Source organism: Silene latifolia, chromosome Y (assembly GCF_048544455.1).
Source record: "Silene latifolia isolate original U9 population chromosome Y, ASM4854445v1, whole genome shotgun sequence".
NCBI classification, from domain to species: Eukaryota; Viridiplantae; Streptophyta; class Magnoliopsida; order Caryophyllales; family Caryophyllaceae; genus Silene; species Silene latifolia.
The window spans coordinates 85,134,686-85,206,774 of NC_133538.1; the positions used below are offsets into that span (position 1 = coordinate 85,134,686).

Sequence of the window (72,089 nt, forward strand, 5' to 3'; positions counted from 1 at the left end):
CCGTTACGATTTTGTTTATGCAATTTATTTTATGACTAGTTATCATCACTTTATAATTCGTTATAATCCTTAAATATAAAGGGATGCATATAGATGAATCCCACAGGTTAAAAGGTGAGCCCTCATGTGCTCAAATTGATTGAGCATGTTGAAACGCTCAAAATTAAAGGGGTTGAAATTCCTGAGCAACTTGTCATTGATCGAGTGCTACATTTCTTGAACCGCATCAAAGCATATGTACAGTTTAGGGTAAACTACAATATGCAAAACATGAAAACCTCTCTCCATGAATTCCACAACTTGCTTCTACAAGCCTAGTGAGACATGGGTCTCAATGTGAGTGCGACTAAGGATGTGGTCAATGTTAATGAAAAGAGTAAAGGGAAATTCAAGAAAAGCGCTAGAAAGGGTAAGAAATCCACTCCCAACAAGGGCAAAGGAAAAGCTATTGGGAATAGCTCATCCAAGCCCAAGAAGGGTGCTTCTTCCAAAGATAAGTGCCACTATTGTTGTGGTACGGGCCATTGGAAACGAAATTTCCCAAAGTATCTTGGAGATGTTAAATCTAGACGTGTGACTCCAGTAGGTAATAAATTCTCTAATCTATTATGTTATTGATCTAAATCTCAATTTTGGTATTTAGATACAAGTTGTGATTCTCACCCCCTTTAAATGTGATATAGGGCATGTGAGCAAAGACAAAGGCATGGACAAGCAAGCTTGAAGATGATCTTCTACAAGGGATGCTACAATTGCCGCCCATAGTAGAAGACTTATGGAAGCTTGACTTTTTATTTTGTATTTTCTTCTTAGTATTGTTGTATTTTAACTTGTTGTTTTAGAACTTCTTTTAAATTTTCGTGTTCAACATGGAAATTTGCTTTATTCCATTTTGCAAACAATGGTTGTATGAATTTTAATGACTTGGCTTTCAACCTAAGTCATTCGGTTTATGGAATTATCTTTGTTCTAAAAACTTGTCATTATGCACCTTTTACATCAACAACATAAAGTGATTTGACTTAAATTGATCATAAAAGAGTTACAACGATTGGATCATTGTAATAAAGCCATGAATTTGATTCACCCTTATGCTTTTATGACTAAAAATCACATCTTATTTTAGATAATATAGAACAATTAAAAGTCAAATAGAGTTATTTGATCTCAAGGTAGAGAATTTAATAAATCAATTAAGAACACTACTTATAACTAAGACATGTAACCACTTATGAGACTCCATACAAGTTATGGGAGATTATAAGATCCTAAAATTGTATATGACATGGATATGAGTCCAATCCTTTATCTTATAAAGGTTAGTTTATCTTACTATGAGATTACAATGTCATCACAAGAGGGTCACCTATTAAGGTCAAAATATGCGACATTTTCTCTTGAGAATTATTTGTTGCTTGAATAGCTATGTTTCGATAAAAGTAGGCGTATTTTTCAAAAGATAGAGTGGGAGAAAATTAGCAACAAAACTCGAGACTAGTGAGGAGACTAAAAGAAAGCTTGTTAGGTCAAACTCAAGACTAGTGAAGAGACCAAAACAAAATGATAAAGATTATGAAGTGGTTGTATCGAGCAATTTCAATTCAATCTTACATAAGAGCCTAACGAACCTATGTGAAGTCTATGCATAAGAGTTGCATGGATAGACATTAAATTGTCTACAAAGCTAAGTTTAAGGTAACCAAGCTAAGATCCATATCATCATTGCTACACCTCATAGTGTGTATAAGCAAGTTAAGACCAATTTCTAGATGGGTATTTAGAAAAGAGTGTATGTGTGACACAAACACGAGGTTTTAATTAACACTTAAAAATTGCAATGATTATTTCAATTATGAGATAAGAAAATGGTTTTACTCGAGTTGTCGAGAAGCCATAAGTATACCTGGATTTAAGTGGGAGTCGATACTGTCATGTTTAGACATGGAGATCAGTGGGAGAAATTGTCTTTCATGTTAATGTCATTTAGGATGACATGCTAACACTGCCATCAATGAAGGAGTGTTTTTGTTTTCAATTCTCGATGAAAGAAGACATGATGCATTCTAAAATTCTAAATCTATTATGATATAGGGAAATTTAAATTCGCACTTGGATTAGTATCTTATGTTGATAAGATTCTTTATTTGTTAAAAATCAACATAGGTTGAGGAGGTTATTCATTTTGATGAAACTGGAATTACTGTGAGAGAGTCATAGTCATTCACTAAACCCCATGAGTTGTTGATCACATGAGATCGATTGCTAATGTTTCCGCTATTAGAACGTTCATATACGCCAATAAATGCATATCCCCTGTGAAACATATGCTTGGAGCATAACAGGTCAATGACAAGTTATTTCATATGATAAGGTCATTTGAAAACCTTTGAAGATTGTCCATTATAATTCTTGAGAAGAATTGAGGACCCGTTCTTGTGTTTGGATAACATACTAAGTTATGTGGAAGGGTTACACAAACTCTAGTATCCAAACCTATAAGGGTTTATCGAAATCCAAGACTGATTTTATTGACTTAAGAGTAAGTGACTAGAAAAGTGTTCTAGTATCAATCATTGCAAGTTCTACAAATGGAGTTTGAGTACGTTGTGATACGGTGATTAATAAGGAAACTATGGGTAGATCCTTTCGCCAAGTATTTTATCACAAGTTATATGATAACAGTGGGAGCACTTTACAAGTTAAAAGGCCCAAGTCTATAAAGAAGTCTAGACATGTACTCAGAGAAATTCATGACATTAGAAATGACATTGAATAGAAGGAAATAGCAATTCATAAAGTTGGACTAAATGGATACATGGTATATCCACTAACCAAGCTTTTATTGCACCTTAATAAGTATAATGTATACACTTTAGATTATAAGATTTGAAGTAGTAATATGGTATTGACTATTCATGTGTGATACTCGCATTTATCGTTTGAGTTTCTTAAACTCATCTATTACCTTGTTATATCCAAATAGGTTGTTGAGACAACATTGAACCCTATTAAAGTGAACTACATTAACATATTAATTGCCCCTAGTTACTTATATGAGGTGACGTTTCTAAGTGACTAGAATGTGAGTCAATTGATGGCAAGTTCAAGTGCCATAGTGTGGACAAGGCCCTCGGGAACTACGTCCGCGGGATCCACACTAGGCATAATCGACTCGAGGTTCCTTCGAATCGAATTAAGACAAATTAGAGTCGCCACCAAGTTTTTTGGGAACTTGGAACCGTTCAAGTCAACTTTACACCTTTCATCGAAAAGCATAAAGCCAATCGACTACGAGTGATTAAAGATAAAGACTTGTACCCTATATCACTCGATTTGAATGACTCTCGTAATCCAATGGTATTTAGACGGATCCACAAACCATAGATCTTGAGTAAGGGGTGAGGGTACGTGTTAGGAAGCCCATAAGGACACCTAACCCCGCCCGTCAATAACGGCCTCTACTAAGTCAAGTATCGGATTTCAAACAAGGTCATAGCTACTACGATATATGATATGCAAACATCGTTTTAAAACCCTAACATGTGAAGTTTCTATGTCGATTTAGATGCAACTAAACTAACTTTGTCAAAGTTGTAATTTAGCATGTGGGTTGATTGATCTAACAACATACAAAACAAACAAGGCTTAAGGGGAATGGGGGAGCCGTTGAGATCTATCCTATTACAACCCAGGCATTTCATGCCGACACAACGATAAATTAAAGATACAACTCGATCTAAAATACAACGCTATACACAAAACCGTACACGACACATGACACGGCCATTCGGCCTAGGAAAACGTGCACAAAGGGGTGGCCCACGGCTTAAATGACTCACGGCCTTGGGTCACTCCTCGTAATGCGTGCTTTTACTTAATATTATCGGATTAGACATTGGGTCACACACCAAAGCATGCATTAGCATAAATCGGGCCATGTTGCTTTGAACAACATGCGATTTACTACGCTCTTACTTGCATTGGGGCACAACCATCTAACCAAACAAGACTAAGTTTTTTGAAAGAGGTTTTGACTCGATAATAGAAAGTTAACTTGAAAATTACAACTCGATGAACAAACGATAAATTACAAGCGACAAAACAATAAAGAACAAACGATGTAAAACAAACGAAACAAGAAAGACCAAAGGACACGGCCAAGCCTCACGGCCTAAAGCCACGTCCAACCCTAGGTCCTAGGTCAGGTTCATTAGTTAGATCAATTGATTGCGAAACAAGTTCAAAAGCGGGCTAGAAAACAAGTTAGAAACGACGTTGATCGATCGAAAAGATGTCTTGCAAACGCGTATTCTACACGGCCTAAAGGGGTCAAATTGGGTCAAGTTCGCTAATTAATTTAACTCATCGAGTGTTAATAAGACGGTGCTAATCACGCACTCTTATGCTAGCGAGAAATCGAGTGAAAAGGGAGATGCGTTCAATTAGCTTATAGAATTGTTAGTTGATTTTTAAAGCTATGTCGATGTACCCTAACGTGTCTAATTAGGTTATTAAATTGATCTAATGTCATCTAAACGAGTTATATGTTAACAATCAGAGGTCATACTAACATGTGAATGGTCCTAGGGTGGGTCGAATTACACGAAACAAAAGAGGGGTCAAAAGCGAAGAGCGAAGTTAGAATTTGTTTTATTAATGCCCTACCTTGAACACGAGGATATGTAAATGAGACGGGGGTTACGACCGACTGATGTAGCGGTTTCTTTCCCATCTCAAGTCAACGCGGGTGTTCATGGTGGTACTTTAACTCATACTCGGACTAAACTAGTTTCATAGTTAATGATAACAATCGATAAACAAAAACGATAAACAAACAAAAACGAACTATAAGAAAACAAACATAAAAAACGAAATAAAAGGGAGAAAGAGGAGTATTTGATGCACCCTCAACCTACATGTATCGTTGACACCGTCTTGGGTCGTAATCGATGGTAGATTTTATCACGAGAGGCCGTCGTCGACGAAGAAACAAAGCAAACAACACGTTTTTTGCAAATCTGGACAGCAACTTTCAAACTGCGATTTCTCTCTCGTTTCACGGTGAAAATTCAATTTAAAAGATGTTTTGAAAACTAGAAAGAGAGGAGAACAGAGATCTTAAAACAATCCCTGCTCTTTTTGAGTTATTGGGCACGAAAAACGATCACAAACAGAACTGGACAGACAGGAAAAGCCGCGTAAACAAAGTGTATAACACTCTGTTGTTCGACGGAATTCGTGTACTCTCAAGGGCAATTTGGCTCGTAAATCTTTGTCTAATATGTAGATGGATGTTGTGTGGTTAATTTGGAACAAGAAACTTGAATTTTGATGGAGGTTTGAAGGGAGAACGAAAGGTTTCAAAGAGGACACACAAACTGATTCTCAGTTTGTGAGTCGGTTTTGTCGAGGGTTTTTGGGAGGCAATTAGGGTTTGTTTCTGGAGTTTAAAGCTTGTAAGTGAAGGTAGTTTGTATGGAGAACTTAGAGGAATGAATTTATGGTGAAGGGGGGGTATTTATAAGGAGTTAAGGTAGGGTTTTAGAGGGGAGAGGCAGACGGGCTCGGTTTGCACATAGCTGCTGTCCAGCAGCTTTTGTGAGGGTTTGAGAGGGGTTTCTTGGTGGTTAAGCTAGGGTAATATGGGTAGGATACTAGGGTATGGGTTGGGGTTAATGGGCACGGGTTTTGGTGGTATTTGGAGCGGGTTTTGGGCTCGGGATTTGGCACGCAAAACAGGGGGGCTGCTCGTGTTTTATGCGGGCTGTTGGGGAGTGTTTGGGACGGGATTTGGGCCGTGGTTAAGGGGGTTCGAACTGGGGTTGGATAGGTAGAGGCTTAGGTTGGTTAGTGTACTCGAGATTCGTGCCAACTCGTAAAGAAAACGGGCTCAAAAACCGAGCTATAATCGAGCTCCAAAACGCGTGGTTAAAACGAGTTTTCGATTTTTAAATCGATTTTTCAAATCGATTAACACATTAAAATAAATGATTTTTCAAATCAAATACACTCATAAAATGATTTTTCAAATCAATTATTTATTCTATTTTCAATAAAATAAACTTGAGAAAATAAATTCAAAATAAAGCAATAAAATGAATTCACTTTAAAAACATTTAATTTAAATATCATTTAAATTAATAAAATACTCCATCGACAATGCTCATTCTACATCGTAAAACGAACCCAAATAATGACAATGACAACTAATAAATACATGTGTCCTATCATCATCGGGTGTTTGTCGGGTTCTCTATAAATTCCAATATCGACGGATACGGGTATCTCTGAGCCCCCACTTTGACCGAGGCTTGGACAAGGCGAAAGTCAAAGTATACCCCAGTCCCTCTCTCGACCGAGGATTCTCATGGGTCGTTTATAGTCCATTAGACTTGCGTATATAAGCTCGCCAGCCATAAGTAAAGATCATACCTGAAACTTCGTCGGGGATTAACTCTTACTTCCGTTGCGTCAAATTATAATCATTGGTCGTCGACCCATAAATTGCATATATGGTGGGTTGAGCCTTATCCTCGGGCGCCTACGTATCCGTTTCTGACGGAATCAAACCCGCGTCGTAGTTCGGCAACTGCTGACACATGCCCAAAGTTTATCATCTGCTGGCATTTGTCCAAATTCATCATCTGTTGACACTTGCCCAAAGCTTATCATCTGCTGGCAGGTGCCCAAATGGGACGGGACTTTCCAAGGAGGTTGCCGCCGCTTTCATCATTTGCTTTCAGCTACGAAATTCTTCCATTTCATACTCTTGTATTGAATTGAATTCTGAGTGGATGTCATCCTTTTCATCTTGATAATGGTCTCTGAAGCCAACGGCTTCAAAGCCCCCAGTTTGCAATGGCTCTAAAGTCGAAGACTTTAAAGCCCTCAGTTGAAGCATATCCTGCTATATTTGAAACATAGAAAATGTACAAGCAATAATCATCACATAAGCATATTTGGATCATCGATCTTAAAATTGGATTATTTGAAAGATCGGGTCATCGACCCGAGAATTGAATTTGAAAATTTTGAATAATTGGGTCATCGACCCGAAGTTTAAATTTGACATCACTTGGTATGTTGGGCCATCGACCCTTCAAAAATTGAATTTGAAATTTTGAATTTCGAAAGATTGGGGTCATCGACCCGAAAAGATCCCACTACTTGGATCATCTATCCATAATTCGCAAAAAGTTTTTGGAATTTTAAAATTTTGAATTTTTTTTTGGAATCGAACCTTGATGGGTGAGCATGAAATACGACACAGACACTCTGTATGACTTGCAGACAACGTGGGCGTAGCCCGCTACCGTAAAACAAAAAAAGGAAAATAAAACCGTAAGTGTGCACGAGTTTAAATTCAATTATTGACTTGCTGGGGTTAGAAATGTAAATTGGCCATTCTGGTGCCAAAAAATGCGATGAATGAGCGAAAACCCGACGCATCGTGCTAAAGACTGGTGTGAACTGGGGCGGGCCTAAGAGGCGCGCGACCCGAGTCCCACACGGCCAAAAAAACGCCACCCTAGGGGTGTCACCCTAGGTGTTTCCTTCCCTTATACTTTCTATATATAAGGAAGAGTTGCACTGCAAAATTTATTCTGCTTTCCCAAACTGGTGCAACTAACATAAATCATTATGAATAATCTAGTGAGTGCTATGCGAGCATGGGAGACAGACTTCACTGTCTCAGAGAGACAAGAATTAAAGACCGCTCAACTGGCGCAATTACTTCCCTTACGCCAGATCCGCCTTCAACCCGCTTTGCTAGAACACTGCCTTAGCTATTGGGATCCTTGTAACCATGTCTTTGCTTTTCCTGAGGGGGAGATCTGCCCTTTACCTGAAGAGTTTTCTGCCCTGGGAGGATGGGATGCTGAGGTCATACCGGCTATACCAAAATTTCATTCGGGGTGGCGTAGAATATATCTAGACTGTCTTGGCCTCTCCAGGACGGAGTCTGAGGATATAGTTACTGGTGACGAAGTCAACCTTCTTGCTATTCATCGAAAATTTTGCATCTTGCGAAATAGTACTTCACTTCCAGCGTACTGCCGCAGAGCATTTGGATTGATCATGTTACATCTTTATATCTTCGAAGATAGAATGAACAAGACAACTTGCGTAGGACAAGCGAAGCTCATGTCTATTGTGTCTCAGATGGAGACGGGACATAATTCTTCCTGGATTATTCTTGCTGAAACCATTAGGGGTTTAGATGCTAAGAAAACGAACCCTGATGTTGAATGGTCGGGATGTCCCGTCTGTTGCAGGTAACAAAATCTATCCTCTTGATTTCGATTCTCTTCGTTTTGCCACAAAATCTTGTGTATATTGCCACGACTTATCTATATTTTGCCACGATTTTGTTGCATTCTGCCACGATTCTGCCACGATTTTGCTGTATTCTGCCACGATTTTGTTGTTTTTTTCTTTTTTTCTCTTTTTTTTTCACGTTTTTTTTTCTTTCCTTCTCTTTTTTTTTTCGTTTTTTTTCTCTTCTCTCCTTTTTTTTTCCGTTTTTTTTTTCTTTTTTTTTTTCACGTTTTTTTTCCCCTTTTTTTTTCTTTTTTTTTTGCAGGTATGGCTTTGTGAGAGATTTTGGCTCTTTGCCCCGCCGCGTGAGCCAAACTCGTACCTCGCCTGTATGCTGACTATGCGTGCTAAGCGGTATGAAGACGAGCATCAAAATGACCTTGCTTATTGGCGAAACAAGATGACAGAAGCAGGAGGTCACCCTCTTTGCTGGTTTATGCCTTGGCTTCGCATCAAATCTTTTACTATCCTTCCGGAAGATGATAAGACCAGACGTTTGCAATTATTGGGTTTGGAAAGGTCTATTCACATTTACCCCGACCGCGTCTTGCATCAGATGGGCCGTAGACAAGTAATTCCCAAGTGCGAGGCTGTTCTGGGACGAGCGAGAGAGCTACATCCCTCTATTTGTGATGACTGGCTCGAAAGATGGCACCAAAGGCGTCTTTGGTATGTATTTGCGCGTCCTCAGACTACTTGGGTATCCCCGTCCTACACTAAGTGGCTTAAAGAGAAGACTGAATCAGGTAAGGACTCGTGTCGGAAGGATGAGCTTGTCGACATCAGATATTATGACAAAGGCAGAAGCAGTCGCGACTTCTTCGCTAACGATCTTTCGTCTGCATCTGGACCCGAAACTAAAACCGAGAAAATTCCTAAGACTGACTCACAGGTGACAGGTGTGTGGAAACGGTTGGGTTCAAAGGCACACTCGGGCTCAGCCTTGGAAGGAAGACTTGGCCCTCGCTTGAGTGTAAAAGATAGGCTGGGCCCTCGGGAGGAAATGATGATCCCTCCTAAGAAGCGTGCTAGACAGGACGCTACTACCCCTCCTCCGCAGGAGCCTCGGTCACGTGACCCAAAAGGCAAAGAGAAGAGGAAGATGTAGGAGCTTTCGACTCCAATCTATTATTTAATACTATTACTTATTATTTGTTGCTTGCTGTTTTTTTTTTTGATGGTTGTAATGGCCATCGCCCGATTTAAAAAAAGACTTACTATTTATTAAAATTCCCAGTTTCTGCATAAAATTTCATTTTATTAAAGGAAGGGTCGGTTGTACTCTTATAAAGAGCTGCCTACGTATCTGTTATCAACAGAATCAAACCGAGCTCGTAGTTCCACAAAACAAATGCGCTGCACAGTTTATAACGCACAAAAAGCAGTGAAGCAAAAGTGCCGCGGCCTAGACTCGCTCACGAGCACTGCAATTCGAAATTTTATTTCACGACATTGAGAATGAGTTCTAAGGATAGTATTTTTTCAGTTGATCCAAATTCGTCGGATTTGCAAAGTCGTTTCCATCTAGATCTATTAGTCTGACTGTGCCTCCCGATAATATTTTCTTTACCAGGTAAGGACCGGCCCAGTTCGGCTTGAATTTTCCCCTTGGGTCGATTGGTAGTAAAGCGCGAACAGACTTTAGGACCAAATCCCCATCCTTTATTCCTCGAGGTTTCACCTTTTTGTTAAATGCTCTTTGTATCCTTTTCTGATAGAGTTGAACATGGTGTAGCGCATTTAACCGTCGCTCGTCGAGCATGACCAAAGAATCATACCTAGCTGCGAGCCCATCGACCTCCGGAACCGACTTTCTAACGAAATTCTCAAAGAAGGTACCTCTAATTCGATGGGCTGGACTGCTTCCATCCCATATGTCAAATAGAACGGAGTTGCTCCAGTGGCTGTGCGAATATACGTCCTGTATCCCCATAGTGCGAACGATATCTTCTCTGGCTATTCGCGATAATTGTCGGTCATTTTTCTGAGAATCACAGTGATTGTCTTATTAGCGGCTTCCACTGCGCCATTTGTTTGAGGTCGATAAGGTGACGACTTGTGGTGCTTGATTTTATACATTTCAAGTATCACGGCGGTTTTTCACTGAAGTGAGTGCCATGGTCGCTAATGAACTCATGCGGCACCCCATATCTGCAAATGATTTCATTCTGAATGAACTTTGCTACCTGCTTCGCTTGTAGCACTTTGTATGATTTCACTTCTACCCACTTCGTGAAGTAATCGATGGCGACTAGCATGAAACAATGCCCACCTGCTCCAGATGGGTTGACCTTTCCAATAATGTCGATTCCCCATGTTGAGAAAGGCCACGGTGATGTCAAAGTATACAACAGTGATGGTGGCACATGTTGTATGTTCGCAAAGATTTGGCAATTATGGCAATGTCTGACATATTCGCGACAATCTGTCTCCATCGTGGTCCAATAATACCCTAATCTCATGATTTTACGCACTAGCATATGGGCATTCATGTGTGGGCCACACTCCCGTCATGGACTTCTTCCATGACTATTTTTGCGATTGGTGAGTCTATGCATCGCAGAAGGATATTTTGCGCGGTCTTCTTGTACAATTGTCCATCATTGGTTCTAACGAATCGAGCGGCTAGCATTCGAATAGCGCGCTTTCATGCTATCCATGTCGGGTGGATACTCTCCCGATTCTTTAAATTTCGAGAATAGCATGATACCAAGGTTCAAATCGGTTTCTTCACATGTCTCCGATTACATTAACGTAAGAAGGTGATGATCTTCGTTCGACACATATTAGCATAGTATCCATGTGATCGGGTATGTTGATCGAGCAAATAGCTTTGATAGTGCATCAAAAACCGGTTTTCATCTCCTGGGGAGGTGTACGTATTTGACATCGGCGAACAACTTTTCTAGTTCCTCTATTTTCGCTTGGTACGAGCCAGGCTATCGCCGGGTTTTCCACGTTAAAACTTGATTGATCACTAGCGACGAGTCCCCATATACTACAAGCTTTTTGATGCCTAACTCGAGAGCACTGTGCAAACTGAGTAGGCACGCTTCGTATTCGGCCGCGTTATTAGTGACATTAAAGTCCAACTTGATCGAAATGGGAACATGTTCACCTTCTGGTGAAATGAGTAGCACTCCTATCCCGTATCCCCTGCAGTTCGATGCTCCATCGAAATAGAGGTCCCACGTATCATTGTCTATGTGAACGATATCTTCGTCGGGAAACGACCACGTATCTACAACCTCGCTTTCTTCTATCGGGTTATCCGCCGGGAAATCTCGCAACCGCCCTTCCCTTTATCACTTTTAGCGGTACATATTTCAGATCAAACTCGGAAAGCATTAAAGTCCATCTTGACACCCTGCCGTTTAGAACTGGTTTTTCAAACAAGTATTTGATTGGGTCCATCTTCGAGTGGATGCAGACACTATGACTGAGCATGTAGTGTCGTAACTTCTTTGTCGCCCATACTAAAGCCAGACATGTCTTCTCGAGCTGAGTATACTTGATTTCATACTCCAAGAACTTTTTACTAATGTAGTAAATTGCTCTTTCCTCCTTATCGACTATCTCGTGCAAAGATTGCCCTCATTGCGATGATCCGTAGAATCGTAAGATACAACAAAAGTGGTAACCCAGCCGTTGGTGGGCTGAGCACGGGAGGGGAAGATAGTATTTCTTTGATCTTATCGAACGCAGCTTGATAGTGATCATCCCATACGACGTGTTCCCCGACTTTCAACTTCTTAAAAATTGGCTCGCATATCATAGTTAGCCTTGCCACAAACCGGCTTATATACTGGATTCTTCCTAGGAAACCTCGAATTTCCTTCTCGGTTTTCGGGTGAGGCATTTCCATTATGGCCTTTATTTTTGATGGGTCCACCTCGATGGCACGGTGGCTAACGATGTGACCCAACAGTTTGCCGGACGTGACTCCGAATGCGCACTTTTGGGGATTCAACCTCATGTTATACTTGCGCAATCGTTCAAAGAATTTGCGTAGTGTACCAAGGTGGCCATCACGCTCTTTTGACTTGACAATCATGTCGTCTATATAAACCTCGACTTCCCTGTGCATCATATCATGTAACAACGTTGTCGCGGTCCTCTGGTACGTGGCCCCTGCGTTTATCAACCCAAAAGGCATTACTGTGTAGCAGTAGGTTCCCCATTGCGTTCTGAACGCAGTCTTATGCATGTCTTCTTTCGCCATCTTGATCTGATTATAACCGGCGTATCCGTCCATAAAGGATAGTAAAGCGTGATTTGCCGTGTTGTCAACCAGGATGTCGATGTGAGGTAATGGGAAATCGTCCTTCTGACTTCCTTGTTTAGATCCCGGAAGTCGACACAAACCCGAACTTTACCATCTTTCTTTGGTACTGGTACAACGTTAGCCACCCAGTCTGAGTATTCTGTCACCTTGATGAACCCAGCTTTCAGTTGCTTGTCGATTTCTTCCTTGACTTTCAAAGACCAATCTCTGTGCATTTTGCGTAGCTTCTGCTTGACTGGCTTATATCCCGGCTTGATTGGGATCATGTGCTCCGCAATTTCTCTATCAATGCCTGGCATGTCTTTGTAGGACCACGCAAAAACATCTTTGAACTCATGTAACAACCCAATGAACCCTTGTCTCTCGGCGGGACTTAAAGTAGTTCCTATTTTAAGCTCCTGTGGTTCTACGGTTGAACCTACATTGATGGTGTCGGTATCTTCGATGATCGAAGTTTTCTATTCGTGCTCTTCCAACCCTTTTATCAACTGTAGAGGTGCTTCCATTTCTTCTTCTTCTTCTTCGACCAACTGTTCATCCTCGACCTCAGTCTCAATGTCATTATTAAAACAATTATTTTCAAAGTTTGAATTGCAATGTAAGTGAGACAAGTTGTAAGCAAACTGGTTCATATTATTATTGATTTGAAATTGCGCGAAATGCGCTAACATTTGAGCCAACTGGTCAGAGCTCAGTGGCGAGATAGGGGTATTCGGGACAGGCCCCGGAATACCACCATTAGGAAAGGGTGCAGAGGAAGGGAAAGCTAGGGGAGGGGTATTTTCAACACCCGACTCCTTAGACTCAATCTTAGGACCTATCTCAGACTCAGACTCGGACTCAGACTCAGACTCAGAATCAGTAACGTCATCTGGCTTGAACATCTCTCCTTCTCCTGTTGTCAACTTTAAAAGAAGTCCCTTGTTGTCAGTCCACTTGATTATTTTCCGCCATCCCATGTTGGTCCTAAAAGGATCTACATCGGTGATGATGGTAGATGGGTCGAACCGCTCGCTTCTCAGGATCATGCTTACCAAATCTTCGTTTGGTATTGGTGATTTCCTCTCTTCACCGAAAAGAAGACCCAAGGCTCCCTCGTCACTTATTGTATCTGGTTTAGTCCCTACTGGCATCACGGTCAAAATATCTTCAGGGATGTAGTAGCAGTCTTGGAATACTTCGATTCCTGGGACCATAAGGTTCTTCTTTGGGTCAAAGATAGGTTCGGGGAAGTCCATGCAGTGAAGTTCTTCCCCAGCCCTCACGAAGTGACCGTTTAGAGTTAGGTGATACGGTCCCATTTTAATATCTCGATCTTCGATCGTTCTTCCCCACTTTTCCAGCAGATCTTTCCTAGTGGGCTCATATCCAAGCCCGAAAGTTACTCCTTTAGCTACTGGCGGTTTCAACTCGAATGTACCCTCCTTTCTAGGATATAAAGAGAAACCGAAGTACTTCCCAGTCTTGAGAATCACCTCGCATGCGTGACTTCCCGTGTATAGATCCATATTCTCTGCTTCGGAGTTCAGCTCGATCATGTTGACAATCTCGAAACCAAATGCGTCATTGGCAGCTTCGACCCTTACTTCAGAAGTAATGTCTCCTCCTGCCACAGTAATTAGCGTGGCGTCAATAGTGATGGTTTTACCGTTGAGTGGGACCTTGATTTTTCGATGCAGCGTTGATGTTACGGCCCTTGTAGCGTGGATCCAAGGCCTTCCCAATAATAAGTTAAAGGATGAGCAAATGTCAATTACTTGGCAACTTATTTTCTTTTCCACTTGCCCCGTCTGTACTACTAGATCGACAAGTCCACTTACTCGACGCACAGTGCCATCGAATGCCCGAACTGTCTGTGTAGTGGGAATGAAGTCATTCTTCTCCAGGCCCAGAATATGCGCTGTTTTCAAAGGGAGTACGTTGAAAGCTGATCCGTCGTTAACCAAGGTCATAGGGATATGCATGTTAAGACACACGGTAGCAACATAGAGGGCCAGGTTATGTCGGGGCCCGAACGGTGCGAGATCTTCGTCGGAAAATGTCACGGCGTTGGTAATCTGTGGCCGATTCTGGGCGACGTGAGTGACCATATCAGCAGGAGTAGTATTTGACGACACGGTCATGTTCATCAAAGCTTGCAACAAAGCCTGACGATGTTCGAAAGAGCTCAAGATAAGTTGCCAAATAGACACATCGGCCTTAGTCTTTTGGAGTTGCTTGATGAGGGAAGCCTCGGAGGTCGACCCTTCACCAAGAACTTCGACCACTACCGGCTCTTTGGGAGGTGTCTTGTTCGGGATATCCTTGGCTTTCTCCACACGGTATGGGCGCCCTGATCTAGTCAGATGGTTTGACTCTAGGGCATGTTGCCTCACTTTTAAGCTTTCTTCTTGGGTGTGAGGGATTGTCGCAACTTTGACGATGTAAACATCATCTTCGTCATCAGCCCAAACGCCATAGATTTCATTGCCGCTCCGGAGTATGTAAGGAGTGCAATCGACAACAAAATCCTCGAATGTAATCTCGTTTCTTGAGCTTGGTAGGAACTCGGAGCAATCCACGAATATTCTTCCGATGAAAACCTCTTTTAGACGACATGGGCGAATCAAGTGAGAGTAATCGACACTATCTTCGGTAGAGACAAAGTTAGTGTGGTCCCCAAAGGGGTTGGTGACGTTGTTGGGCTTTATGGCCGGGATTGGGAGCGTTCCGTTCTCAATCATGTCTTGAATTTCGTGCTTTAGTCTAAAGCACCTTTCGATGATCGTGTCCCTTCCCTTGATGAAAGGCACGAGGGCATTCGGTTTATACCATTTGCCTTGTTGTTCAAAGAGTGGATCCGGAGTTGGACCAATGGGCTTCAACTTTCCTTGGGCCATGAGCCTTTGGAGAGCGTAGGCGTAAGTGCACCCGATATCGGTGAATACCCTCGGAGCTTGGCGCGGAGGCCTTTTTGACTGTCCATCTAAGAGATTGACAGTTTCAACAAAGTGGGCCGCTGCTGGTGCTTTTGCTTTAGATGACGAGGCCCCTTGGTATCCTTTTGGCTTCTCAGCTTCAGCCATTCGGATATCATTCTCTACCTTTATCCCGATTCTTATCAATTCTTTGAAAGAACCAAAATTCTGGTATTTCAGAGCATTATGGTAAACAGGTCGTAAATTATTCACGAACTTATCTACCATTTCAACTTCATCAGGCTTCTTAGCTAGTTTCACGCTTTCAGCGCGCCATCTTGCGAGGAATTCAGTAAAGCCCTCTTTTTCCTTCTGTGTCATTACTTCCAAAGTCCTTATGTTGGTTTGAATCTCAACATTGTCAAGATAGTGCTTACGAACTCCACCGTAATATCTTCGAAAGTGGGGAAGTTCTTAAGGTCAAGATTATAGAACCACGCCTTCGGATGTTCATCCGGAGATTGGGCAAAATTTCGAGAGCATGTCAAAGTACTCCCTTCAAAGGTGCTAAGTACCCTTTATAGGCCTTAACATGGTGGATGGATCTTCGGTGCCCTTGAACTTTGGGATGTCGTGAGTACCATGTTCGTGGGTAACTTATCCCGAATCGGGGCATAGGCCCTAGCATTCTCATAGTGGATGTTCTTCCCCTGGGAGAGTTTCAGACGGTCTTCGATGAACTTGAACCGTTTCTCCAGATCAGTCAGAGGTGGGGTAGATAGAGGGGAATCTTCACCCAGCTTAGATTCGGTTGCATCCATTCGGGTCATCATGAGGTTCACGGCCTCAGTGAGCTTGTTAACAGCATCTTCCATTGCTTGACGTCGGGTTTTTGGCGGCCTTTCTACAAGAAAACCCCGAACCGAGTCAATATTTAAAGTAAGAGCCCCTGCACACTTAAGGACACGACACCAACTTGACTCAAACAAAGACTCGACTTGAGACTGACTAACCAAAGGTTCGACTCACGGTTGGATTTAGACCTCAATTTATTTTAGACTCGATAAGACGACATGACTCAAGTTATCATAGCTCGATTCTAAACTGGACTCGGTGTGACTAAACCCGTGATTGGACTAACATAGCCCATAGGTTCGGGTGAAACGCCCTAAATGGCCTAGCTTGGGCGTTTCTGTGGACTATCCTAGACCAATTGGTCGACCAACATGACTCAAAGCCCAAGAGGTGAGCTTGGGTGACCCAACAGGGTCGTGTTCTAGACTCTTGGAACGAAAAACGCCTGGCCTAACACGGCCAGGACCCGGACACGACTCGACGCATTTCAACGTTGGTTGAGGTTCGAGAAACATTTTGGATTGAATTTGAAAAAAACGAATAATTGATTTGAAAATGAGATTTGAAATGGGCAGCATGCCGGCTATAAAAGCTTATTTTTGGCCGAAAATTCTAGTCCTATTTGGGCAGCATTCCGCGTTTTTAAAACCATGCTATTTTGAAAGTAAGTTGTTCAAAAGTTCGGTTTTGAAATTGATATGGAAATTTTGAAAAGACTCGGGAAAGACACCTTGCACATTGTCATTCTCATGTTATAAGGATGTATGCTCCTAGACATCTCTAAGTCTCGGCAAGTCTTCTAAAAGAAGGTCTATGCCCTCCATCCTTTTTGAGTCTTATAGAGCAAGGGCCTTTAGGTAGAGTACCTAGAAGAGCATCCCCACCATCAAGAACCACGACGAGGAGGAGTGGAAGCAAGCAATGTGCGAGTTCCTGGAATAGTGGGACGTCGCCCCCCACGCATCACAAAGAAACGCTGGGACGGCCCGGAAAAGTCCATAAGGGTTTATGCATGAATCGTAGCACTATGAGTAATGTTTTACTTTCCAATACTTTCTTTTCAAGTTTCACCTCGGAGGAAAAGACCCTAGAAACAAAGTGTAACTAGTCCTTTTTTCCCCAAATAGAGTCGCCAAAATCAGGACAAGGCCCTCGGGATCAAGCGTCCGCGGGATCCACACTAGGCATAATCGACTCAAGGTTCCTTCGAATCGAATTAAGACAAATTAGAGTCGCCACCAAGTTTTTTGGGAACTTGGAACCGTTCAAGTCAACTTTACACCTTTCATCGAAAAGCATAAAGCCAATCGACTACGAGTGATTAAATATAAAGACTTGTACCCTATATCACTCGATTTGAATGACTCTCGTAATCCAATGGTATTTAGACGGATCCACAAACCAGAGATCTTGAGTACGGGGTGAGGGTACGTGTTAGGAAGCCCATAAGGACACCTAACCCCGCCCGTCAATAACGGCCTCTACTAAGTCAAGTATCGGATTTCAAACAAGGTCATAGCTACTACGATATATGATATGCAAACATCGTTTTAAAACCCTAACATGTGAAGTTTCTATGTCGATTTAGATGCAACTAAACTAACTTTGTCAAAGTTTTAATTTAGCATGTGGGTTGATTGATCTAACAACATATAAAACAAACAAGGCTTAAGGGGAATGGGGGAGCCGTTGGGATCTATCCTATTACAACCCAGGCATTTCATGCCGACACAACGATAAATTAAAGATACAACTCGATCTAAAATACAACGCTATACACAAAACCGTACACGACACATGACACGGCCATTCGGCCTAGGAAAACGTGCACAAAGGGGTGGCCCACGGCTTACATGACTCACGGCCTTGGGTCACTCCTCGTAATGCGTGCTTTCACTTAATCTTATCGGATTAGACATTGGGTCACACACCAAAGCATGCATTAGCTTAAATCGGGCCATGTTGCTTTAAACAACATGCGATTTACTACGCTCTTACTTGCATTGGGGCACAACCATCTAACCAAACAAGACTAAGGTTTTTGAAAGAGGTTTTGACTCGATAAAAGAAAGCTAACTTGAAAATTACAACTCGATGAACAAACGATAAATTACAAGCGACAAAACAATAAAGAACAAACGATGTAAAACAAACGAAACAAGAATGACCAAAGGACACGGCTTAAAGCCACGTCCAACCCTAGGTCCTAGGTCAGGTTCATTAGTTAGATCAATTGATTGCGAAACAAGTTCGAAAGCGAGCTAGAAAACAAGGTAGAAACGACGTTGATCGATCGAAAAGATGTCTTGCAAACGCGTATTCTACACGGCCTAAAGGGGTCAAATTGGGTCAAGTTCGCTAATTAATTTAACTCATCGAGTGTTAATAAGACGGTGCTAATCACGCACTCTTATGCTAGCGAGAAATCGAGTGAAAAGAGAGATGCGTTCAATTAGGTTATAAAATTGTTAGTTGATTTTTAAAGCTATGTCGATGTACCCTAACTTGTCTAATTAGGTTATTAAATTGATCTAATGTCATCTAAACGAGTTATATGTTAACAATCAGAGGTCATACTAACATGTGAATGGTCCTAGGGTGGGTCGAATTACACGAAACAAAAGAGGGGTCAAAAGCGAAGAGCGAAGTTAGAATTCGTTTTATTAATGCCCTACCTTGAACACGAGGATATGTAAATGAGAAGGGGGTTACGACCGACTGATGTAGCGGTTTCTTTCCCATCTCAAGTCAACGCGGGTGTTCATGGTGGTACTTTAACTCATACTCGGACTAAACTAGTTTCATAGTTAATGATAACAATCGTTAAACAAAAACGATAAACAAACAAAAACGAACTATAAGAAAACAAACATAAAAAAAGAAATAAAAGGGAGAAAGAGGAGGATTTGATGCACCCTCAACCTACATGTATCGTTGACACCATCTTGGGTCGTAATCGATGGTAGATTTTATCTCGAGAGGCCGTCGTCGACGAAGAAACAAAGCAAACAACACGTTTTTTGCAAATCTGGACAACAACTTTCAAACTGCGATTTCTCTCTCGTTTCACGGTGAAAATTCGATTTAAAAGATGTTTTGAAAACTAGAAAGAGAGGAGAACAGAGATCGTAAAACAATCCCTGCTTGTTTTGAGTTATTGGGCACGAAAAACGAGCACAAACAGAACTGGACAGACAGGAAAAGCCGCGAAAACAGAGTAAATAACACTCTGTTTTTCGAGGGAATTCGTGTACTCTCAAGGGCAATTTGGCTCGTAAATCTTTGTCTAATATGTAGATGGATGTTGTGTGGATAATTTGGAACAAGAAAATCGAATTTTGATGTAGGTTTGAAGGGAGAACGAAAGGTTTCAAAGAGGACACACAAACTGATTCTTAGTTTGTGAGTCGGTTTTGTCGAGGGTTTTTGGGAGGCAATTAGGGTTTGTTTCTGGAGTTTAAAGCTTGTAAGTAAAGGTAGTATGTATGGAGAACTTAGAGGAATGAATGTATGGTGAAGGGGGGTATTTATAAGGAGTTAAGGTAGGGTTTTAGAGGGGAGAGGCAGACGGGCTCGGTTTGCACATAGCTGCTGTCCAGCAGCTTTTGTGAGGGTTTGAGAGGGGTTTTATTGGTGGTTAAGCTAGGGTAATATGGTTAGGATACTATGGTATGAGTTGGGGTTAATGGGCACGGGTTTTGGTGGTATTTGGAGCGGGTTTTGGGCTCGGGATTTGGCACGCAAAACAGGGGGGCTGCTCGTGTTTTATGCGGGCTGTTGGGGAGTGTTTGGGACGGGATTTGGGCCGTGGTTAAGGGGGTTCGAACTGGGGTTGGATGGTAGAGGCTTAGGTTGGTTAGTGTACTCGAGATTCGTGCCAACTCGTAAAGAAAACGGGCTCAAAAACCGAGCTATAATCGAGCTCCAAAACGCGTGGTTAAAACGAGTCTTCGATTTTTAAATCGATTTTTCAAATCGATTAACACATTAAAATAAATGATTTTTCAAATCAAATACACTCATAAAATGATTTTTCAAATCAATTATTTATTTTATTTTCAATAAAATAAACTTGAGAAAATAAATTCAAAATAAAGCAATAAAATGAATTCACTTTAAAAACATTTAATTTAAATATCATTTAAATTAATAAAATACTCCGTCGACAATGCTCATTCTACATCATAAAACGAACACAAATAATGACAATGACAACTAATAAATACATGTGTCCTATCATCATCGGGTGTTTGTCGGGTTCTCTATAAATTCCAATATCGACGGATACGGGTATCTACACATAGGGTCATGAGAGATGACTAGTCGATCACATAGGCAGACTGTGAGGGACACTCTATCGGGCAATGACTGCTTATAGAGTTCTGGTAATTCATATAGCCTGGTCGTGGCAAGAGCTACTATAGTATTCTTTTGAGTCAATTGTTTGACTAAAGACTGTTCGCCCAAGTTGGCACAGTTTCAGAGTGACTTAGAATTATGCTCTACGACTTTCGTAAATGGGGTCAAATGGGCATCTCTTGGGCCATGATGAGCTGTGGCTAAACAAAGGGAATAGTGCAATAGGAATTGTCCACCCCCTTGTCAGGGTTATTTAAAAATCTCAGGGCCACTCGAGGAGTAGTGAACTGAAAATGCGTGGCCACGCTCGGAAAGTATCTTTGGTAGATAGTTCTGGTCAGACAGTTACTCTTCAGATCGCGGAAACCACTCTTGATATAATCACTTGCAAGAACGACCTACAAGACACCTTGCAATGAGTGTGAGATAGTAATAGGATAAGAGAATTGGTAACGCACACTTGTCTCGGACAAGTGGGAGATTGTTGGAGTATATGTCCTCAACAATAGTGCGATCACATTATTGAAACTCATAATAAGAATACGTAAAGGGATGATTCTTTTTTATAAGTCAACTGGTCAACATTAATCGGTAATGATTGGCTGACTAAAGTTTAACATTACTGTCGTTTATACGGTGGTGATCAGTTAATCCCTAAAGGTCATAGTTGAGTGACGATCTTCTTAATAGATAAAATTAATTAATTGTATAATGATACAAATTAATTAATTCCTTAAAATAGAACAATTCACGAATGTGAGTAAAAATATGAATCTTATTGTAATTCGATTAAATGAGATTCGTTTTAGTAATTAAGATGTTATATTAATAAAAAAATTTATGAAACAGTTAAATTAAGAATGAATGGTTAATTATAATTGCAATATGTATGTTGTAGATTATATTAACATGAACCATTTTATTTACTTGTAATTGAGAATTACTAGTCAATTGTTGTATATAATTAAATTAATATATGTAATGATATTTAATTATTAAATATGCATTAATATTATTAATGACATGCTATATATCACATGTTACACATTATATGACAATATGACAAATTGACAAAAATAAAATGGACTACATTTAAGCTAGGAAAACCGGTTTATAGAGGAGAAATGGAGGGTGAAATGTTTAATTGTTGTTATTATGGAGAACACCATGATTACAATTATAGAGTAGCCTTCACCCTATTGCATTTTTAGAAGAACAATTGATAAAGCAATATGGGCATGCATTGACTCACCTCCCTCTCTCCACCCCACCGGTTTTCCCCTCCCCCACATAAGAATTGTTCTTATTTTTTGATTCATTCTTTCTTATATAATTATATACTTCTTACTTTTATTTGTTCTCTAAAATAAGTTTTAGAAAACAAATTATTCTAATATATAATATACAAATTAATAGAAGTAGTAATACAAATATTATTAGATCATATTTTAAGGATGGCTACTAAAGTAATCTTGTCAATTATTTAGTAGTTTTAAGGGGATTGTCTTGGTGCAACTAATAGGAGGTTCTCACACTATTTGGACTAAAGGAATCATCCATTATTTTTAGCTCAAGAACAAGTAAGAAAGGCGATCTTACTTGTGCCCCAAATCCGATTTTCGCATTGTAAGAAGCTTTCTTATTAACCTTTGTTTTAATTTTGTTATGCATGCATAAGATCAATATCTAGTTTAATGAGTAAATTAGATCTATAATTAAAATAGTTTAATTAGAGGGTTATAGAATCCTTTCAGCTGGTGCAATTGTAGATGTCGGGGCTAGGACACTTACCTTTCAAATAGGAGGGGAGGACTTAGTATTTACCCAGTCTAGTATACGCAAGGAACCTATACAAGTCATGCCCAGTAATACTATCCCTTCAGTAGAACCCGATGGGGTTCCTTCTAATCCTTCTATTGCGTCACATATTGCTGTTGATTTGACACCTTCGCCCCAGTTTGGGAGCAAGTTAAAGGAATATCTCTTTGTTACTTCTTCTACAGGTCTTGACAGGTTGAAAGACCCAGGAAGCGGGCATGGTACAATGAATTTGGAGACTGGAACGGTAAGAATTGATGACCCGGGTGGAGGTTTGGACGAGCCTATGCCGTATAAGAAGAAAGCGCGCGAGGAAGACAAAGGTGGAGGTCATGTCGCTGCGAAGAGTTGTTGTTCTTCAGTTGATGCGATGGTGTGGAGGCCTAAAGTCAAGCTCATGGACGCCGAGGGGGCATTAGTTCTTATTTCCATGATTGGCAGTAGATTAGAGTAGATTAGCATTGCGTAGTTCTCTTCTCCTATTTTCCGGATCTTAAACTCTGTAATTTCTCTTCCCTTCTCTTAAATATAGTATTAACTCTTTATCCCTTTGCATTTCTAATTCTCTTATTCCCTTAATTTCTCTTCCTTTAATCTCTTTGTTAATTTAGTTTATGTTATTTCGTTTCTTCCTTCTTATTATTATGTTATTATTGATTATTGCTTTAGTTGTTATTAGTTTCGTTAATTTCATTATGCATAGTTAATTCCCTCGCTAGGATTTAAGGGAATCAATCAATTGATGATAGCTCCTAATTAGGTTTGCAGACATATTGTCAATATCATGTCTTTGTTGTTATAAGTAGCATTTAATGACGATTAGACGGTTAATGCGCATAATTGTTCTAGGTGTTTTTGGCAAACCCCGACCTAGATCGAAAGATTGGAAGGAGTGAGGCCCGCTACATTCTTTAGGATACTCCAATGAGGGCGAAAGTTAAGTTAGTAGTATTTTAGGGCGAATAGAGGACCGAAAGGACGTATTCACTGCCCCTTAGACTGATACATGTGATTTATCTATAACCTTAGCTGCAATTATCTGGTATTCATTGCTGAACCGATATCCTAGTCTCTTTCTCTTTTCTGTTAGATTCTTTTAATTTTCACTGTTTAGTTTAGTTATCATATCTAAACCCCCATTTGTGACACCGACAGACTTAGATTAGCAAGTAGATAGCAACATAGCCTCCTTGTGGATTCGACCCCGACTTCCCTAGCTTCATTAGTTAGAGACCCCTCGGGTTTATCTTTGATAAAGTTGTGACAACCCTCATCAAATTTTGGTGCCGTTGCCAGGGAAGCGACACTTTTTACTTGCTTTATTTTTGTTTGTCTTTAGCCTCAAGGAATTTATTCCTTGAGCCAGTTCTGATCTATTCTTCTAGTCTTGTTCTGATAGGTCCTACTTAGACATGATTTTTGGAGAAAAGCGTCAAAAGGAAGCCTTGAGTACCTTTGAATCTTCTACCAAGATGTCTAACGTCTCCAGAATTATAGCACAATTTGAAGCTCATAATGCAAGATCTGACAAGCTGTTGAGTAGACAATCTTGGGATGGTCCACCTCAGTTCCATACTATGGTGCAACAGGTGGTCTATTGTGAGAGATGTGGTGCTGCGGGGCACAATGCAATTGTTTGTATGGCGGAGAATGACGAAGTCTATGCATTTAAGCAGTGTAGACGAGGTAGTCATTCCCATGGAAACCACAGTGAGGCTTACCCAAACTTTACACCCACCTTCGTAACAACCGACATATGTGACGCCACATCCGTTTGAGCAACAAGGCTATCAAAAGCCTCCAATTTTTTGGCCGCCGCAACAACAAACCCCTCCCCCTGCTAAAAAGAATGAAGAGATTGCTGAATTGACATCTATAATGAAGACACTTGCACTGCAAGCGCAAGAGATTATGCAAGCTAAAGATGCCATTATCAAGAGACTTAAGACTCAGTTGGCTCAAGTAACTGCCGAGTGAAATTTTAGGGAACCTGAGACGGTTTATGTTATTCATACCAGGAGCGGTCCTCCCTATGAAGGACCTGAGTTGCGTATTGATGATGCTGATGTTTATGACTCGGAGACTAAAGTTACTGTTCTATGAGAAGCATCTTTTGTCAATTCAAGTGTTGTCACGACAGAGAAATTCGATCGAGCATATATTGGTTTTCGATCGAGCAATCTGAAGGAAGAATTACTCGAACGACCAGATGTTGCCATTCGATCGAACATTACTGGAGAAGAACAACTGAATCGAACATAATTTAGTGTTCGATCGAACGTTTTGTGTGATGAAATAATTAGATCGAGTGATTTACTTAATCGATCGAATTTATGTTCTACGCAGCATGGTGTTATGCCTTCTACGCCTATTCCAGATAACGATAAGGAGGAACTTAAGAACCAATCCTATCCGGTTAGAGTTCCTTTTCCTGGTCGCTTGCCGCCGCGTAGCACGTTTAAAGACCTTTTGCGGAGTCTCGAAATCGCTAAGCCTTTCGATGAGCTAATTGCCCAGGTAACTTCTTACGCTTCTTTTATGAAGAAAATTTTATGGAGTAAGAGAGATATTAATAATATTGAGATGGTGGCCTTTACTGAAGAGTGCAGCGCACTTCTTCAAAATAGGACCCCTCTTAAGCTTTCTGGCCCAGGTAGTTTTTCTATACCATGTCATATAGGGACCTACTTGATCGACAATGCTTTATATGACATAGGTGCTAGTGTCAGTGTCTTACCTTTATCTATTACTAAGAGATTAGGTTTGACCAAGTTTCAGTGTACTGGTATGACAGTTCAGATGGCCGACCGTTCATTATCACGGCCTTTAGGAGTTTTAGAAGATGTACCTGTTAGGATCGGGAGGCTCTTTATTCCTGTCGACTTTTTTGTTTTAGACATACCCGAGGACACCCGTACCTCTATTATCTTAGGGAGACCATTTTTGCACACTGCTGGTGCAATTGTAGATGTCGGGTCTAGGACACTTACCTTTCAAGTAGGAGGGGAGGACTTGGTTTTTATCTAGTCTAGTATACGCAGGGCACCTATGCAAGTCATGCCCTGTAATGCTATCCCTTCTGTAGAACCCGATGAGGTTCATTCTAATCCTTCTGTTGCGTCACATATTGCTGTTGATTTGACACCTCTGCCCCAGTTTGGGAACATGTTGGAGGAATATATCTTTGTTACTTCTTCTACAGGTCTTGACAGGTTGAAAGACTCGGGAGGCGGGCATAGTACGTTGAATTTGGAGACTGGAACGGTAAGAATTGATGACTCGGGTGGAGGTTTGGATGAGGCTATGCCGTATAAGAAGAAAGCGCGCAAGGAAGCCAAAGGTGGAGGCCATGACGCTGCGAAGAGGTTCTGTTCTTCAGTTGATGCGATGGTGTGGAGGCCTAAAGTCAAGCTCATGGACGCCGTGGGGGCATTCATTATTATTTCCACGATTGGCAGTAGATTAGAGTAGATTAGTATTGCGTAGTTCTCTTCTCCTATTTTCCGGATCTTAAACTCTGTAATTTCTCTTCCCTTCTCTCAATTCTAATATTAATTCTTTATCCCTTTGCATCTCAAATTCTCTTATTCCCTTAATTTCTCTTCCTTTAATCTTTTTGTTAATTTAATTTATGTTATTTCGTTTATTCCTTCTTATTATTATGTTATTATTGATTATTGCTTTAGTTGTTATTAGTTTTGTTAATTTCATTATGCATGGCTAATTCCCTCGCTAGGATTTTGGGGAATCAATGAATTGATGATAGCTGCTAATTAGGTTTGCCGATCTGTTATCAATATCATGTCTTTGTTGTTATAAGTAGAATTTAATGAAGATTAGACGGTTAATGCGCATAATTGTTCTAGTTGTTGTTGGCAAACCCCGACCTATATCGAAATATTGGAAGGAGTGAGACCCGCTACATTCTTTAGGATACTCTAATGAGGGCGAAAGTTATGTTAGTAGTATTTTAGAGCAAATAGAGGACCAGAAGGACGTATTCACTGCCACTTAGACTGATACATGTGATTGATCTATGACCTTAGCTGCAATTATCTGGCATTCATTGATGAACCAACATCCTAGTCCCTTTCCCTTTTCTGTTAGAGTCTTTTAATTTTCGCTGTTTATTTTAGTTATCATATCTAAACCCCCATTTGTGACACCGACAGACTTAGATTAACAAGTAGATAGCAACATAGCCTCCATTTGTTTGGCCGCTGCAACAACAAACCCCTCCCCCTGCTAAAAAGTATGAAGAGATTGTTGAATTGACATCTATAGTGAAGACACTTGCACTGCAAGTGCAAGAGATTATGCAAGCTAAAGATGCCATTATCAAGAGACTTGAGACTCAGTTGGCTCAAGTAACTGCCGAGTGAACTTTTAGGCAACCTGAGACGGTATATGTTGTTCATACGGGGAGCGGTCCTCCCTATGAAGAACCAGAGTTGCCTATTAATGATGCTAATGTTTATGACTCGGAGACTAAAGTTACTGTTCAAAGAGAAGCGACTTTTGTCAATTCAAGTGCTATCACAACAGAGAAATTCGATCGAGCATATATTGGTATTCGATCGAGCAATCTGGAGGAAGACTTACTCGATCGACCAGATGTTGCCATTCGATCGAACATTACTGGAGAAGAAATACTCGATCGAACAGACTTTAGTGTTCGATCGAACGTTTTGTGTGATGAAACAATTCGATCGAGTGATTTATGTAATCGATCGAATTTATGTTCTACGCAGCATGGTGATACGCCTTCTATGCCTATTCTGGATAACGAAAAGGAGGAACTTAAGAACTAGACCTATCTGATTAAAGTTCCTTTTCCTGGTCGCTTGCCGCCGCTTAGCACGTTTAAAGACCTTTTTGCAAAGTCTCGAAATCGCTTAGCCTTTCGATGAGCTAATTGCCCAGGTACCTTCTTACGCTTCTTTTATGCAGAAAATTTTATGGCCCCCTTCTAAGCTTTCTGACCCGGGTAGTTTTTCTATACCATGTCATATAGGGTCCCACCTGATCGACAATACTTTATGTGACATAGCTGCTAGTGTCAGTTTCTTACCTGTTGTAGTATGTGTCCTCAACAATAGTGCGATCATAATATTAAATCTCATAATAAGAATACATAAGGGATGATTCAATTACTTAGTCAACTGATTAACATTAATTGGTAATGATTGGGTAACTAGAGTTTGACATTACTGTCGTTTGACGGTGGTGATCAGTTGATACCTTAAGGTCACACCTATAGGACGATTCCCAAACTGTAAAGTTTATTAATCGTATATTGGTATGAATTAATTAAATCCTTAAATAGAACAAATTTATTTATAAAGTGAGAATTATATATCTTATTGTAATGTGATTAAATAAGATTCAATTTTGTAATTAATTTGTTATATTACTAGAATTGATTAAAGTTTATGAAACATTTGAGATAAGAGTAATTGGTTAGTTATAATTACAAGATGTTGTAGATTATATTAACTAGACTTAATGTGACCCATTTTATATACATGTAATTGTGAATTACTTGTTAATTTGTTAAATGTAATTTATTTAATATATAATGATATTTAATTTGTTAAATATGCATTATTATGCCAAATGACATGTTACATGTCACATGTCACAACATATTAGAAATGACAAATTACAAAAGATAATATGGAGCCAATTTTAAGTCATGTGCACCGGTTTTAGTGGGTTATTTTAGAGTGTTGATAGTTGTTGTTTTTTATATTAAAAAATAGAAACACTATAATTACCTTAGGATTCTAGATCCCTACCTATGGCTTTGAGAAAGCAAAAAGAAAAAGACGACTCACCCTTACCCATGAAAAACTGGTTGCCCTATGCTAAAAGAGGAAGAGGTTCTCATTTTTTACATTATTCTTATTCCAATTTTTATGCTCATCTCTTTTTCTCTCGACATAAAACTTGTTCAAAATTCTAATATTACAATAATATTACTAGAGTAATAGTAATAATAATATTAGAATTATTATTTAAGGTTATTAATACATATTATCTAGTTAGTAATTGTATTAGTGTTTAGGTTAGGCTTGGGTGAAACTAAGAAAAGTGTCTCTATACATGAGACTTGAACATCTTGGAGGATCATTCCAAATGTATTGAGCTCAAGAACAAGTGAAGGTAGGAGACCTTACTTGTGCCCCAAAAATTCGAACCATAAACAATGTAAGAAATGTGATTTTCTCCTTATTTTTGTTCATTTTGTTATGCATGCAACTAGATCCACTACTATATAAACTATGGGTAATTTATAAAATGATTTGATGAGTCTAATATGGATATGAGAACCTAACAATTGGCATCAAGAGCTTTGGTGTTGAATGCATAATCGGTTTGGTTTTCCGAGTTAAATGTAACTTAATTAAACCTAGATATTTTGTGCTTTATAAGGATAAAACCACGAATTTTTTTTGCATGTTATACATTCTGGTTCTAAAATATTTTTAGGTCATATTGATGATTTATGGATTATTACTGCTTATTTTAATGATTTTTTAGTGAAATAATTACATTTTATTGAGTAAAATAAACTTTTATTTACTAAAAATAGTTAAACTTGACTACTGGCCGTGATTTTTTAGTATGACCTCACATGAATATTTTATGTATTTTATGTAAAATTTCGTATTAATGTGATTAATATTGCATGATTTATGATTTTTATGTGATAAAAATGCTAAAAATGGAGGCTAAATGACTTAAATCGTTAAACTTCGAAATAGACATGAAATTTTAATAAGATATCACATGCATATTTTACAGATTGTATGTAAAATTTTAGATAAATGAGATTTATTATGCATGATTTATAATTTTAATGGTTAAAATGATATAAATAGTGACTATTTTTTAGCAAAAATAGCTAAAATAAATTTTATGGCATGAAATTATTCCCTAATGTTGTAGATATGATATGAACATCAGATATAAAGTTGCATGATTAATTTTGATTGATTTGGTATGTTTATTGATTTATATGTGATAAAATCGATAAAAGGGCAACTTCATTAGTCATAAAAATAAATTCGAAATTTTTGGTTTAAATTTTGCCTTTTCCAGGTTCTGAAAATTATTAAAGAATGTTTAAAATTTTGATTTTGATTTTTCCATAATTTTTATGTTTAATTTGGATTAAATGGTAAAAGTTATGTTTTACAAGATTTATTAATGAAATAAATTATAAATATTTGTGGGCAAATTTTATTGAGTTTTTGGAATCTTGGTAATATTCCAGAATTTACAAAAATGTGATTTCTAATTTTTCCAAATTTTTATGATTTGTTGGGAATTATTTCATAATTGTTATGATTATAAGAAGTTTAATAAGCAATAATTGAAAACCACGTTGAATTATAGTCAAAAATTGAGTAAAGACTAATTTTTGAGTCCTAAGAGAGTTATGGTAATTAACTTGAGCTTAAATTTGATTTAAGTATTGATTTGTGGTTTTAATAAGTTATTATCACGCATTTCCATAAAACTGGATTATATACGATATAATGTTTTAATAGGGCGATTTGGCACATTAATTTGGCATGTTAGACACATATAATAATGCTGCTTTTTATTTATGAATGTCATAATTTTATTAATGTAATTTTGAATTATGTAATTTTATCCTAGTATGGCCTTAATTTTAATCGGTATTACCCGCAATGTAAGGGAATACCGATTCGGTTGTAATTTTAATGTGATCTCGTATCACTTTTATTTTTACTAGTTTTTCGTATTACAAATGTATAATAGGAATAGCTTTGTATTTTTATTATTATTTGTAATTCCGGAGTTCCTTCAAGACGGTGCCATGCGGAAAGGCGTTTCGATCAAGACGGTGTTACCTTGGGAAGCGTGACACTTGAAGTTCTAGGGACCAATGGAGCTGGTTTCCGAATTTGTAATAGATTATTTGATTTTCTATTTTAGGAAGGCCATACTAAGAAGTTTATTTATTGCTTTGCATTTATTTTTATATGTTGCATGCATTGCCAAATCGTCATAAACAACACATGCATATCATATCGAGTATTCGACCGTGTCAATTATAATTATCGTTAGTTCGAAAATTTAGTTCACTTAAATTTGATAGATAATAAATTGACAAGACGTTCATTTTAAAAGATTGATACTTAGGCTTACCAAATAGTAGGAACCCATGAATCCCAATTTCATTAGGGGTACAATACGGTATTGAAATATTATACCGGGGTGCTTTCTTTGATGTTGGGTATGTAGGGTAATAAATAGTTATTACACTTCGAAATTTTGTTGATCTCAACGAAAGTATTAGAGGGACCGTTGTCCCAATAGGTTCGGGCTAAAGATGAACTTAACGTAAATTCATCAACCGAGAGTTCTAATTGTAGAATCGGTTAAAAGGTTAACCCACCAAGATTATATTAGCAAGAGGTGTAGAGGGCCCGTAGGCTCACATCCAAGATTTAATATGAATTTTTGGGTCTCGTAATCGTTTATAGAATTGGGTGGAGGTCATTATATAAATGCTAAAACATACTTAAATGTTTTATATATATTACGATGAATGTTGTTTTTTCCCATTATTTCGTTGTTTTTTAATGATTTCATTACTCCTACTCATATGCGATATCATTCGATTGTAACACAAGTCTCCGCTAAACCACTATTGCTAACGACAAAGAATATCTTTCTATAAATGAACCATATCATAGATTGTGGACTAGCTCCATAGGAATCGTTCTATTCCATAGAACTCCATAGGAGTTGTCCTATGTCATATAAGATTAGCATCTTAAAATTCCTAACATACCTATGTATGATTTCTTGTGAAGAAATATGACTAGAGGTAATGATTAGTCAAAATATGTTTTGATTATATCTTCTATGCATCCATAGTTCAAAAGTCTTATTGCTCAACCTAAACACTTATCGTCAAGCACTTAAGTTGTTAAGAATATGACAATGTTAAATTGGTAAACTGATTTGTTAGAAATTTTGATTGACCAAATATCACAATAGAGTTCATCCTGGTGAAGGATTAACTAGGAATTTATATGAAGATAAGTCTTCATCAAGTCGAAATTCTTGAATTGAGTGGGAGCAATATGAAGTAAAGTTTCTATCTTAATTGTTAAGGATAGAACTAGGCTCGAAAGAGAAGGTATTAAACACTAAAATAGAGACAAACCCCAAACAAGTAAAGGTCAAGGATGTTGGTCGTGTGACTCCAACATATTCCTTCTTGAATATCTATGACATTGACATTGCATTATTGCCAAATACCACATCATGAGTATTTGATACAAATTTATGGATTTCATAAAATTTGGTATTATCATGTGATGACTAGCAAGAATAAATTTAGAAATTTACGTGAATGGAACTAGGGTAGTTTCCATTTCATCCATGGACATATAAGTATTATAGTGTACACATTTTAGTTTTGTATTTTGAAATGTAGCTTAATAATTGTTATGATGTACACTAACTCTAAATAAGAATATAATTCAAGTTTTTGTATAAAACGCAAAGGGTTTCTCTATTATGGAATTTAAACAAGCGTTGTGCCCTAACATACCACGATTAAATTTATAGTGAGACCATACAAATCAAGGTAATTATATTCAAACTAAAAATAAAATGTAATATATACAAGACTCAAGTTGGTGACCCCAATCCTTTCTTAATTCTCGATTGAAAATAACATTTAGAAACTTGTTTTGACTAGTCTCCCAAACCATTTGATTGGGAATCTTTAGTGTATGCGAATCTTGTATTCAAATCAAGTTAATTCATGATTTTTTCTGGAAAAGAATTATGAATAGAACAAAATATTCGCCCTATTTACACTTTGAAGTGTATGGTCGAATACAATTTTAATCAGAGTAGGTTTTTACTTCTGCATCTCTTTTACCAACGAATTAGGTAGATACTTGATATCCACTTGATGAGGTAAGAAGAGAAATTCTTTGAATAAGTTCAATGAATGTTTAAAAACTATCAAAACCTACATATTATAATACTAAAGTATTAGTACTTTATTAAAATGGGGAACAATAAAGTGATGGCTTTTATCTGCACCATATAGAGTGTGATATGGTATCACAATATCACTTTTATAATCACACCCTATCAAGATAAGATGTATTAGAAAGTTACATAGAATCCTATACGATATGATTGAATCTTTACTATAAAGTTGGAGATAGTTTCTATTGCAAATTTGTCAAGTATTTTTGAATTTTTCCACTAAAACAGAATATAGTTAAAGCAATCAAGTACAATTCATATGAGATATGGTTAGGCCAGGCTCCTAAGTTGTAGCTCGTTTCGATAGTAAACATGTGCTCATTTTCACTACATGATCACGAGAACAAAGGGTTTGTGGCTCGTGATGCTATCTGTTAAAAAAATCAGGAGTATTTCTTAAAGACAGAGTGGGAGAAAATGTTCAAGAGCCACAAACTGAGAATAAGACGTAGGAAGATGTTACTTCTTGGTCAAAATCAGTAATTATTTCTTCAAAATCTAAAGTGGACAGGAGTAATAAGCCTGTAACTTATTAAGATGCTTTATCTAGTTTCAACTCCGCAAAAGTCCGAAATGAGCATAAACATGAAAATTTTTATTTAGCCTCGTTGGTTGGTGGCAAAGGGTTTTGCACGCAACAACAACGCTTCATTAAAATTCGGATTTTATAGTTGGATTGAAAAATCATCTTGTATGAGTTTTTAAAATCGCAACTATCCTAAGGTAGGAAGAAGTCTTAAGTAGAAGTAAAGGAGTTGAATTGTATGTTTTGATCATGTGATAAACTTTACTCGAATTGTCGAGTAGTTCTGTTTATACATGGAGTTTAGTGGGAGTAATATGGTGTTACTAGTCTTATGTGTAAGGGACATATTGATCATTTTGAATGATGGAAGACTTAGAAAAAGAATAATACATTTCTAAGGTATCCAGACCTATAAACATAGTTCTAAGAGGATATTAGCGTTGAATGAATATTCTTATGTTAATAAGAATCTTGAAAAGTTCAAAAGTATTGAACATGTAGAAATTGAATCCACATGCTTCCGCTGCGGGATTAATTCATTACGCTAAGATGTATCACCATTCTTAAATTTCGTATACTTGGAGTATGGCGAAAAGTTACAAATCGAATCTTTGAGAGAAGTCTCTATATGGCCACATAGTTCATTAGTTAGTACTCAGGAAGTACTAAAGATATGAAGCTAAGCATTTAGAATTGATATGTATTTATGTGCAAGGAGTTACACAATAACCATATTCTAAACACATAACGATGGTTAGAGAACCATCTTGGCTATATTATTTAAGGAGGATATCTGCTAGAAACATCCTAGGCAGTTGAACAATGAGATATACACAACGAAAATTGAGTACACTTGCAATAATGGCATATGCAAGAAGGAAGGGATCATATTAGGATTCGGTTTTATGAATTGGAGGAACTATGGTAGTTCGTTCCAATAAACGAAGGTCCTACCCCTACACACTGTGGGGACAGTGGGAGTTATTCAAAGGCAAGAGAGCCTATGTCCAGATTGGATCTAGACACGTACTCAAAGAAGTTCTTATAATATAAGATTATTCACAAGAATGGGAAATAGTATATAGTAAGGTTAGGCTTTTTCATAGGCTAAGCATGATAAGTCATGCAATTTCAATTGAGTTGAGATGTATAGATTATAGATTATGTAGTAATTGATATGGTATCAATTTTACACATGTGATAATACATTCATCGTTTGAGTTTTATTAAAAAAAAAAAACTCTTTTATTACTTTGTTATATCTAAATAGGTTGTAAGGACAACATTGAACCCTATTAAAGTGAACTGGATTAACATAGTATTGGCCCCTAGTTGCTTATATGAGGTGACGTCTCGAAGTGACCGGAGTGTGATGCGATTGATGGTAAGTTCAAGTGCCATAGAGTCATATGGGATGACTAGTCGATCACATAGGCAGACTGTATGGGACACTCTATCGGGCAGTGACTGCTTATAATGTTCTAGTAACTTTTATAAATCCTGGTCGTGGCGTGAGCTACTATAGTATTCTTTAGAGTCAATTCTTTGACTAGAGACTGTTCGCCCAAGGTGGCACAGTTTCTGAGTGACTTTGATTTATGCTCTACAATTTTCGTAACTAAGGTCAAATGGGCATCTTTTGGGTCATGATGAGCTATGGCTATTCAAAGGGAATAGTGCGATAGGAATTGTCCACCCCCTTGTCAGGGTTATCTTAAATCTTCGGGCCACTCAAGGAGTAGTAAACTGAAAATGCGTGGCCATGCTCGGAAGGTATCTACGGTAGATAATTCTGGTCAGACAGTTACTCTCCAGATCGAGGAAACCACTCAAGATATGATTAAATGCAAGTACGACCTGCAAGACACCATGCATTGAGTGGGAGATTGTAATAGGGCAAGAGAATTGGTGACGCACACTTGTCTCGGACAAGTGGGAGATTGTTGGAGTATGTGTCCTCAACAATAGTGTGATCACAATATTAAATCTCATAATAAGAATACATAAGGGATGATTCAATTATATAGTGAACTGATAAACATTAATCGGTAATGATTGGATAACTAGAGTTTGACATTACTGTCGTTTGACGGTGGTGATCAGTTGATGCCTTAAGGTCACACCTAAAGGACGATTCCCAAACTGTAAAGTTAATTAATCGTATATTGATACGAATTAATTAAATCCTTAAATTGAAAAAATTCATTTATAAAGTGAGAATTATATATCTTATTGTAATGTGATTAAATAAGATTCAATTTAGTAATTAATTTGTTATATTACTAAAATTGATTAAAGTTTATAAAACATTTGAGATAAGTGTAATTGGTTAGTTATAATTACAAGATGATGTAGATTATATTAACTAGACTTAATGTGAGCCATTTTATATACATGTAATTGTGACTTACTTGTAAATTTGTTAAATGTAATTTATTTAATATATAATGATATTAAATTTGTTAAATATGCATTATTATGCCTAATGACATATTACATGTCACATGTCACAACATATTACAAATGACAAATTACAAAAGATAATATGGAGTCCATTTTAAGTCATGTGCACCGGTTTTAGTGGGTTATTTTAGAGTGTTGATAGTTGTTGTTTTTAATATTAAAAACTAGAAACACTATAATTACCTAAGGATGCTAGATCCCTACCTATGGCTTTGAGAAGGCAAAAAAAAAAGACCACGTACCCTTACCCATGAAATACCGGTTGCCCTATGCTAAAAGAGGAAGAGGTTCTCATTTTTTACATTATTCTTATTCCAATTTTTATGCTCATCTCTTTTTCTCTCTACATAAAACTTGTTCAAAATTCTAATATTGAAATAATATTACTAGAGTAGTAATAATAATAATATTATAATTATAATTTAAGGTTACTAATACATATTATCTAGTTAGTAATTGTATTAGTGTTTGGGTTAGTTTTGAGGGCAACTAAGAGGAGTGCCTCTATACATGAGACTTAAAGAACTTGGAGGATCATTCCAAATATATTGAGCTCAAGAACAAGTGAAGGTAGGAGACCTTACTTGTGCCCCAAAAATTCGAACTATAAACAATGTAAGAAATGTGATTTTCTCCTTATTTTTGTTCATTTTGTTATGCATGCAACTAGATCCACTACTATATAAATTATGGGTAATTTATAAAATGATTAGATGAGTCTAATATGGATATATAAACCTAACATTACCTTTATCTCTTGCTAAGAGATTAGGTTTGACCAAGTTTCAGTGTACTGGCATGACAGTTCAGATGGCTTTAGTTAATTTAATTTCTCTTCTTTAAATCTCTTTGGTAATTTAATTTATGTTATTTCGTTTCTTCCCTCTTATTATTATCTTATTATTGATTATTGCTTTAGTTGTAACTAGTTTCGTTAATTTCATTATGCATAGCTAATTCCCTCTCTAGGATTTTGGGGAATCGATGAATTGATGATAGCTGCTAATTAGGTTTGCAGACCTATTGTCAGTATCATGTCTTTGTTGTTATAAGTAGCATTTAATGACGATTAGACGGTTAATACGCATAATTGTTCTAGTTGTTGTTGGCAAACCCCTACCTAGATCAAAAGATTTGAAGGAGTTAGACCCGCTACATTCTTTAAGATACTCTAATGAGGGCGAAAGTTAAGTTAGTAGTATTTTAGAGCGAATAGAGGACCATAAAGAACGTATTCATAGCCCCTTAGACTGATACATGTGATTGATCTATGACCTTAGTTGCAATTATCTGGCATTCATTGATGAGCCGACATCCTTGTCCCTTTCTCTTTTCTGTTAGACTCTTTTAATTTTCGCTGTTTAGTTTAGTTATCATATCTAAACCCCCATTTGTGACAACGACAGACTTGGATTAGCAAGTAGATAGCAACATAGCCTCCCTGTGGATTCGACCCTAACTTCCCTAGCTGCATTAGTTAGAGACCCCTCGGGTTTATCTTTAATAGGGTTGCGACAACCCTCATCAAATTTTGGCGCCGTTTTCGGGGAAGCGACGCTTTTTACATGCTTTATTTTTGTTTGTCTTTAGCCTCAAGGAATTTATTCCTTGAGGCAGTTCTTATATTTTCTTCTAGTTTTGTTTTGATAGGTCCTACAGGTCCTACTTAGACATAATTTTTGGAGAAAAGCTAAATATACAATGTCATATAGGGACCCACCTGATCGATAATGCTTTATTTGACATAGGTGCTAGTGTCACTGTCTTACATTTATCTCTTGCTAAAGATTAGGTTTGACCAAATTTCAGTGTACTGGCATGACATTTCAGATGGCCGACCGTTCTTTATCACGACCTTTAGGAGTTTTAGAAGATGTACCTGTTAGGATCGTGAGATTCATTATTCCCATGGACTATGTTGTTTTAGACATACCCGAGGACACCCGTACCCTTATTATCTTAGGGAGACCATTTTTGCACAACTCTGGTGCAATTGTAGATGTCGGGGCTAGGACACTTACCTTTCAAGTAGGAGGGGAGGACATGGTTTTTACCCAGTCTAGTATACGCAGGGCACCTATGAAAGTCATGCCCTGTAATGCTATCCCTTTTGTAGAACCCGATGGGGTTCTTTCTAATCCTTCTGTTGCGTCACATATTGCTGTATATTTGACACCTACGCTCCAGTTTGGGAGCATGTTGGAGGAATATCTCTTTGTTACTTCTTCTACAGGTCTTGACAGGTTGAAAGACCCAGGAGGCGGGCATGGTACGTTGAATTTGGAGACTGGAATGGTAAGAATTGATGACCCGGATGGAGGTTTGGACAAGGCAATGTCGTATAAGAAGAGAGCGTGCAAGGAAGCCAAAGGTGGAGGCCATGACGCTGCGAAGAGTTGATGTTCTTCCGTTGATGCGATGGTGTAGAGGCGTAAAGTCAAGCTTATAGACGCCGAGGGGGCATTCATTCTTATTTCCACGATTGGCAGTAGATTAGAGTAGATTAGTATTGCGTAGTTCTCTTCTCCTATTTTCCGGATCTTAAACTCTGTAATTTCTCTTCCCTTCTCTCAATTCTAGTATTAATTATTTATCACTTTGCATCTCTAATTCTTTTATTCCCTTAATTTCTCTTCCTTTAATCTCTTTGTTAGTTTAATTTATGTTATTTCGTTTCTTCCCTCTTATTATTATGTTATTATTTATTATTACTTTAGTTGTTATTAGTTTCGTTAATTTCATTATGCATAGCTAATTCCCTCGCTAGGATTTTGGGGAATCGATGAATTGATGATAGTTGCTAATTAGGTTTGCAGATCTGTTATCAGTATCATGTCTTCGTTGTTATAAGTAGCATTTAATGATGATTAGATAGTTAATGCGCATAATTGTTCTAGTTTTTGTTGGCAAACACCGACCTAGATCGAAAGATTGGAAGGAGTGAGACCCACTACATTCTTTAGGATACTCTAATGAGGGCGAAAGTTACATTAGTAGTATTTTAGGGCAAATAGAGGACCACAAGGACGTATTCACTCCCCCTTAGACTAATACATGTGATTGATCAATGACCTTAGCTGCAATTATCTGGCATTCATAGATGAACCGACATCCTAGTCCCATTCTCTTTTCTGTTAGACTCTTTTAATTTTCGCTGTTTAGTTTAGTTATCATATCTAAACCCCCATTTGTGACACCGACAGACTTAGATTAGCAAGTAGATAGAAACAAAGCCTCCCTGTGAATTCGACCCCGACATCCCTAGCTGCATTAGATATAGACCCCTCGGGTTTATCTTTAATAAGGTTGAGACAACCCTCATCAAATTTTGGCGCCGTTGCCGGGGAAGCGACGCTTTTTACATGCTTTATTTTTTTTTGTCTTTAGCCTCAAGGAATTTATTCCTTTAGGCAGTTCTTATCTTTTCTTCTAGTTTTGTTCTGATAGGTCCTACAGGTCCTACTCACACAGGATTTTTGTAGAAAAGCGTCAAAGGGAAGGCTTGAGTACCTTTGATTCTTCTACCAAGATGTCTAACGTCTCCAGAATTATAGCATAATTTGAAGCTCAGAATGCAAGTTCTGACAAGATGGAGAGTAAACAATCTTGGGGTGGTCCACCTCAGTTCCATACTATAGCGCAACAGGTGGTCTACTATGAGAGATGTGGTGCTGCGGAACACAATGCTATTGTTTGTATGGCGGAGAATGACGAAGTCTATGCATTTAAGCAGTGTAGACGAGGTAGTCATTCCTATGGCAACCATAGTGAGGTTTACCCAAACTTTACCCCACCTTCGCAACAACCGACATATGTGCCGCCACATCCGTTTCAGCAATAAGGCTATCAAAAGCCTCCATTTGTGTGGCTGCCACAATAACAAAACCCTTCCCCTACTAAAAAGATTGAAGAGATTGCTGATTTGACATCTATAGTGACGACACTTGCACTGCAAGCGCAAGAGATTATGCAAGCTAAAGATGCCATTATCAAGAGACTTGAGACTCAATTGGCTTAAGTAACTTCTCCAGTCATGGTTCATGTTACTAATGATAGTAAGAGGATGAAGAGATTTAGTTTCTTGAATAGCTGGATTGACCATCTTGCATATCTTCCTACTGTGGCAGCTGCTTGAACAACAGAGAAAAAAAGGTAGCCCAATGTTTAGTTTGTTTGAGAAATTAAAAAGTGTCAAGTATGCTCTTACTAAGTTCTACAAAGAGAATTTTAGTAATATATCTCTGAGGGTGAAGAATGCTAAGACTGCTCTGGTGGAATGTCAAAGAATGCTTATTGCAGATCCTTTTTCTGCTGATCTCATTCATAAGGAGAAAATGCTTGTGGCCTCTTACAGTCATCTTAAAAAGATTGAGTTAAAATTTTGTATCAAAGAGCTAAGGTTAAGAATATTCAGTACTCTGATTGTAGCTCCAAGTATTTCTTTGCTAAGGTTTGTGAGAGACAGCATCAACAAGTCATTGGTGCTATAAAAGATCAGCAAGGGCAGCTTCATACTGACTCTCCTTCTGTCAATCAGGCTTTTCAGAATTATTACCGACACTTATTGGGTACTAGTTCTGAAGTACCTGATTTGGATTGGGACTTTATTTCATCAGGCACTACTGTCACCTCTGATAGCAGTACTGATTTGACCAAGGACATCACTACTAAGGAAATCAGGAATGCTGTCTTTGGAATGGACTCCAATAGTAGTCCTGGCTTGGATGCGTTTTCAGCTGGCTTCTTCAAATCAGCATGACCTATTATTTCTCGGGATTTCTATAAGGACGTGGCTCATTTCTTTCATTCTAATCACATGTCTCAGCAGACTAACTCCACCCTAATTTCTCTGATTCCTAAGAAAGCCACTCCAGCAGCTGTCACTGATTACAGGCATATCTCCTACTGTACTGTCTTTTATAAGACAGTAAGCTAAGTCCTAGCTAATAGGATTCAAAGTGTCCTTCCTTCCCTAGTTGGACTTGAGCAGGCAGCTTTTGACAAAATTAGAAATATTTTTGAAAACATTATGCTATCCTAGACTTTAGTAAAAGGGTACAATAGGAGTAATATCTCTCCCAGGTGCTTGATTAAAGTTGATATCAAGAAAGCATTTGATTCTCTCCAATGGAATTTTATTGCTAATATGTAGAAAGGATTTGGAGTTCCTCAAAAATTTGTTGACTGGGTCTTGGGCTGCATTACTAGTCCTTGGTATTCTTTAAAATTGAATGGTCAGGTTTCTGGTTTCTTCCCAAGCAAGAGTGAGGTAAGACAGGGAGATGCCCTTTCTCCCTATCTTTTTGTTCTAGGGATGGAAATTATATCCAGGCATCTTAGAACTCTTTGTACCCATCCTAATGTTTCTCATTATCCAAAGTGTAGCAGAATCAACTTGACTCATCTTATCTTTGCTGATGATCTTATGATCTTCACTAGAGGGGATGCCCCTTCTGTTCTAGCTGTCCAAAAGGTGCTCCAATAATTTGCTGGGTTCTCTGGTTGCCATGCTAATATTGAGAAGACTAACATCTATTTTGGTGGAGTTCACTCTGATATCAAGGCCACCATTCTAGCTTCCACTGGTTTCTTTGAAGGGCAGTTCCCTTTTTGATATTTAGGCATTCCCTTGTTTACTTCTAGAATCACCATGAATATATTTGATGCTCTTATTCTGAAGATGCAGCATGTCATTCAGCACTGGTCCTCTCAATTACTTACTTATGCTGGCATAATTCAACTCTTGGCATATGTTGTGTTTGGCATTGAGACCTTTTGGTGTTCAAGTTTTCTTCTCCCCAAGGAGATCCTTAAGAAAATTAATCAATCTTGCAAAATTTATTTTTGGAGGCATTCTCCTAGTGAAAGGAAAATGGTCTTCAAAAGATGGAAGGATATTTGTAAGCCTTGGGATGCTGGTGGATTCAATATCAAATACTTGGAAACCTGGAATGTTGTATTGCTCTGTAAATGGCTGTTTCTGCTCTCTCATCCAAACTCTGGTGTTTGGGCCACCTGGCATCAGCATTATGTTTTAAAAACTGAAGATATCTGGCATGTGCAGAGTAAAGATAGTTATTCTGCAAGATTTAAAGGCATTCTTGGGGTTAGAGATAGATTTATCTCCCTAGCTAGCACTATTCAGACAGCAAAAAGCCTGTTGCAAAGCTGGTAGTGTGGAACAAAGTTCAGTATAGCTTCAGCCTATAGCTATTTGAGAAATAACTCTGATGTTGGTGGATGGTCAAGGTCTCTTATGCAAGCCAGGATAATGCCTACTCATAGGATTATTTGCTCTTTTGCTGTCCAACATCAACTAGCCACTTTTGATAAACTCCAAACTAGAGGAATTCAGATGGCTAACATGTGTTCTCTCTGTTAGAATGGGCTTGAAAGTCATGAGCATCTCTTCTTCCAGTGTACTTATTCAGCTGCAGTTTGGGATGGGATGATCCAATAGAAGAGCTATGCCAACTTAGGATATAATCTGATTGACATATTGGAGAATTCTGGGGCCAAGGGAAAGCATTATAGATGGGAGCAAGCCTAGTTTCAAGTCACAGTTGCTGCTGCTGTCTATCAGATATGGGGAGAGCGTAATGCTAGGATCTTCCAGAATAGGCAGTCTACTATTGGAGCCAGTATTAGTCGAATTAAATACTTGGTTTGTGTTAGGATGTTTATGTGGAAAACATACAAATCTTATAGTTGTATTGTAGAACGATTATGTACCTAGTATGCTTCCTAGTCTAGAGGATATTTTGCACAATACATTGTAATTTCATTTTTAATGAATGAAATGATAACCCTTTTGCAAAAAAAAACTGGATTAAGTAACTGCCGATCAAAAATTTTAGGCAACCTGAGACGCTATATGTTGTTCATACCGAGAGCGGTCCTCCCTATGAAGGACCCGAGTTGCCTATTGATGATGTTGATGTTTATGACTTGGAGACTAAAGTTACTGTTCAAAGAGAAGCGTCTTTTGTCAATTCAAGTGTTGTCGCGACAGAGAAATTCGATCGAGCATATATTGGTGTTCAATCGAGCAATCTGGAGGAAGACTTACTCGATTGACGCGATGTTGCCATTCGATCGAACATTGCAGGAGAAGAACAACTTGATCGAACAGACTTTAGTGTTCGATCGAACGTTTTGTGTGATAAAATAATTCGATCGAGTGATTTACTTAATCGATCGAATTTATGTTCTACGCAGCATGGTGTTACGCCTTCTACGCGTATTCTAGATGAATATAAGGAGGAACTTAAAAACCAATCCTAACCGATTAGAGTTCCTTTTCCTGGTCGCTTGCCGCCGCTTAGCACGTTGAAAGACTTTTTGCAGAGTCTCGAAATCGCTAAGCCTTTCAATGAGCTAATTTCCCAGGCACCTTCTTATGCTTCCTTTATGAAGAAAATTTTATGGCGTAAGAGAGATGTTAAAAATATTGAGATAGTGGCCTTGACTGAAGAGTGCAACGCACTTCTTCAGAATAGGACCCCTACTAAGCTTTCTGAACTGGGTAGTTTTTCTATACAATGTCATATAGGGACCCACCTGATCGACAATGACTTATTTGACTTAGGTGCTAGTATCAGTGTCTTACCTTTATCTCTTGCTAAGAGATTAGGTTTAACCAAGTTTCAGTGTACTGGCATGACAGTTCAGATGGCCGACCGTTCTTTATCACGGCCTTTAGGAGTCTTAGAAGATGTACCTGTTAGGATCGGGAGGTTCTTTATTCCCGTCGATTTTGTTGTATTAGACATACCCGAGGACACCCGTACCCTTATTATCTTAGGGAGACCATTTTTGCACACTGCTGGTGCAATTGTAGATGTCGGGGCTAGGACACTTACCTTTCATGTATAAGGGGAGGACTTGGTTTTTACCCAATCTAGTATACGTATGGCACCTATATAAGTCATGCCCTGTAATGCTATCCCTTCTGTAGAACCAGATGGGGTTCCTTCTAATCCTTCTGTTGCGTCACATATTGCTGTATATTTGACACCTCCGCCCCAGTTTGGGAGCATGTTGGAGGAATATCTCTTTGTTACTTCTTTTACAAGTCTTGACAGGTTGAAAGACCCAGGAGGCGGGCATGGTACATTGAATTTGGAGACTTGAACGGTAATAATTGAAGACCCGGGTGGAAGTTTGGAAGTAGCTTGCCGTATAAGAAGAAAGCGCGCTAGGAAGCCAAATGTGAAGGCCATGACACTGCAAAGAGTTGTTGTTCTATAGTTGATGCGATGGTGTGGAGGCCAAAAGTCAAGCTCATGGACGCCAAGGGGGCATTCATTCTTATTTCCATGATTGGTAGTAGATTAGAGTAGATTAGTATTGCTTAGTTCTCTTCTCCTATTTTCCGGATCTTAAACTTGGTAATTTCCCTTTTCTTCTCTCAATTCTAGTATTAATTCTTTATCCTTTGGCATCTCTAATTCTTTTATTACTTTAATTTATCTTTCTTTAATCTCTTTGTTAATTTAGTTTATGTTATTTCGTTTCTTCCCTCTTATTATTATGTTATTATTGATTATTGCTTTACTTGTTATTAGTTTCGTTAATTTCATTATGCATAGCTAATTCCCTTGCTAGGATTTAGAGGAATCTTTGAATTGATGATAGCTGCTAATTAGGATTCCAGATATGTTGTCAGTATCATGTCTTTGTTGTTATAAGTACCATTTAATGACGATTAGATGGTTAATGCCCATAATTGTTCTAGTTGTTGTTGGTAAACCCCGACCTAGATCGAAAGATTGAAAGGAGTGAGACCCACTACATTCTTTAGGATACTCTAATGAGGGCGAAAGTTAAGTTAGTAGTACTTTAGAGCGAATAGAGGACCGGAAGGACGTATTCACTGTCCATTAGACTGATACATGTGATTGATCTGTGACCTTAGCTGCAATTATCTGGCATTCATTGATGAACCGACATCCTAGTCCCTTTCTCTTTTCTGTTACACTTTTTTAATTTTCGCTGTTTAGTTTAGTTATTATATCTAAACCCTTATTTGTGACACCGGCAGACTTAGATTAGCAAGTAGATAGCAACATAGCCTCCCTGTGGATTCGACCTCGACTTCCCTAGCTGAATTAGTTAGAGACCCCTTGGGTTTATCTTTCATAGGGTTGCGACAACCCTCATAATTTTGGAGCCGTTGCCGGGGAAGCGACGCTTTTTACATGCTTTATTTTTGTTAGTCTTTAGCCTCAAGGAATTTATTCCTTGAGGCAGTTCTTATCTTTTCTTCTAGTTTTGTTTTGATAGGTCTTATAGGTCCTACTTAGACATGATTTTTTGAGAAAAGCGTCAAAGGGAAGGCTTGAGTACCTTTGATTCATCTACTAAGATGTCTAACGTCTCCAGAATTATAGCACAATTTGAAGCTCAGAATGCAAGATCTGACAAACTGGAGAGTAGACAATCTTGGGGTGGTCCACCTCAGTTCCATACTATGGCGCAACAGGTGGTCTACAGTGAGAGATGTGGTGCGGCAGGGCACAATGCTATTATTTGTGTGGAGGAGAATGATGAAGTCTATGCATTTAAGCAGTGTAGGCGAGGTAGTAATTCCAATGGCAACCACAGTGAGGCTTACCCAAACTTTACCCCACCTTCGCAACAACCGACATATGTGCTGCCACATCCGATTCAGCAACATGGCTATCAAAAGCCTCTATTTTTTTGGCCGCTGCAACAACAAACCCCTCCCCCTTCTAAAAAGAATGAAGAGATTGCTGAATTGACATCAAATAGTGAAGACACTTGAACTGCAAGTGCAAGAGATTTCTAGCTAAATATGTCATTATCAAGAGACTTGAGACTCAGTTGGCTGAAGTAACTGCCGAGCGAACGTTTAGGCAACCTGAGACGTTATATGCTTTTCATACCGGGAGCGGTCCTCCCTATGAAGGAACTGGGTTGCCTATTGATGATGCTGATGTTTATGACTCGGAGACTAAAGTTATTGTTTAAAGAGAAGCGTCTTTCGTCAAATCAAGTGTTGTCACGACAGAGAAATTAGATCGAGCATATATTGGTGTTCTATCGGGCAATATGGAGGAAGACTTACTCGATCGACCATATGTTGCCGTTCGATCGAACATTCCTGGAGAAGAACAACTCGATCGAACAGACTTTAGTGTTCGATCGAACATTTAGTGTGATGAAACAATTCGATCGAGTGATTTACTTAATCGATCGAATTTATGTTCTACGCAGCATGGTGTTACGCCTTCTATGCCTATTCCGGATGACGATAAGGAGGAACTTAAGAACCAATCCTATCCGATTAGAGTTCCTTTTCCTGGTCGCTTGCCGCCGCTTACCACATATAAAGACCTTTTGCCGAGTCTCGACATCGATATGTCTTTAGATGTGCTAATTGCCTAGGTACCTTCTTACGCTTCTTTTATGAAGAAAATTTTATGGCGTAAGAGAGATATTCATAATATTGAGTTGGTGGCCTTGACTGAAGAGTGCAGCGCACTTCTTTAGAATAGGACCCCTCCTAAGCTTTCTGGCCCGGTAGTTTTTCTATACCATGTCATATAGGGACCCACCTGATCGACAATGCCTTATGTGACTCAGGTGCTAGTGACAGTGTCTTACCTTTATCTCTTGCTAAGATATTAGGTTTGACAAAGTTTCAGTGTACTGGCATGTCAGTTCAGATGGCCGACCGTTCTTTATCACGACCTTTATGAGTTTTAGAAGATGTACCTGTTAGGATCGGGAGGTCCTTTATTCCCATCGACTTTGTTGTTTTAGACATACTCGAGGACACCCGTACCCCTATTATCTTAGGGAGACCATTTTTGCACACTGGTGGTGAAATTGTAGATATCGGGGCTAGGTCACTTACTTTTCAAGTAGGAGGGGTGGACTTGGTTTTTACCCAGTCTAGTATATGCAGGGCACCTATACAAGTCATGCCCTGTAATGCTATCCCTTCTGTAGAACCCGATGGGGTTTCTTCTAATCCCTTTGTTTCGTCATATATTGATGTTGATTTAATACCTCCGCCCTAGTTTGGGAGCAAGTTGGAGGAATATATCTTTGTTACTTCTTCTACAGGTCTTGACAGGTTAAAAGACCCAGGAGGCGGGCACGGAATGTTGAATTTGGAGACTAGAATGCTAAGAATTGATGATCCGGGTGGAGGTTTGGACGAGGCTATGTCGTATAAGAAGAAAGCGCGCGAGGAAGCCAAAGGTGGAGGCCATGACGCTGCGAAGAGTTGTTGTTCTTCAGTTGATGCGATGGTGTGGAGGCCTAATGTCAAGCTTATGGACGCCGAGGGGGCATTCATTCTTATTTCCACGATTGGCAGTAGATTGGAGTAGATTAGTATTGCATATGTAGTTCTCTTCTCCTATTTTCCGGATCTTAAACTCCGTAATTTCTCTTCCCTTCTCTCAATTCCAGTATTAGTTCTTTATCCCTTGGCATCTCTAATTCTCTTATTCCTTTAATTTCTCTTCCTTTAATCTCTTTGTTAAGTTAGTTTATGTTATTTTGTTTCTTACCTCTTATTATTATGTTATTATTGATTATTGCTTTAGCTACATTAGTTAGAGACCCCTTGGGTTTATCTTTGATAGGGTGGCGATAGCCCTCATTAAATTTTGGTACCGTTGCCAAAGGTGGAGGCCATGACGCTGCGAAGAGTTGCTGTTCTTCAGTTGATGCGATGGTGTGGAGGCCTAAAGTCATGCTCATGGGTGCCGAGGGGACTTCATTCAGTCAGAAGCCTTGTTGTGGAAAATTTAGCTCCTTTGGAAGATGATGAGGAGAAGGTCGAGCTGGGACCTATCTGAAACTAGCGCTGACCGGGAGGCAACCCGGAGTTTAAAACTTTTCAGTTGGATTACATTTCAGTTTTTGTTGCGTGTTTAATAATTGGTTTTCACGACTATAGACTGCGAAACAATTTAGACTTGGTTTTGGTAGTATTTGTGGTCGCTATTTGCGTATTTCCAGGTATAGGAGAGATGCCTTGGGCTGCATGCAAGAGGAAAATTCGATTGAACGGTTTTCCATGGTATTTATTCGATCGATCACTTCTATATGGTCGATCGATCATTCTACACTTCAGGGTGATTCGATCGAGCTGTTTACTCTCTCGATCGAAAGCTTACTTTATTCGATTGAGAGCTTCTTGTTGTCGATCGACTATTCCTGCATGTTATTTGAAATTAAGCAGATCCGGTGACTACGACCCCCCATGTTGCTGGCTGGTTTGAGGAGGTCCCTATATCGCGCTATCTTGTGAGTCTTCCTAGTTTTTTCTCTCCTTATTCATTTCCTTTAGTTTGCATTTTCCTTTCCCCTTTATGCTGCTGTTGTTAGCTATTGTGTACAATGAGGGCATTGTACAGTTTGGTTTGGGGAGGGTATATGCATCCATATCTGTGTCTGCATATTATTTTTATTGCATTTCTGTTATCACGTTTAATTTTTGTATGCATTGTTATTTATTTTTATAAAAATAAAAAAACCCATAAAAATAAAAAAAACTCGAAAAATTCAAAATTTAACGTTTATTTTTGCATATAGGTTGAGTCGGAACGGTAGTTTCCGATGATAAAATTGCATTACACTTAGTCATTTTGCTTAAGCCTTGCATAAACTAACATCTTTTAGTACGTCTTTTGCATAATCTACGTGTTTTTGTTTAAATTAGCTGAACGAATAGACTAGACTTGAAATTTTGGCAAACAACTTATAAATTCTAAGGAATTAGAGCTTAATAAACTGGTCTCATCCATGACCAGTTCATGTAGGATTGTGAGTAGTTACTCCTTGCATAACATGTAACATTAATTTGCATAAGTATGAAATTCAATTGCGTTTTGCCTGCATACATTTGGGTTAGTGGCCGGTGTCACATGTAGGAGAGGTGCTTACATACCCCTTTGCCTTTTTTACCCTTACTTACATCCAAACTTAGCCTGCCCTGTTAAGCTAGTTTAGCGTTTGTTTTGCGGGTATATCATTTATTGTGTCAAATTTGGTTTGCACTGTAAAGTTGGGAGTTGGTAGTTTTTGAAAAGGAGAATGTTGAAAAAAAAAAGTCGAAAAGAAAAATAAAACGAAAAAAAAAAGGAAAAGAAAAAAAAGAGAAAAAAAGAAGGAAAAGAAAAGAAATAAGTTTATTTTACTCCTATGTTGCTAATTCTATTATATGAGAAGTTTAATATTTTGGTTGAGTGAGTTGTTTGCCAAATAAAGGCATTTGTGCTTAATTTTGATGGTTTTGAAGTGGGATGTTGTATTATTGGTTTTGTTTAGGTTACTAGCTTGGCTTATACCTCCACATATCCAAAATGTTTTGCCCCTTCATACCCATTACCTCACTTTTCAAAACTTTTGTAAGCATTCGGCATGTGACAGGACCTTGATTGGATGGAATGTATGTGTACGGTAGTTAGAATTGTTTATCATATTAGATTGCATACATGTTCATGTAGGTCGTAGTTTAGGTGAGCGACTATATTTTTCTTTCTCTCATACATTTATATGCTTAACCTTTGCTTCATTGAGAGAGAGTGACCCGTGAGAGTCCAATTTTAAAGGTCTTGCAAGGTCGAGGGTTCAGCTATTTTCATAAACATCTTCATAACTCGTTTGCATTTGACACTGTTTCTATTTTGTTAATTTATTGCATTAAACGGGTTTAGGTGGACGATTTGTAGCTAGCTCTTAGTTTTACTCCGTTCCACTAGTTAGTTCCATTGAGTTTGCTTGGGGACAAGCAAAGGTTTGGTTTGGGGAAGTTTGATGCGTGCATTTTATATAGACTTTTTGTACCGCATTTGCACGTATTTCTATGCATTTTGTGTAGTGTTTTGCTACAAATGTCTCCCGAATAATCTACTTTCGTTTGTCTTGTATTATTTGTAGGTATGAACCAGAGAGGAGTATAATCAAGATTAAACCTGACCCTATGCATACATTTTTTAGATGAGTTGAGTCGAAGCTTGGAAACTACTAATTTGTGATGCGCGTAGAAGTAAGGTAGCTAGTCGAGCAAAGGAAGAGCTTCATACAACCAGTAACTAATTTGAAGGGCCATATTTTGAGTTATTCAAATGACAATCAGATGATTCTAATTGTAGATGAAATCTTATCCTCTTAGCTTTCCAACGCCAAGAAAATCGCTTGATTCGGACAAGTAACGAACAAATGGCGGCCGTTTGAAGTTCAGTGCGCGAAGAAGGAATTACGCGCTGAGACCACTCGATCGAGTACTTTAGTGTTCGATCGAGTACTTTATATGCTCGATCGAGTAATTCACTTACTCAATCGATCGACTAACTTTATGTTGGTCGATCGAGTAAAACCAAGTCTGATGTAGCGCTTATTAGATGGTTAGACGGTTAATGCACATAATTGTTCTAGTTGTTTTTGGCAAACCCCGACCTAGATCGAAAGATTGGAAGGGGTGAGACCCGCTACATTCTTAAGATACTCTAATGAGGGCAAAAGTTAAGTTAGTAGTATTTTAGGGCGAATAGAGGACCGAAAGGACGTATTCACTGCCTCTTAGACTGATACATGTGATTGATATGTTACCTTAGCTGCAATTATCTGGCATACATTGATGAACCGACATCCTAGTCTCTTTCTCTTTTCTATTAGACTCTTTTAATTTTTGCTGTTTAGTTTAGTTATCATATCTAAACCCCCAATTGTGACACCGACAGACTTAGATTAGCAAGTACATAGCAACATAGCCTCCCTGTGGATTCGACCCCGACTTCCCTAGCTGCATTAGTTAGAGACCCTTCGGGTTTATATTTGATAGGGTTGTGATAGCCCTCATCATAGGGCTTCCCTACTCAGTTGAGTGTGTAAACATTAAAAGATGGTTTGTTGATTATATCGTCAATTGGTGTTGGCACTGTTTACATTGGTATTTAGGTTGGTTGTGTTTGTCTGTGGTTCGCCAGGTGTGCCCTCAGTTGAGTGGATTCACTTGCAGAATTGGCTTCATGCCCTGATTTGCTTATAGTTCCCGTCATAAGAGGGATGTGCACATTAATGGACATGGGTTATTCGCTCGATGGAGATGAGCGGGGCTTAGTTGGGAAAGGCTGCGGTCCCCCACTGGCGATGTGAAATATCTGTTGCGATGGATATTCTGGCAGGGGTACACACTATAGTGTGTAGTCAGATGTTTGGTGATGTGATAGAGTTGGAGGACTGTGATTGTGTAATTGTTTGTTGTATTGTCTTATTTTGTTTATGTAGTAACTGACCCCGTTTAAATGTTTTGAAAATTGTGGTGATCTATTTTGGGATGGTGAGCAGTTGTTTAGCAGGTATATTATGGATACGCGCGGGGTCTAGTTGGCGATGGAGTCACCACGTGTCAGAGTCGTAGTCTTCCGCTGTTTTGTCATAACACTTTTTACTTTAGTTGGGTTTTGGTTTTGAGACATTGTATTTTACATTTCAGTTGGTTGTGATGTACTCAAATTTAAACTTAATTACTTAAATACGTTTCTTGATGGTCACTTTTGATTACTATGCCTCGGGTAACTGAGACGGTAGCATTCTCATATGCTAGGTGGTATTGGTAAGGTACATTGGTGTATGGGGGTGTTACAAAGTCATTATTTTGTAGGAAACTGTATAGAGGGGTGTCCATTGTTATTAGGCAAGTTGATCTTCCAGTTGACTTGTTGGCGTTTCCTATGGATGGTTTGTGATTATAGTCGGGATGGACTGGTTGGGTAAGTATAAGGCTAGAATAGACTGTCAGCAAAAGAAAGTTTATTTGAGAGGTCCTAAAGAGGCTAGTGTGTTTTATCGTGGCTTTGTTATCAAACCCAAAGTCAAAGTGATTACAGCAGTGACATTGATGCCTTACTTTAGGAAGAGGTGTCCTTTGATCCTATGCCATGTGAAAGGTACTAGAATGGTGGAACCGGCAGCAGCTGAGATACCAGTGGTGGGAGAGTTTCCAGTTGTTTTTCCAGATGATATACAAGGTTTACCGCCAAAGAGGGAGATCGATTTCAGTGTGAACTTGAAACCAGGGATGAGACCGATCTCGAAGGCCTCGTACCGTATGGGTCCTAAGGAGTTAGAGGAGCTAAAGAAACAGTTGAATGAGTTAGTGGATAAGAGGTACATTAGACCTAGTGTATCACCGTGGGGTGCACTAGTCTTGTTCGTGAAGAAGAAAGATGGGAGTTTGAGGCTGTGTATCGACTACAGAGAGTTGAACCATGTTACAGCGAAGAACAGGTATCCCTTACCAAGGATAAATGATCTTTTTGACCAGTTGAGTGGAGCTGGTGTGTTTTCTAGATTGATCTAAGGTCGGGGTACCAACAGGTGAGGATTTGGGATGAAAACATACCAAAGACAGCTTTTCGTTCACGGTATAGTCACTATGAATACGTGGTGATGCCGTTTGGGTTGACTAATGCGCCAGCAGTGTTTATGGATCTGATGAACCGGGTTTTCAGCCAGTACTTGGATTAGTTTGTGGTGGTGTTTATAGATGACATCTTAGTCTATTCCAAGACTAAGGAGGAGCAAGGAGAGCACTTACGATTAGTGTTGCAAACTCTCCGTGACAACCAATTGTATGCTAAGTTGTATATATGTGAGTTTTAGTTAGAGAAAGTGGCCTTTCTGGGCCATGTGATCTCTAAAGAGGGTGTAGCCGTGGATCCTTCTAAGATTGAGGAAGTTTCTAATTGGAAGGCACCAAATAATGTGGCTGAGATCAGGAGTTTCTTGGGTTGGGCAGGGTACTATCGACGGTTCATGAAAGACTTTTCAAAGATTGCCAGACCTATGACAACTTTGATGAGGAAAGAGAACAGATTTCATTGGGATGAAAGTTGTGAGATAGCATTCCAAACATTAAAGGAGCGTTTGACCACAGCCCTAGTCTTAGCTTTACCTGAAGGGAGTTAGAATTTCGAGGTGTATACAGATGCTTCGAAGAACGGGTTGGGTTGTGTGTTTATGCAGAATGGGAAAGTTATTGCCTATGCTTCTTGGCAATTGAAGCCTTATGAGGAGAACTATCCGACGTATGATCTAGAGTTGGGTGCAGGTGTTTTAGCTCTCAAGATATGGAGACATTATCTATATGGGGCGACCTTTAAGGTGTTTTCTGATCATAAGTGTTGAAAGTACATCTTTACTCAAAAGGAGTTGAACATGAGACATAGGAGGTGGATGGAGCTCATAGGAGACTATGACATGGATATTATATACCATGAAGGGAAAGCTAATGTGGTGGCCGATGCATTAAGCAGGAAGAGTGTGCATTCTCTATGCACAGTTATGTCCCTGATGAGGCTAAAAGATGAAGTGACTAAGATTGGGATACATGTGATCCAGAAGGGGGATGCTAGGGGAGATTTGACAGTTCAACCAGATGTTTATGTTGATATTCGGTGGAAACGGGCTCTTAATCCTAAGATTCAGGAGTGGAGAGCTGGAGTAGAGAAGAGGACAGTATCTCGGTTCTCTATTCATTCTAATGGGAGTGTTCGGTTTGATGGGAGATGGTGTGTACCTAAGGATGAGGAGTTGAAAAAGATAATCATGACAGAGGCTCATTGCACACCGTATTCAGTGCATCCAGCTGGTGACAAGCTTTATAAGGATCTTAAGAACACGTTTTGGTGGCCTAGGATTAAGAGGGAGACGGCTGAGTTTGTGGCTCGATGTTCGACTTTCCAGAGAGTCAAAGGGGAGCAGCGAAGTCCGCAAGGTAAGATTCAGTCTCTTAAGGTACTTGAGTGGAAATGAGAATCTATATCCATGTATTTCATTCTGGGATTGCCAAGGAGTCATCAAGGTAATAACTTAATATGGGTGATCGTTGATCGTTTGACCAAGTCGGCTCATTTTATTTCCATGAAAGATACGTGGAGTAAGGTGAAGTAGGCAAGTGGCTACAGGAAGAATGTAGTGAGGTTACATGGAGTTCCAAAGAACATTGTGTCAGATCGTGATGTGAGGATCATTTCTCGATTTTGGCAAGAGTTGCAAGAATTGATGGGGACTACCATGAAGATGAGTACTGCATTTCATCCTGCGACATATGGGTAGACAGAGAGAACAATCAAGACTTTGGAAGACATGTTAAGGGCTTGGAAGATATATGGGGACTACCTTGAAGATGAGTACTCTATTATTTTACTTCTTTTGAGAATGTTTATGACGTGAATTCAATATTTTCCGTTGTAATTTATTCAATTGTAATTTATATTTTTTATTATTATCCTTGCATGATTTACCTATTTGGCTATTCATATGTAAAGAATGTAAATGCTCCACTTCGATCTTAATTGGATGCTAAATTATGTGTTTACCGGCTTAGTCTAATATAACATGCTAGGAATAAAACGTTGGATGTTGCATTGCATGCATTATAACTAACATCATATCAAGTATAAATGACTTCCCTGATCATTAGAAGAGGCCGCTTGATACGTGCATTTTATAAAGTCTTTTTAGCCTATTTTTGCACGTATTTCCATGTAATTTTGTACTGTTTTATATTGCATTATGCCCCGAAATGGCTACTTTGGTTCGTTTCGTTTGTTTTATAGGAATGAACCTGATGAAGGATAAGTAGATCTATACTTACATATTCATATATGTTTTAATTTAATTTGTCATAAAATTAATGATTGATCTTATGCATGCAAACATTAAAACAAAATATGGAAGAAACATTGTTCTTACATTGTGATTTTCGGTTTAATGGGCACAAGAGAGATCACCTTTCTCTCTTGTTCTTGAGCTTTCCCTTTTGGATGAACTAAGACCCAAGTGTAGGATCTCTCCCAAGGATTTATACCCAAAGCTTACTCTTAATTAAAATTAATATTAAAATTACTAGTACAATATTAATCTTGTATGAAATTGACCCAAAAATATTATAAGACACTTAATATTTTCGGTTTGGAGAGGAGGAAGAAGGAAGTTTTTATTTCTCTTTCTAAAACTCAAAGTTTAGATGAATAATGAATGAATGATAAAAACACAAAACATTTTGTGTATATTAGGTGAAGTAAGAGGAAAAACCAAGTGGTTTTTCCTCTCACAAAACCGGGTGGAAGGGGGGCATGGGAGGGAGCCAATGCATGCAATTATTTGTCTTCACAATGCATAATAGGGTTGCATGGCTAGATTAGTAGGTAATCATCATGCCTTCCACTAATACAATCAACATAATATTAGCTTAATACTCCTCCAATTTTCGGCACATTGGATAATATGGATTCCATATTATTTTTGTCAATTTATCAATTTGTCACATGTCATATGTAACATAAATTTGTTATGTATTTTTTTTTAACATATTAAAAATCAACGTATTAATAAAAATACGTCATATGCAAAAATCGACTTAGTAATTCATAATTACTTGTAACAAAATAATTTACCAATATATAAATCGTATTTATAATATTTCATTCAAATTTAACTGTTTCCTGAAACAATATTTTCATCTGAGTAATGATACAATTCGATTACTCAGACCGTATCTCATTTTAATCAATTTCAATGTGATACGTAAATTTTACTTCCAAAATCGTCCGTCAATTTTCAAGTAATTCAATTAACTCGTAACATTATACGATTAATTAAATGATCAATTAAGAGTGTTGCCCTATAGGTATGACGTAGGGGATCAACTGATCACCACCGTCGCACGACAGTAATGTCAAACTCTAGTCAGCCAATCATTACCGATGTATGTTGATTAGTTGACAGTAAAAATATTACTTCCCAATTGTATTCTTTATAATGAGATTTAAAGATGTGATCATCATGATCAACATTCGTGATCGCATTATTGTCGGAGGACATATATTCCAACAATCTCCCACTTGTCCTCGACAAGTGTGCTCCACCAATTCTCTTGTCCTATTACTATCTCCCACTCAATGCAAGGTGTCTTTCAGGTCGTACTTGCAAGTGATCATATCGAGAGTGGTTTCCTCGATCTGGAGAATAACTGATTGACCGGATTTATCTATCATAGATACCTTCCGAGCGTGGCCACGCATTTCCGATTCAAAAGACTCCTTGAGTGGCCCCGAGATATTGTTATAACCCCGACTAGGGATGGACAATTCCTATCGCACTCATTCCCTTCGACTAGCCAAAACCATCATAACCCAAAATATGCCCATTTGACCCCATTTACGAAGGTCGTAGTAACATAAATCAAAGTTATTCTGAAATCGTGCCATCTTAGGCGAATAGTCTTTAGTCAAAAGAATCGACTCATCCGAATACTATAGCACTCTCGCCACGACCAGGCTATATAAATTTGCCAGAACTCTATAAGCGGTCATTAGGCCCGACAAAAAGTTCCTAACAGTCTGCCTATGTGATCGACTAGTCATCTCACATGACTCTATGGCACTTGAACTTGCCATCAATCGCATCTTACTCTAGTCACTTCGAGACGTCACCTCATGTAAGTAACTATGGGCAAATACAATGTTAAATCCATGTTCACTTTAACGGGGTTCAATTGTCTCCACAACCCGTTTGGATGTAACAATGTACAAGGTGAGTTAATAATAACTCAAACGACAAATGTCGACATCACACTCGGGTAGTCAATATCATATTACAACCTTGTGATGTATATCGTAAGTGTAAACACTTATTGATTGCAATAGAAGTTTAACATGCCATGTGTCCATGTGTTCAAACTTTTTACACTTGCATTTTCCTTTACATTCATGTTCTCTCTCATAGCATGAATCTTACCAAGTACGCATCAAGGTTCCCGACCTTGGTTTCGGTTCTTTAACTTGAAAGAACTTCCTTATCGATTATCACATAACGAACGAATTTGTGGTGAATGATATAACTTGTACTGATCAAGTACTCCATCCACACACAATGCACTAGGTACATGTTTTATAGTGTCTTGCAACAATTTGCCAAGACGATTGGCCTAGCACTTCTCATAAGTCCTAGAATAGTTAGGAAAGATTAGTTTTGAGTAACTTCTTATTAAACTAAGTATCTTTCCAAAACTTCTTATCTCTCCTTTTGATTTGAAAAGTTAGGATTTCCATAAATCTTTACGTGTGTTCGAACTTTCTATAATATGTGCAACCTCTTAACACATAATAGAGTATTCCGTCAAACACCGAAATCGCTCATCGGATTCTACTTGAGAATTCATGATGTTTCTATTATGGCTTACCAATGAATCATCATGCTCTTATGCATATGATTCACTATTGGACATGTGCATGATTTTTCTAATGGCGGAAACATTAGTTACTAATAATCATGAGATCAACCATTCATAGGTTCAACGAACGACCATGACTGCTAATGGCAATTCCATTTACATCTATATGAATAACCTATGTGTATGTTGATATGATGTGTATTTCTTAATACTAATCCAATATTTTTTGTCGTAATTGGATTCATCATAGTCCAAATTCATCCAGAATTGAAAAGTCAAAACTTCCTCTGTGAAGGAAGGTGTTAGCTCGTCATTCTTTAATGAGTGGTGAGTTGTAAACATTCAAAGGATGATAGCTCCCACTAAATTCCATGTCTTCACATGATAATTTCCTTACTCCCACTCAATTCCACATATTTCGAAATTCACTTCTCAATCGAAACTTTTCAAGAATTGAAATATAAATTGCATTGCCAAGTTATTAAGATAAAACCATATATGTTCCCATCATATCCCTTCAAAATACCTATTTCGAAGAGGTCTCATTTTAACCTTACGTAAAGAGATTTTAAATTTCTAACACACTCATGTCATAATGATGTGTAGCAATGTCATTATTCAAATATAAATAATATCTAGAACACGTCCTTCGAAATACCCTTTCGGAAAGAGGTTTAACCATTTCATAATGAGGTTAAGCAATGACATTTGCGTGGTTAAAACTTGGCCATTGAAGATATCGGTATATCAATCTTTGCAACTCGATCATAACTAGTATGTTACTATGATTCATTTAGGCTCTTAAGTAAATCTCAAGGTTGAAACTATTGGTCAAAGTTTATCATATAGAACTTAGTCAAAAACTTGTTAAGACTTTACATTAGTCATTTTTCTTCCAAAACTTTCTTTTCGTCTCCTCGTGTAGTTATCATAAGAATATGTTCTTTCGATTACTTCACTTGGTCTCTTTTGTCATATAGAACTTACTTGAGACCATATATCTCATCTATTTGGTATACTATGTAAATAGATATACCTTCATTCAAATCATTCTTTCTTGCGTAGATTTTCATTTACACAAGTACACAATTTTTTATCTTGTCTCATATGTTGTGTCCTCATTTTTCTCCCACTCTATCTTTAGAATAAATACACTATAGATTCAAAGATAGCATATGAGACACAAATAATGATTTGAAGTATAAGGAGAACTACCTCATAGGTTGACTAATAGTTTTAGATTTCATATGTGTACTTGGTGATTGACATACCTTTAAGAGAGTTCATAGACTCAAAATCGCTTTATAAATCGCTTATTAGTTGCTTTAATCTATGTTTCCCTATTCCTTAATTTCTGCCCTAATCTTGTTTATGCATTTTCATTATAATTTCATTATGTTTATTATTAGTTATTTCACTATTGTTATTATTGACAATATTAGCGATATGAGTAGCTAAATTCATCTATGTTAGGATTAGGGGATCTATGGTAGAATAACGACGATGTAGCGAATAGGCTAGGTGACTTATTTGTGAGAATCTGTACCCATGGCAATTTAATTATAACACCGATTTAGTTGAGTGCACGCTTCTAAGTTACCCTTTAATCTGGTTAAATTTATTCCTGGATCGGAAGATTGGACTAAATAGACCTGCTATGAACAGTAGACAACCCTAATGAGGACGAAAGTTAAATTAGTGGAAATCTAGGATAGAAAGTGGACCGGAAGGACCTTTCAACATCCGTCTCACAGTAAATTATCTAGACTATTTGCAGTTGAGTCATTAGACTACCTTAGTGAACCGAAGTTCCGACATGTTCTCCCTTTATTAATCACTCTTATTTCATTTTCTGCCTTTTTATTGCTCTTTCTTTACTACTCTTTCCTTTAAGCCTTGTTAGTTTAGAAAACCAAAATTCAAACCCCCATTTGTGACAAATAGATGAACCTTTAACAGATATCTTGCCTCCCTGTGGAGATCGACCCGACTTCCCTAGCTATATTAGTTAGTGCCAGTTGGTTCTTTTTGGTAGGTATATGACTAACCTGTCAAATTTTGGCGCCGTTGCCGGGGAGGTAATAGCCCTATCTGTTCTTGTTTTCGTTTATTTTTATCCATCTTAGGGAATTTTTATTCCTTGAGACAGTTCTCATTTATCTTTTTCAGTGTTGTGTATGCCCAGGTCGAACAGATCGGAGTTAGTTTCAGCTGATTCTAAGCCAGAGAGACTGTTTAGGCATAGACTCCGTCTGCAAAGAGAACTTCGAAAGGAAGACTTGAGTACTTTCGAGCCCGAGCTACAGCATTTTCTATTTGCAGAAGATCAATATTTAGTAGAAGATAATCTCATTTCTAGCGACCAACCAGTAAAGATGTCGAATATTGCAAGTCACTCGGAGCCTACAATATCCTCTATTCCTAAAGGTTTTAATCTCCAGACTGAGGACGACAACACCTTTGATATTCGTCCATCCTACATTAATCTGGTGGAGAGAAACTTGTTTAGGTGTGGCGGGTGAAGACCCAAGGAAGCATATGGAGGTCTTTACTGATTACTGCTCTACTATTCCCACTACAAAGGGAGTAACTCAAGACAAGATTAAGTAGGTGCTCTTTCCTTTTTCTCTGACTGACTCAGCCCGTTAGTGGTTGACTGATTTGGACCGTGCAACTCCTGGTATCACTAACTCGGAAACTCTCGTGCTTACTTTCTATAAAAGATACTTCCCTTCGCCGCGCACTAATCAGCTGAGGGCAAAGATTACTAGTTTCAAGCAGGCACCTGATGAGACTTTCTATGAAGCTTGGTGTCGGTTCAAGAGGTTGGTGAGGTCTCTTCATCACCATGGTTTTGATCCGTGGTTTATGTCCAATCAGTTCTACAATGGTTTGTACGATGACCACAGAGCTATACTTGACGCTTCATCCAATGAAAGATTTCAAAAGAATACTGATGATGACAAGGGATGAACCATTATTGAGGAGATGGCGATCCATAGTGCTGAATATGGGAGTCCAAGGGACGGTATTCGAACAGTCCTTTCAGTTGACAAGGCAGTTGTGGCTCAGCTGGAAGCTATGAATGTTAGGTTTGATAAATTTGAGCTGAAAAATGTTGGGGAGCCACAGACGGTTCATTTGCTGAATAGACAGAAAATTGTCATTTGTGAGAGATGTGGAGGAGATGACGATCATACTGCTATTGACTGTCTTACTGATAAAGAACATGTCCTTGCTTTTCAACAATACGGGCAAGGAGGGGGTTCTTATTACAACAATCAAGGGGCAGTCCATCCCAATTTGAGGTGGACAAGTGAAAATGTGCTCAATCCCACTCCACCACCACAGTAGCAGCAGTAGCAGCCATATGTCCCTCCTCACAAGGTTCAATAAGGCATTCAAAAGCCTCCTTCCTTTCCTCCTACCAATCAAGGTGCATCATCTTCAGGTGGGGTAAGTGAGCTAGGTGAGCTTAAGTCGATGTTGCAGTCGTTGACAAAGCAATGGCAATTAAGTGACCAACAGAAATATGCATCCATCAAGTCACTTGAAACGCAAGTCGCTCAGTTAGCCGCGAACCAGTCCACAAGGAAACAGGGTCATTTGCCATCCCAAGCTGATAATAATCCACATGAGACGGTGAATTTGATTAATTTGAGGAGCGGTCGTTCTTATGATGGACTAAAATTATTTGATGACAGGAGTATACCAGACCCGAGGAAGGCTAACGATGCTGATGAACAGTTTACTGTTGCTGAAAACGAGCTGAACACGAAGAAGATACTCGATCAACTGATTTCTGGAGGTCGATCGAGTAAAATTGATGAAGAAAGGACTCGATCGAGTGAACATGATAAAGAAGAGGTCGATCGAGAGGTGTAAACCGCTCGATTGAGTGATAATGCTGAGGAAACTGTTCGATCGAGTGGTAATTTTGCTCGATCGAACACTGCTGATATTGGAGTCCTCGATCGAGAGCCTGCTAGTGCTCGATCGAGTGATATTTCACCTGGAAGGACTCGATCGAGAGGCAAAAAGTCTCGATCGAGTGATAAGGAGCTTGACCCAGCTGATACGTTGGAAGAGAGAAACAAAGGGATCGAGATACCTATTACGGTGCCCTTCCCGAGGCGATTACAGAACACGAAGGCCAATCAACAGTTCGGTAAATTTGTCGAGCTCATGTAAAGCTTATAAGTTACTGTTCCATTCGCCGAGTTGCAGACACATGTACCCTCTTATTTAAAATTTATGAAGGAAGTTTTAACACGTAAGAGGCATATTAATGATCATGAGATGGTAGCTTTGACCGAGGTAGGTGTTGGAATATGTGTCCTCCGACAATAATGCGAACACAACTGTCGATCATGATGATCACATGTTTAAATCTCGTTTTTAAGAATACATGTGGGATGTAATAATTTACAGTCAACTGGTCCACACATATCGGTAATGATTGGCTGACTAGAGTTTGACATTACTGTCGTGCGACGGTGTTGATCAGTTGATCCCCTTAGGTCATACCTAAAGGGTAACACTCTTAATTGAGCATTTAATTGATCGTATGACGATACGAGTTAATTAAATTACTTAAAATTGACGGACGATTTTGGAAGTAATATTTACGTGTCTCATTGTAATTTGATTAAATAAGATACGGTCTAAGTAATCGAATTGTTTTATTACTTAGATGAAATTATTGTTTACGGAAACAATTGAAACTCAATGAATAATTTATTATAAATACAAGATGTTGTGATTTATAAATTAGTAAACCATTTTGGTACAAGTAATTGTGAATTACCATGTTAATTTTTATAAGTGACATATTTTATAAATATGTTGATATTAATTGTTAAAAATACATTTCATATATAAGATGTCATGTAATGTGTCACATGTGACATATTGACAAAATCACAAATAAAATGGACTCGTCCATTTTATGTGTGTGTACCGAAATGGAGGGTGTATTAGGATAAAAATTGTGTTGATTATTTATAAGTGGAAAACATAATTATAAAACCTACACCTAGCCTTGCATGCCTATATTCTTGGTTAGAGAATCAAGCCCATGCATAGGGCACCCTTCCACACCCACCGGTTTTGCCCTCTAAAGAACATCAAATGGGTTCTTTTATTATTCATTCACACATTTCTTATTTCTAGTGTAAGAAATAGAACTCTCTTAATATCTTATAAAAATTAGAGAGTTAAAACTCCAAAATTCCTTCCTCTATATTTCGAAATAATAGAGAACAAAATAAATATTTTGGGTCAATTTTTAGTAAGATTATTATTATTCTAGATCAAGTAATATTAATCTATTAAGAGGTTATCTTGGGTATTCATCTTTGGGAGGGAATCTATCTTTGAATCTTTGTTCATCCATATACGGAAAGCTCAAGAACAAGTAACAAGGAGATCTTACTTGTGCCCTTTGATCCGAAATTTTATAGTAAGGAAAATGATTTCTTCTCTATTCTTATTCATGTTTGCATGCATAAGATCTATATTTAATTTTATAACTAAATTAATTGTAACATATATGAATATGTTGTATAATGAGATTATTTATTTCTAACAGTAGGGACTGCCCTTGTTCAAAGTAAATTACCTCCTTAACAGTCAGACCCGGGTAGTTTCTCAATTCCGTATCATATAGGTACCCATTTAATTGATAACGCGCTATGCGATCTCGAAGCTAGCGTGAGCGTCTTTCCTCTGTCTCTTGCTAAGAGACTTGGTTTGACTAAATTTAATTGCACGATCATGACTATACAGATGGCCGACCGTAGCATATCACGGCCGTTAGGTGTCATAGAGGACATACCTCTTAAAATCGGGAGATACTTTATTCCCGTTGACTTTGTAGTGCTTGACATACGCGAGGTAACTCATACCCCTATTATTTTAGGGAGACAATTTTTATTCACTGCTCGTGCCGTGATAGATGTCGAGGGTAAGACACTAACATTTCAGGTAGGAGACGAGGAATTAATTTTCCATCAGTCTAAGTCTCGTAGGGCTCCCATTCAAGCTCAACCTTGCAATGCCCTCTCCTCTACTGACCCTCATATTGACACTCCAGATGAAAATTTGGAATTTTGTGCTGCTATTGTGACCCCTCCTCCTCAGATTGAGAGCAAAAAGGAGGAGAATGAAAGATGATAGATCCATATTAGACTCTCTAATAAAATTAATTTATCTCATAAATTGTCATTTAGGTGATCTATGTAACATGCACGCTAATATAAAAGCATAAAAAGAAAGTATAAGGAAAAACAATTTTCTTACATTGAATTTGTGGTAAAAGGGCACAAACTAGTTCACCTTACTAGCTTGTTCTTGAGCTTAAACCAAATGGAAGATCCTCCTTGCAAATCTTCAAAAACAAGATCTCCGTCTTGTTGCACCCAAGAACTAACCCAAAAATATTAACAAGTATAGAACTAGAACTTATTAATATTGTACCCTTGATTATTATTAGAAATATTACTAACTAATCTTAGTAATATTATTTATGTATACTAACAACTTAGTAGAGATGATTATTATTTTAGAGAGATGGAGGAAAAAGTTCACATGCAAGAATGTAGAATGTGAAAGTGAGGTAGAGTGAAATGTGAATAATATATGGAGTGTACATGAAGGGAAATGGTGGGTGGAATGGAGTGTGATAGTGGACAATTTTGTCTTATATTTTATCTTACATCACATGCAAAATCTAGTATAAGATAAATTATGGTAGTATACAAAATAAGGTGAAATGATTATGTGAGTAATCATCCTTTACACTTATATTACACGGTCCACTTGACCATTTACGGCTCCATGTTGGTTCTTATATTTCTCGCACAAATCCGTGTAATTTTATTTTAAACATCGTATCATGTTTAAATACTTCCATAGTTAATTCGTCTAATTCACTCCGTAAATATACGTGTACCACTACAAATATTATTTACATACTAATATTAATCACATTAATCAATTAGTACAATTTTAGTAAATTAACAGTTAATTAACTAAAACTCGTTTCCCAAAACTTATTATTCAATTATCGCATAATTAAATAATAACTGCCGCTCCTCTAGTTCACAACTCGAAATCTCTAAAAAAATAATCGACTAACCTCTTAGTCTATAAATCAAGGGACTAAACAAATTGTCTCTCATACAATTAATTAGTTATCAATTGGGGTTCGTTCCTTTAGGTGTGACCGAAAGGGGTCAGTTGATCACCGCCATCTCACGACAATAACGTCAACCTCTAGTCAGCCAATCGTTATCGATTTACGTTAATCAACTGATGTGGATCAAATAATTAAATATCTGATGATATTCCATTAATGAGATTTATTATGTTAACGCACTATTGTGGAGGAAACTAACTCCAACAGAGAATTCATCTGTTTTCCTTGCTGCAGGTAGAGATGAAAAAGATGCAGGAGCTGTCAAGGGTCATTGTGCAATTAAAATCAATCAAATTGGGGATGACAACGTCAAAGCTGGTAAGAAAGAAGAAGGGACGAGGAAGATTCGTGCGTACGTGGACGTCAACTATTCTCCTCCTACTAGTTCAAACTCAAGCTCGTGGAGAATGAAGAGGACGGTTAATGATGCTGAAGGGACGTCCTCCAGTCAGAAGCTCTCCGAGGGGTTACTGAATTGTCTTGAGAAGTGACCGGGGAATGCCCCGTGTAACAATTTGTAAAAACTAATTTTAAATATCCGTTGAATTTCTTTATTGCATTTATTAGGACTATTAGAATTTAGATATTTTTAGCGTAGTTATAAAGACTATAGACTGTTACTTTTTGTATTTGGTATATTGGGATAAGCTTGCGAGTGTTTTTATGCAGGTTTGGGGAGATATTATACAAATTGGTTGACTCACACGAGGAAAAAAACTCGATAGAGTACTTTTTGTACTCAATCGAGAGGATATTGCAGGAAAAGGGGTCGATCGAAGGCTTTGCAGTTGCTCGATGGAATTGGCTAAATAAGGGAGTTCTCGATCGAGTAGACTTCTACTAGATCGAGTAAATTGAAGCTGAAACTCCTCGATCGAGTTATTTCAAATCACTCGATCGAGTGAAAAGGATTTTTACACGCAGGAAGTGTCTACTAAACTACCTCCTTTTTCCTTATTTCATTAATTTTTCATTCTCAACCCTTATTTGCGATAAACACCTCCCAGATCCTCCATTTTTATCGCCCTTTACCAAATCAAACACCTACAATTTGTTCTTTGCTAATTACTCGACATTTCCCCCTTATTTTCCCTTTGATTATTGTTCGTTTTTGCGGTCAATTGAGGAGTTTGGGTTTGCGGTTTTTTGGTTCGAAAACTCACCTTATTTGCAATAATTTTGTCGATTAATTGCTCTATTGTAGGTTTCAATCATCAAGTAAGTATTCCCTTTACCTCATTGTTGTTTAATTGCTTTTCTTTTGAATTATTGAGGTAATTTGTGATTAGGGTTTATGCCAGTCAAAAATTTCGACTGAAATTGGGGTTTTGTGTCTAAATTGCTCCAATTGATCATTGTTCCCCCTTACCCTATTGTTAATTATCTGCTTGCTTCGAATTTTTGGGGTAAAAATTGGGAATTAGGGTTTGTTCAGTCGACATTTGCGACTGATTTGGGGAATTTCTTGCTGTTTATTGTTAATTGATTATCTTCTCCCCTTACTTACTTGATTAGGATGGACAGTAGCTCAATGCCCTCTTCCAGTTCGTCTGTTAGTCCGTCCTTGACTAAGACGGTGGTCCCAGCTGTCACCATCGTCTCCACTTCCGTTAGTACCACAGCCACTGCTCCTGTGTTCCTTGTTACTACTGCTAGCACTGCTGCTAGCTCCGTCTCAACTTCCACCTCTGTCACAGCCTCTATTTTTGCTAGCACTGCTGCTAGTCCTTCTTCCTCTGTCTCGGCTGCTTCTTCTGTTGCAGCTACAGCTAGTACTTCAGGTACGGTGACCGCCCCTGCTGCGTAGTCACCCGCAGTCACAGCTGCTTACCTGGCGGCTATAGTTCCTCGTCCCGTCGGAGGACGGGCTTCTACTTCGGGTTCTAGAGGTCGGGGTCGTGCACAAACTACACCTGTTGTTGGCCGTTCTGTTGGCCGTGTTACCATCCGAGGGGATGACTCCCTCGACTCGCACCCCGACTACCCCCAGGTAATTTTTGTTAACGGTATTCATCGCACTAGATTTTATGCTTTAGTAGACTGTGACTTTCTCCCGACTCGCTTTTTGTGCCCTTCGTCACTTGAGAGGCTTGGTATCTACGAGCCGGTGTGTAAGATTTTGAGGGGTCGGGGATGGCTGGACTTGTGACCATGAGTGCATACACCTTCAGGGAGCTGACCGTTGATTTTTTCAGCTCCTTTACCTTCTCCTCCGGGGCACACGAGGCTGACCCTACTTGTGCTTCTGTGTCTTTCCGGTTGTACAACCAGACTTTTTCTTTGACTTTGGAGGAGTTTGGTACTAGACTTGGCCTTTCCTTTACGGGCGCCACTGTTACCCCAGGAAGGTCCTCCGTCAGCTTTGGCGGACTTTGGCACAGACTACGTACGAGGAGCGACGTCTCGCTCAGGTCCACCTTTCCCCTGCCCGTTACTTCCTGCGACTAATGGGAAGTACTATTTTTGGCCGTAAGGAGCCAAACAACGTGACTAACACTCAGCTTTCTATTCAAGCCTAATTACATTATTATCAACTTGAATCTAACAGAATTAATTTACTTTGTTAAAAATCATAAAATAATGAAGAAACCCCTAATTTTAATTGAAACTTAACAATAAAAAATCGGAAATACTAGTGAAATTCAAATCCATTGTTATACAGAGAGAAAACGAATCATACCTTGCTCAGATGCGGTTTCCGTATTAAAGTTGTGTCTTCAATTGATAGTTTTATCTCTCTAATTCATGAAGATGAGACGATGAAGGGAGGTTTTAGATGTATTATTGAGGGTTTCTAAGTAGTGGGGTATCTTAGCGGGTGAATAAAAGTTAGCGGTAGAGTTTTGATTTTAATTTCAATATCGCGCTATATTGGCCTTGTTGGATACGTGGGACGCTATTTTGGAACGCTACTTAAAAGCGCCTCATTTTAAATCACTATTGGTTCAAACTCAGCACTTTCCATAAGAGCGCCTTAAGACAAGCGTCGCTACATTTAGTTTATGTAGTACTGGATGTGGAACGGACAGAACCAACTTCTTGAATCGACACCATGCTTCGTATAAGTTCTCAGTCGGACTCCGTTTGAAACTTGTAATCTGCCCTCTCAATGCATTGGGCTCCATCAGTAAGAAAGAAAGGAAACAAAACTTCCTTAATCTTCTCTTGAGTCACTCCTTTAGTAGCGGAAATGGTAGAACAATAATCTGTGAAAACCTCCATATGTTGCCTTGGATCCTCACCACCTACTCCTCTGTACAGGTTTCTCTCTACCAGATTAATATAGGAGGGCCGAATATCAAAGGTATTCCCTTCATCATCAGTCGAGAGCTTGAAACCTTTCGGAATAGAATCAGCTGCCGGCTCAGAATGACTAGCAATGTTAGGCATCTTCGCAGATTTGGTTGCAGAAATAAAAGTGTCTTCCTCTAAAGACTGATCTTCCGTAAATGTAAAGTTTTCAAGAACAGGTTTAAGAGTACTCAAGACTTCCTCTTGACGAATCTTTCTAAACAAGTTCTGTCTACGGTAAAAAGTCCGCTCCGGTTCAGGATCAGCTGGTACTAATTCTGACCTGTTAGACCCGGGCATAAACAAAACTAAGAAAAAAGAAATAAGAACTGTCTCAAGGAACTAGGAGTCCCTTGAGACAACGACAAACTAAAATAAGACAAGTAAATAAATTAATTGCCTCCCCGGCAACGGCGCCAAAATTTGACACGGCTGTCGCAACCCTATCAAAAATAAACTAACCGACTCTAACTAATATAGCAGAGGTAAGTCGGGTATCGTATCCACAGGGAGGCTATTGTATCTACTCGTTACTTAGTCCGTCACGGTAAAAAAATAGGGGGCGTTTGAGTTGTTTGACTAAACTACTGAACTGAATTAAAAGCAATGAATGAGATAACAGTTAAAACAAATAAGAGTGAAGTAAGATATCAAATAGAGAGAAACATGCCAGGATGTCGGTTCACCATGATATTACACAAATCAGCTAAAGGTAGGTCAATCGGTCTGATGTGACTAGGGTAAAGGAAAGGTCCTTCTGGTCCGCTATCCACCCTAAAATACTACTAACCTAGGTTCGGCCTCATTAGAGTAGTCTTATTGTTCATAACAGGTCTATTCATTCCAATCTTCCGATCTAAGTCTGAATTTAACCGGATTAATTAATTTAGAAGCGTGCCCTTAACTAAGCAATTATAATTATATTGCTATGAAACAATTCTCACATGTAAACCTCTTAATCTAATTATAACATCATAATTTTACTATCATGGCTCCCCTAATCCTTGCACTAAGGGATTTAGCTACGCATATCGGTAAATGAAACAACAACGATCGATGAAATAATAGAAGACATGATATAGAGATTAATAAGAAGAAATTGCATAAACTAATAACAATACTAATGAAGCAGAAATTCAAGACAACAAAATAAAATATGCAAAGGGGAAATAAATGAAATAAAGAGAGTAAAGAGAGATTAGAAAAGTTTAAGATCCGGAAATATGAACGTCGAACAAGAGAAGAAATGTGTCTACTGAATGATTAAGAGTAAAAGTATCAGATAATGAAGTGTACTTAAACCTAATTAAGTCCCTCTTTTATATAGGCGAGATACTTATTTAACCTAAAAACGAAACTTGGATATTAAGTAAATAAGATTACACGAGAAAATCTCGCATCAAATAGCAAAGTGCTCGATCGATCACTTTTAGACTCCTCGATCGAACACTCTTCCAGCAAAACCTCTCGATCGAGTACTTAATATACTCGATCGAGGACCTCCAAAATAGCATCTCTTGATCGAAGACAACAAACCTTTCGATTGAGGTCTTCCCTTCACCCTAGGCACTCGATCGAAAATTTAGGCCAACAAAAGTCTTCGATCGAGTGAACCAGTACTGAATCTGCACATAGCTCGTTTATTTGGCTTCCGAGAGGACTTCACGCTTCCCGAGGCAAAGGCAGTCTTGCTCCAATTCTTCCATCTCCAAAAATGCAAGCCAAAGGGACAGTAAAAGGCATGATTCCGCTACTTTCAGGTCCATTCTTGCAATTAAAGCCAAGAGAACTGATACCCGTCTTTGTGAGTACCAAAGATAAAATTTATAATCTCCTATTAAGACTAACCTAGGCTAGTGGTAACAGGGTCGAACCACAAGGAGGCAGTTGTAAACTCTAGTTGATTTATGATCAGTCAAAAGTAACAATTATGGGGGTTGGTTTGAATTGATCTATAGCTAATAGTAAATAAAGGCAATAAACTAAATGAAAGATTTAAACAGATAAAAGAAGGGTACTAGGATGGTCGGGTCATTATAGTTTCGGCGGCAGCAAACTAAGTCGGTCTGAATCAAACACAGGTAAGGCAGGAAATAAAGAGGTCCTCTCGGTCCACTCTTAACAAATAGCATCTCTCGATCTCGCTATAGTTCCCTAATGTCACTGATACTAACTCTCGTCCCAAAAAGTGACTAATGGTCTAAACTATACCTATCTTTCGATCTTAGCACGATCTAGTCGATTTAATTGACGGTCTAATAACCTCCCTATCTTTCGATCTAATGGGTCACCACAAAAAGGTATCTAACTGGTCGCATGCATTCGATTTGTTAAATACAAGATTAAGAACAATTAAAACGAAGGATAACCTTACAAGGTCGGTCGATCGACCAACAATGTCAATCGATCGATCGACACGCGTTCGATCCGTGTTCAATCTAATGCCGCCTATGCTACAATTCCCCTACATCCCAAAGACTATAGATTTAGCTACTCATGCTAAGGGTAGAAACAATAACATAAAGGATAAAACTAGCTACTGAATTCATGCTTAAAACAGGAAAGGAAGCAATTAACATGCAATAATGAAGATGGTTTCGGGAATCTACTAGCAATTCTAATCTATTAGCAAAATAAATGAACTGAAAGTAAACAGGGAGAATACCGAATTGCAGGGGAAAGATTGATTAATAAGAACCGAAATTCGATGCTCACAATAATCCCAAACCCTAACTATTCGATAAAGAACTTGAATGAAAACTTAATGCTAAAACTTGATGTAAAATTCTGAATAAAAGACTTGATAATAAACTGATGATCTAGGTTACGTTATATAGGAAATATACGTAACATCTTATTCCAAAACCTAAACACAATGGGCTTTGAGTTCCTTGATCTTTTAATTCTCGTCTGAAAATACCGTGGTCGATCGACTAAGCAGAAAGTCGATCGACCGGATCTCAAAGAACAGAGCTTCGGATCCCGATAGTTGGTCGATCGATCGATGAGTCTAGTCGATCGACTGCTTGAGCTGCTAGTTGACTGCTTTATTCTCGTGGATTCGTCTTTGGGCCTTGGATCGCGCACCAAGCTCGTTCCTTAAGCAATTCCTTTACGTCATTTGCAATGCAGATTACTCGGGGACGGATTTGGCTCGATTTCCCGCTGAATTCTTCACATTTCTGCAATAACGTACAAAAACACGAAAGTAGAGGAAAATAGAGAAATATTGGCATATATTGCACATTTGAGCTCTTGAAATGCGTGTAGAATAAAGTGTGAAACATCATATTTTAGACATGCATCAAGAACCAAAGTAGACTATTCGGGGCATTTCGTAGTATAAAACTTACGAGAATCATATAGAAATACGTGCATAAAAGGCTTTAAAAGACTATATAAAATGCACCTATGACACCTTATCAAGCAAGGATAGATCAAGTAACCTAATTCTTTGATCAAGTCACCTACTTACATCTACCTTGAGAAGAAAATCAGTTTGCAGACGCTCTTGCAAAACTTGCATTTCTGATGAACATGCCTGGCACCATGATACAAATGCCACTGTGCATAGAAAGGCGGTCTGAGCCGGCTTATGTACACTTCCTTACTCAGGATGAAGAAAATCAAGAGGATCCCGCGTACCAAGCCATCCTAAACTACAAACTCCACGGCGAATACCCACCATACATGGATAAGAGAGGGCCAAGAGCTATATAGTTGTTGTCATCCCAATACGTTATAAATCGAGGAGAATTGTGCAAGAGAACGCCATAAGGCGTCATTTCGCATTGCCTTGATCATTCAAAAGCAAAGAAGGTTATGGAGGAAGTCCATGATGGAGAGTGGAGTCCTCATATGAGTGGGCCAATGATGGAAAAGAAAACTATGCGTCTGGGATATTACTGGACAACCATGGAGACAGATTGTATCGAATACATCAGGCACTACTATAACTGCCAGATCTTTGGGAATATACAACATGTCCCACTATCCTTGCTCTATACAATGACATCTCCTTGGCCATTTTTGACATGGGGAATTGATATCATAGGAAAAATCACTCCAGTAGGAAGTAGAGGCCACTGCTTCATTTTAGTGCCTATCGATTACTTCACTAAATGGGTCGAGGTAGCATCCTATACTTCCCTAACCTCCAAACAGTGGATAAGATCATACAAGACAACATTATTTGTCGATATAGATGTCCATACGAGATAATCAGTGACAATGGGACTCATTTGCAGGATGAAATAGAGAAATTACAAGCTAAATATAAGATCCTACAACATCATTCCTTGCCTTACCGACCCCAAACAAACGGTGTTGTCGAAGCAGCAAGCAAAAATGTCGTAATGATCCTCAAGAAAATGATAGATAACTATCGCGACAGGCCTATTAAGATACCCTTCGCGTTGTGGGGATATCGAACTTCAGTTATAACACCCACTGGATCACTCCATTCTATCAAGTATACGGTATGGGAGCCGTATAGCCAGTAGAGCTAGAGATTCCGTCTCTATGCATCCTACTCGAGAGCAAAATTCCTCAGGTCGAATGGAATAGGTAAAGATAAGAAGAACTCATCCTCTTGGATGAACGGAGGTTACGTGCCTTGCATAATGTTCAAACATATCAAGCACGGATTAGGAGAGCGTTCAACAAAAAGGTTAAACCTTGAAATATAAAGGAGGGAGACCTAGTGCTTAAAACAGTCCGAGCCCTTTTACCAGTCGACCAAGGGGAAAGTTGAAACCTAATTGGGCAGGACCTTACCTGGTTAAGTCTATCCTATCGGGAGG

The 72,089-nt window shown here is 38.5% G+C and overlaps 2 protein-coding genes and 1 non-coding gene across 3 annotated transcripts; 2 read left to right on the forward strand and 1 right to left on the reverse strand.

The window, feature by feature from the left end:
* The first annotated feature begins 24,411 nt into the window (after positions 1–24,411).
* Positions 24,412–25,560, forward strand: LOC141628458 (uncharacterized). Its single transcript, XM_074441601.1, has 2 exons — positions 24,412–24,495; positions 24,880–25,560. The coding sequence occupies exons 1-2, from the start codon at positions 24,412–24,414 to the stop codon at positions 25,558–25,560; spliced, it is 765 nt and encodes a 254-aa protein (XP_074297702.1).
* A 13,601-nt stretch (positions 25,561–39,161) lies between these two features.
* Positions 39,162–40,331, forward strand: LOC141628459 (uncharacterized). Its single transcript, XM_074441602.1, has 3 exons — positions 39,162–39,344; positions 39,700–39,944; positions 40,001–40,331. The coding sequence occupies exons 1-3, from the start codon at positions 39,162–39,164 to the stop codon at positions 40,329–40,331; spliced, it is 759 nt and encodes a 252-aa protein (XP_074297703.1).
* Positions 40,332–59,547: 19,216 nt separating this feature from the next.
* On the reverse strand, positions 59,548–59,653 carry LOC141636566 (small nucleolar RNA R71). Its single transcript, XR_012541172.1, has one exon. It is a non-coding gene; the product is annotated as a small nucleolar RNA R71 (small nucleolar RNA).
* Positions 59,654–72,089: the final 12,436 nt, after the last annotated feature.

Bases quoted from the DNA above. Each gene is read 5' to 3' on its own strand.
- LOC141628458 (XM_074441601.1), top strand. From the start codon at position 24,412: ATGAAGACACTTGCACTGCAAGCGCAAGAGATTATGCAAGCTAAAGAT. The intron at 24,496-24,879 runs GTAACTGCCGAG...TGTTCTACGCAG, and splicing joins TTAAGACTCAGTTGGCTCAA to CATGGTGTTATGCCTTCTAC.
- LOC141628459 (XM_074441602.1), top strand. From the start codon at position 39,162: ATGGAGAGTAAACAATCTTGGGGTGGTCCACCTCAGTTCCATACTATA. The intron at 39,345-39,699 runs GTTTACCCAAAC...CTACTGTGGCAG, and splicing joins CCTATGGCAACCATAGTGAG to CTGCTTGAACAACAGAGAAA. The intron at 39,945-40,000 runs GTTAAAATTTTG...CTCTGATTGTAG, and splicing joins AGTCATCTTAAAAAGATTGA to CTCCAAGTATTTCTTTGCTA.